We start from the raw sequence: 72089 nt of genomic DNA on the forward strand, positions 1-72089 counted from the left end.
ATAGTTACTTTGGAAGCATTACTTATAATGTCCAGTAGATGGCAGCCTACCTTCACTCAAGCTTAATACAAGTATTGCATCAGCGGTAGCGCCATAGATATCCATAATAAAGGCTAGATGTCTTACGGCGGAGTCACCGTCGTCATCACCGGCGTCCATCTTGTCACAGGCAAGCTTTCTGTCGGGCTCTGTGGAACCTGATGTAAGGTGATTGATCTGTACGAACATAAATACTCTTATCTCACTGAAATCTTGACGGATTTACAAATGGTTTGGTTTCTTACAAACGTTATTAACATGGCTACAAATCTGGATGCTTTAACACGTTGAAATTGCAGCTTTTCGTTTCGATAAACGACTTAATCATGCAGCTTGTGTATCATGGCTAACTTACATGCACGTTATCAAGGCTGAGAACACAATCGTGCTGTTCAATTATATAGGTTTTATTGGGTGCGTTTACATGGACACCAGTAAGCTGATAACTCCAAAAAAATCAGCTTATTGAAATAACCAGTTTTCCCCGTTTACATGCAAACCAGTAAACGGACAACACAGGTAAACCGCGTTTACATGACTATTTATAAACCGGGTTATTTCCCTGTAGTGCCGTCAAAAATAATAATGTCCGTATATCTGACTGAGTTTTTCAAATGTTACGTCAGTTGTGGTGTTAAAGCGTGCACAGTGTCAGCGGGAGATTTACGGCTCATATTATCCCTCGTGCTGTTATGCAGCGTTTAGACTGAACCTCTTCTACTTCTGCTGCAGAAAAGAGAACACCTCTTTACAATTTTCTGGGTCTTAAATGATTCTGCGTTTGTGATTTATGTCCTTATTTCATGCAAAACGCTCGCTCACTCTGTCTGGATGCGTTTAAATCTGATGAGTTTGCGTTTTTGTCCCCTATCACACATGCGCACTTCAATAAGCCGACAGAAAGCAGTTTAATGTGTTTACATGCAGTGCGAAATCGAGGTAAGAGGCAAAAAACTCCCTGTGTCAACCGGTTTATGCTTACGCCGTTTATGATATTACTCTGATAAAAGAAAACGGGTTACCGCGTTTACATGACAATGTTCATTGTCGGCTTATTGGACATAATCGGTCCAATATATATTTTTTATATATAAAAAAAAAATATATTGATTTAACATAAATACCTTGTGTGTATGTATATTCATTGCACCTATCTTTTCTGTTCAATGTTACTTTCATATTGAAGTCCATAGTTATAATTATTCATAAGTATGTAGTGTCATAACTACATCTCTGACATTTATAACAAACGAAACTGTTTGAAAATCGGTTGAAAATTGAGCAAGTTATGGTTATTTAAAAGTACATGCATCATTACAACACACTGTTACGAGTGAGCGAGCTGCCTGTGACAAGATGGCCGCAAGTTGCGGACGGCGACCTCCATTGGCCAACAGCGCGCACGAGACATCTAGCCTTTATTATGGATATCTATGGGTAGCGCCAGTTGCGTTAAGAGAGATTGCCGGAAGCTTTGTTCAGGTGTGGACGGTTAGTGCAGCGTTCCTGAGACATTTAGCCTGTTCTAATGATTCCTGAGTGGGTTTAGTTGGTGTGCGTCAATGACGATATGTAAGTCTACTGTTCACTATTGAAGTCACTTTGAGATCGTTTCTAGACACTGCTTAATATCGTGAAATGTGAATATTCAACCAGAGGCTAAGCTAATTATGGCTTGCAGTGGGAAACATCATATGTATAACGTTTGTCTAGTGCAGGGGTCGCCAACTGGCGGACTCCGGTCCGAACCGCGAGATGCATCCATCCGGACCGCGAAGCCTTTTGACACACTGAAATAACTAAATGCCTAATGCGATTTAAAATAAATAAATAAATAATCACATTTATATCAGGCAGCTCAGTAGAACCATTTTTCCTATGTTGCCACGGTTGCGTTGACAGTTAAAGGGGTCGCACACCGGACTGAAGCTCATGGGCGCGTCTCAGGATCTCACAGCGGACGCACACATTACGCGCGAGCTCAGTTTTGAATCGACTCCTGACAGAAGAACTTCACGATGAGTGTATCTCTTGTAGCACAGGGTGAAATCAGTATGTACATGGAGGATTTGAGGGAAATATAATATAAATGTAATACATCGTGCAGCTCTTCTGTCAGAAGCCGATTCAAAACTGAGCTTGCGCGTATGTGAGCGTCCAGTGTGAGATCCTGAGACGCGCCCATGAGCTTCAGTCCGGTGTGCGGCTACGTTACTATGCTCACTATATGTTTAGGCGCGCAGTGAAGAGACTGAAGAAAGCGGCGCGCAAAACAGAGGCTGAATCAGAAATTGGCCCCTTAACCCTCATCCACTATTCCCTACGTTAGTCCACTATTACAGTTCACTTGAAGGAGTGAATGAAAACGAGTGCGTGAAGTCGGACAGCTGTTGTGTGTACATCGGCTGTACACTCGTTATTGCGGTGCAACATGTGAGTACACTCAAACATGTCCACTGTGGTTTCGGACGCCACTACAAATGGCTGTCCCCTCAAATAATGCCCTATTTAGGGTATAGGGGCGATTTCTGATTCAGCCATACACATTTTAAAGACCCCTTTATCCTCAGCAGTCTGAGGTAAGGGCGCAGAAAATAAATGAGCCAATTTCTCACATGCACTGAAGTTCAGACAATGTAGCTATATTCACTTTTTTATTATTATTATTATTTATTTTTTTTGGAACAAGGAATGTTTATGCTTCCATTCCATCTTTAAGTTCAACTCAGCTCAGCCTTTTGAGAGGTTATTTACGTTTTTCTGGATTCAAAGGAACAGTTGAAATAAAGAGATAAAATATTTTGTGGACTTTTTCATTTTTCCAACACTGGTGGCACCTTATTTTTGCCTGTTTGTGTTTCTGGATGATATTGCTAATGATTTTTTACCAGTGCAATTTGAAGCACAGAGAGAGCAGTGCTGAAGATAGTCTCTACCTAACTAAATGTAGGCTATACATGTGAATGAACATAACATTATGTTATGAGATTTCTGTTTTGTTTTTTAACCAGGAGGGTTTGTGTTCATTGATTGTTACTGTTTATCTCAGTTCAGCAGAAAAAGCACTTTAGTTGCTAGTAATGTTGAAATGAATGTATTTTCAGTGCAGATTTAGAGATGAAGGCATTTTTTCATTCATCATATTTTTGTCAGACATGGCTACTGGTTGAATTAGATATTTTGTACCAATGCAAACAGAATAACCTCAAAATTAAATACATTTTTTGAAGGATTACCTATGTTTGCTTTAAAAAAATGAAAAGACATACTTTATCTATATGAGAACATATATTTTGTTCAATAAAGACATTTTAATCTACACTAATTTCTTTAGTCTGGCAAAAAGACATCGATTCATGTTTTTAGGTATATAACTGTCCGGACCTCGGCCGGTGAGAAGGTTTTTTTTCTGGACCCCAAGCTATTTTAGTTGAAGACCCCTGGTCTAGTGACTATTAATGCTTTAATCAGTTAATTATTGCAGCTGATTACTTTATAAAGAGAATTGTTGTTCTATTTCTAATATATTATACTAATGTTATAATATCCTAGTGTGTGAGCATAATGCTGTACTATTTGTGATAATATTGCAGTTTAGTAATTATTTCCTCTCTGTTTATTGTAGAACCACACACATACCCACAAATCTTGTACCCAATGCAAACTGTGTAGATTGGAACCAAAGAAAGGAATGTATGCCATACCGTGCTGTTGCTGATTCTGAATCATAATCATTCAAGTAAACTATATCAACCTGATTATGTCTTCCTGAGTCGTGACTGACATCCTGTAGTGAATGCAACATATTACCAGCTAACAGAGTCATTCCTACCTCTTCATAACATTGTGGTCCTTCGAGCCGGATGTGATTTGCTACAGTGACAGTATGGTTGATAAGCATCAGGGAGGAACTGTACCAGAGTCTGTACGGCCAAAACGGCAGACACGTCATCCTGCCTACTTTGATGATTTTGAAGTGGACTATGGAGTCGATCGGCCGCAAAGTGAACCTGTTCCTCAGCATTTAAGCACAGCACGGTATGAGCACAGACATGACCTGGGATCCAGTGAGCGCAAGGGAGTTTCACAACAGATGGCGCATCGTACTCCACCAAGAGAATTAAACCTGTCAACGGAGTCAACATCTTATCCCTACCTGCCAGATTCAAGGGCACAATCCTTTGCAGCCTCAAAGCATCAGACTGTTACCAGAGATCTACCTGAGGCTTCTACTCCCTTCTATGAGCAATCAGCGAACGTTATGCCTGCCTTACACAGTGCACTCCATGGTCGAGTATGTTCCAGTGCTCCACCTTCCTTGTATGAACGAACAGCAACACCTGACTTGCATGCTTCCCCTTCCTATGTGGTTTCCCCCGATCCTTATTCACTGCCGGCTGGGCCTTCACGTTATTCAATCGGTGGTGTGAGTCATGGTACTAATGACCTGACCAAAGGTACTTCTCTCAGCAGCAGAGAGCTTCCCTGACTGAGCCACACAGTGCCACAGACATGATGGTTCTAATTGACAAAATGATGGGTCAGTTACAGCTTAAGAAAGATGAAGTGGTGTCAAACCATGACTCCCCTAGGGGTCCAAGTCATTTGCAGCATTATAAAGAGCCACCTCCTGTGCATTATGAATCTCCTGGCCCACAGTGGTATGCACACTCACCTCAGTATGCTACAGACCGAGCTTATGGGCCATCTGACAGATTCCAGATCAGCTATGAGCCTGTCCCTAGATCAAACAGCAATATGTACCAGCACCAGAGGCCACCACGTGTTCAAAGACCAAAGCCTTACTGGTCAGAGCATCCTTCTATTCAACTAAAGGAGGCAGTGTCAGAATACAGGGGTCCTAAGCCATGCATACCTCATCTTGTGCATAAAGATCCAAGCGAGTTTGCACGTCTGAGGCTCGCTCTATACAATCTGCTTCCTGAGGACGGGTCAGAGTTGTTCAAGTATCAAATTTTGGTGGATCATCTGCAGCTGGAAGAGGCTAGACTGTTTGCAGATTCTTTCCTCAACTCTCCATATCCCTTTACAGAGACAATGAACGTCTTGACAGAGAAATTCGGTAAGCCTCATCAACTTGCTTTTAATAAGATTGCTAGAGTAATGGATGCACCTGATGTCCGTCCAAGGGACCCTGAAGCCTTTGAAAGGTTCGCATTACAAATTCAGGCCATTGTAGGACTGCTAAAATCCTTGGGACCAGATGGAGATGCTGAATTGAGGTGCGGCTCCCACGTAGTTCGCCTGCTGACTAAACTGCCACCTGATTTGAGAGCTGCCTTCAGGAGACAGATGCTACCTAATCACGCCTCAACCTTCACACTTCCAGAGTTCTCCAAATGGTTGCAGTCTGAATCGTGGTGTCAAACCAGTGATCTGGTGGGAAACATTCAGCCAAAGGGATAGCCAAAGCAGAGGATTGAGAAACGCAAAGAGCAAAGGCCAAGACCAGCTCCTGTTCTGCATGGAGCAGGCAGTTTCACCCCAAATATTACTTCCTCTCGAGTCAAAGTGGCCATTTCGCCAGAGAACCAGGTGAAAAGTAAAGCCTATTGTCCCTACTGTGAGAATACAGACCATTTCATATCATGGGGAGACCAAGATGGCGCCAGTGTTTGTGGCTTGCAATCTGTCTCTCCAAACATTGTGTTTATTTTTGTTGATTATAGTGGCTTTCATTGGAGAAGTCAACTCTTTACTGGTGTATGATCGCCAAACCCTACTAAATCTTAAGCCATCTCCTCAAAATGCGGTAAAATTTGAGCACAATGGACAAAAAACGTTTCCCCCTCCGTTTCTATCTGAAATACCGGCCTATCTCCAGTGCTGGCAGGCTGCACCCTCACGCAGAAAACGCTCCAGACCCCGAGGGAGACGTAGCGGAAGGCTGGTGAGGTTGAAGGCCTGTTTTCTGCTCTCTCAATCAGCTTACACAACGTTTAATGCCCCAGCTCTTCGCCGTTTTACTTCATGGCACGTTCCGGATATTATCAGCTGCTGTCTGGTCCCTGTGGTCGGCTCAGATGAGGAGCTCCGGCCACGACGTTCTCTCTGGCCATACCCTCGCTGCCAGCATGGGGTGTGTTTCGACTATCTGCGGCCGCTCGCCCGGATTTCTCGGATTGATGTTCCTTCTCCACCTGTTCCTGTCAGGATAGCCTTGGTCAATGCTAGATCGCTAGCTAACAAGACTTTCATCCTGAAGGAATTCTTCGCAGCTCGTGAATTGGACTTTCTATGCGTAACTGAAACTTGGTTGAGTGTCGGTGAGTCCAGTGCTTTCTCTGAACTTTTACCGGCCGACTGCACTTATTTTAACTCTCCAAGGACATCTGGGCGCGGAGGAGGAGTAGCTACTGTCTACAAGAGTAAGTACTCCTGTTCACAGTGCGTGCTGTCAGCTCCTTGTTCTAGTTTTGAATCTAATTTATTTGAATTGGGATCTTCTTCTCCGGTGCTGTGTGCGGTCATTTACAGACCCCCAAAGTACAATAAAAACTTTATTTGTGACTTTTCAAATTTCCTGACAGAAATAATACCAAAGTACGATCAGGTTCTAATTGTAGGGGATTTTAATATACATGTATGTTGTCCTGAAAAACCGTTGGCCAAAGACTTCTTAAAGCTCATTGAGTCTTTTAATTTTGTACAATCGGTGTCTGCCCCCACGCAGGAGCGGGGACACACACTTGATCTGGTATTAACTTATGGTTTTGCAGTTTTGAATATGGTTGTTTGTGAGGCTTTATTTTCTGATGATATGCCTGTTATTTTTGACCTTCTTCTTGTCCATCAGTTGGTAAAACCGTGCCTCCCTGCGCGCCGCTGCCGTGTTTTTAAACCATCCACTGCTGCTCAGTTCTCTGCTGCTTTTAATCAATACTTAGAGGCTAGCCCAAATGCGCTGTGTTCGGAAACAGATTTAGAGGAGTTCTCCTCTCGTTTTGACTCAACCTGTATATCACTATTAGATTCTGTGGCTCCGCTAAAAAACAGACTCTCCAAACCTAGATCTGAGCCTTGGTTGAATGACGCTACGCGTACTGTTAGACGCGAATGCAGGAGAGCTGAGCGAAAGTGGAAGAGGGATAAGTTGCAGGTGTCATTTGAAATGCTGAGAGATAGCTGGCGTGTGTATCAGAAAACTGTTAGATCTGCTAAGATGAAGCACTTGTCTGATATTATTGTGTTGAATTGTCATAAGCCTCATGTCCTTTTTAAAACTGTAAACTCGGTGCTTAATGTCCCACCACCAGTTGGGCTGGAAGCCTCAAGTGAAGCTTGTGAAAACTTACTGAGCTTTTTTACAAATAGGGTTGAGAATATTACAGCCTGTATTAGTACAGCATCAAGAGACCCTTCCATATCTGTCACATGTTCAGCTGTTTTTGAGCAGTTTGAGCCTGTAACTCTCCCTTTTTTAAAAGAAATAATCAGTCATATAAAACCAGCTGGCTCTCCCAATGATCCCATCCCTCCGCGTCTTTTTAAAGAGGTGTTTCCTACTCTGGGACCTTATGTGCTTGACATTATAAATGGCAGCATCGGGCATGGTATTGTACCTTCTAGTTTTAAACATGCAGTGGTGCAACCACTAATTAAGAAACCTGGTCTGGACCCTACTGAGTTCTCAAACTTTCGTCCAATTTCTAAGCTTCCTTTTTTGTCTAAAGTTTTAGAAAAGATTATTTTTTCCCAGGTGAAATCATTCCTTGATGAACATGATATTTTATAGTTATTTCAGTCAGGGTTTAAGAACCTTCACATTACCGAGTCGGCACTGTTGAGGGTTTTTAATGACATTTTTATTGCGGCAGATACTGGCCACTGTGTCGTCTTGGTACTGTTGGACCTGTCTGCTGCCTTTGACACAGTGGACCATGGTATTCTTCTCTCTCGCTTAGAAAACTGGGTGGGCATCCGAGGTTCAGCCTTACAGTGGTTCAGATCGTTTTTAGCCAACAGAAGTTTGTGTGTCAATATTGGTGACTCTGTGTCGTCTTCGGCTCCTTTTACATGTGGGGTCCCTCAGGGGTCGATTCTGGGGCCTCTTCTTTTTTCTTTATATATGCTGCCACTTGGATCAATTCTTCGTACTTATGGCATTTCATTCCATTTATACGCTGACGAAAGTCAAATTTACATCCCTTTGCACCGTTAAAAAGCCTTTTGTGCTCGTAAACTATTAGAGTGCATTGATGACATTAAAAATTGGATGTCCTTAAACTTTTTGCATTTTAATGCAAAGAAAACTGAAGTCTTGATAGTTGGGCCAAGTGACAACTGTAAAATTCCGCCGGTGGACCTTGGTTATTTGACTGCATCCATAAAACCGATAGTAACGAATTTAGGAGTGAAGATGGATCAGGATTTAAATATGGACACACAAATTAAAGCAGTCGTCAAAACCAGCTTCTTTCAGTTGAGGCAGTTAGCTAAGGTAAAGTCTGTCCTTTCCAAGCAAAACTTTGAGATATTGATTCATGCCTTTGTTACGTCACGACTAGATTACTGTAATGCACTTTATGCAGGGATTAGTCAGTCTTCACTGTCTCGCCTGCAGTTAGTGCAAAATGCTGCAGCTCGTCTGTTAACTGGGTCCCGAAGATACGAACACGTTACCCCCGTTTTGGCTTCTCTGCATTGGCTACCTGTGCGTTTTCGTGTTGATTTTAAAATTCTTTTATTTGTTTTTAAGAGCCTTTATTTGTTTTTATTAGCTTAATGGTCTCGCTCCACGGTATCTGTCTGACCTTCTTCAGCCTCATGCACCGTCCCGCTCCCTCAGATCGGCAAATCAATCTATGCTCATTGTCCCTAAAACAAAGAGAAAGCGAAGAGGTGACCGTGCTTTTTCAGTCGCTGGCCCCAAATTATGGAATGAGTTGCCACTTCATATCAAGCGGGCTGACTCACTTCTAGTTTTTAAATCTCTTCTTAAAACACATTATTTTTCTTTGGCCTTTAACACAGTTTGAGATGACTTTTATTGTGACTGCCCTTTTATTGCGTTAGACATCTGGTTATTAAATTTAATTTTTGATATGGTTACCTTGAATAGTTTTAATGTGTGTTATGTAAATTATTTTGTGTATTGCCAATGTACAGTACTTTGGCTAACTTTGTTATTTTTAAAGTGCTTTATAAATAAATGAGATTGAGATTTCCTTAGTCAGTGCCTCAACTTTCAGCAGCTCACGACAGAACAAGTCAAAACCTGGATTCAAACAAACAAGCGTTGTTGGAGGTGTGGAAGGACACATTTAGCTGCACAGTGTAATTTGAAGAAACCCTGCAACAAATGTAAAGGTAAACATTTGCTTATACTTCATGACATCAACAACCGGTCAAGGATGCTTCCCCAGCGTCAATCTCTACAGCTGAAACCTTATACCTGGATAGACCTGGAACAGATAACCGGGTCCTGCTGAAAGTAGTCAGAGTTCTGCTAAAATATAAAAACCGCACCCTGGACACGTACGCTATCCTGGATGATGGATCCGAAAGCACCATCTTGCTGTTGGCTGCAGCACAGAAACTGAATCTGAAAGGTGATGAGGAAGAGTTATCCATTAGAACTATCCATCAGAAAGTGTCATGTCTACAAGGCTCTACAGTTTCATTCAGTGTGTCTCCAGTAGCGCAACCACATAAGACCTACCATATCAAGCAAGCCTTTACAGCTGATCAATTGGGATTATCTCACCAATCCTACCCTATGGAAGCACTCAGGAGTAAGTACAAACACCTGAAGGGTCTTCCTATTCATTCCTTTGAGAACATTCACTCTCTTCTTCTGATTGGTGCAGATCAGCCTCATCTAATCACCCCAATCGAACCAGTTCACCTTGGACCACCTGGCGGGCCAGCCGCCAGTAAGACAAGACTGGGTTGGACGCTGCAGGGTCCAGCGAAGCTTCTTCTGAATCTGCTTCGTTCTCGGCATGTCCTTTTCACTTCAGTGTCGACTCAGCAAACAGAGCTGATGAGAAATGTTGTGAAGTTATGGGAGCTAGATACTCTTCCCTACCACAATGAAAAACTGGTCACTCGCTCCAGGGAGGATCAGGCAGCCCTTGAACTCCTGAACAAAGGAACTGTCAGAGTCGAAGTAAATGGTGTCCAAAGGTATGCTACCCCGCTGTTACGTAAATCCAACATGGACTGTCTTAATGGCCCACCAGAAACTGTGATGCCACATCTTCGGAGAACTGAATGGCATCTCTTGAAAGATCCTGAATGAGCAGCGACCTATTCTGCTGAAATCAAGAAACTGGTGAAAGAAGGGTATGTGGCCAAACTGGACCCAAACCAAGCACCACACACCATGAGAGGTGGTTCATACCACATCATTTGGTAACCCACAATGAGAAAAATAGACTGGTCTTCAATTGCTCGTTCCAGTACAGTGGAATGAATTTGAACGAATCCCTACTTCCTGGCCCTGTACTTGGCCCATCACTCCTTGGGGTCCTGATAAGATTCAGGGAGCATTCTGTAGCTGTGAGTGGGGACGTGAAAGGAATGTTCCATCAAGTCCGACTTCTGGAACGGGACAGACCTATCCTGCGATTTCTTTGGAGGGATATGGAACGAGACAGAGAAGTGGATGTCTATGAATGGCAAGTGCTCCCATTCTGCACAACTTGTAGCCCCTGCTGCGCCTCCTATGCCCTGCACAAGCATGTCCTTGACAACACAGATTCAGGTGATCACCTACAATTCACTATACAAAGGAGCTTCTATGTCGACAACTGTCTTCAGAGCCTGAACACAGTGGATGAGGCCAGGGGGCTGATTGACAATCTCAGAGAGCTACTGGCAAGTGGAGGATTTGAAATCCGACAGTGGGCCTCAAACCAACCATGTGTCGTAAATCATCTACCCAAGGAAGCTCAATCTACCAGTACTGAACTGTAGTTGTCACAAAGGGAAGGAAGTTTTGGATTCTGCGTGGCAGAGAGGCCATCCGTCATCACCAATTTCGATGCACTGACTGTCGGATAGAGAGCCAAACCAAAGCCAAACTACAACAACAGTTGGCAAGGCAGAGAGTTCACTTTTGTTTCAATCCACCTGGAGCTCCTCATTTTGGAGGAGTGTGGGAACGTGAGATACGATCTGTTAAATCAGCTCTGTATGCTTCTGTTGGTGTTCAGTCTGTTACAGAGGAGGTACTCAGGACAGTTTTAATTGAGGTAGAAGGAATACTAAACTCCAAGCCTCTCGGATACCTCTCCTCTGACGTCTCGGATATAGATCCTATTACCCCAAATCACCTTCTAATTGGGCGGCTTGACGGCTCTCTCCCACAAGTGGTATATTATATATACCAACATATTACCAGCTAACAGAGTCATTCCTACCTTTTCATAACACCATGACACACACACACATACATACACACGTGCGCCCTCACTCCCTCTCTGGTTGTTTCTGTTGAAAAGGCTGCTGTTCTATGCTTTTCAACAAATCATTTGCACACAAGTAATGTTTTCTATCTAAAGCTAGCAGCAACATTGAGTCTCTGGTTTGAGTCTCCAGTCTCTGTTTAACGCGAAAGCTTGTGTGTGTGTGTGTGTGTGTGTGTGTGTGTTCGCCCGGATCGCCTCAGTTACGGTGCTCAGTTCACACGGTTTCTCCGAGCTGATCGTCTGACGGATCCGCGACCGGCCGTCACACTCCGCCGCGGCCGAGCCACAGACAGTATAACGTGTTATTGTGATCCTTTATTCACTCATTCTGTGTTATGGGTTTATTTTGTGCCGATTCACCGTCGATAGTGTGATAATGTATGACGTTTTGAGTATGTATTTGAGTGAATGATGTATATACGCTTGAATAAAATTTACATTATCAGCACATAATTCCTGACTTTTTTTAAAAAGTGTGAGACTGCATGTGTGTTTATGTAGCCTACATACTTTGTATTAATCAATGTTGAAATTGATTAATGTAAAAACAATAGCCAAGAAGCATTGCGTGTGAGTATTTAATCATTTAATATTATCCTTTAACTACATGAGTATTGCAATGTTAAACTTCATCATATCGCTGATAATCCGCGGTGTAAAGTGAACACACACACACACACACACACACACACCACCGTGTGTGTCAAAGCAGATGCAGAAGTGAAGTACCATCTCTTCACCTGCACTAAACGCCACAAAGCAGCTTTTCTAACTTTTTTTTTTAGGAAACCTGTGGACTCAATGTCCTGACAGGCTGGACACTATCATTTTCCATGACAATGATAAATTTAAATAGAAAAACTACCGAAAATACACTGATTACTACAGAATACCAACCTATTCTCCACTGAGCCAATGCAGAGCTTGGCAGACGACTCCCTCTCGTGACGTAATATGACGCGATGTTGAAAAAAAACAGCGTTTTTTGCAAACAGCCAATGAAACCGCCACTTTATCTGCTAAATTTGTGCTCATGTCTTTTAAAAACATTTTAAATCCTGCATTACCTTTTCATATGGCATTTTCATACAAGGTTATATGTTTATCAAAAAAAAAAATTAACCTGCAATATGCTCTTTAAAGGAACACTCCAACTGTTTTTTAGAAATAGGGCTTATTCAACTTTGGTACTTTGCTACATTTAGATATGTGGGCAAATGCGTTTTAAGCTAAGCTAGCGGCGACCCTGCCAAACTAAAACAATGCATGCACTGAGATAAATACATTTGCCCACATATCTAAATGTCTAAAGAAGTTGAATAAACCCTGTTTCTAAAAACGGTGGGTGTTCCTCTTTGTAGATATGCATCTTTATGTTGTATTTATTTGTCCTATTTTCATTTGTTTATAAGTATACATTTTATTACTGTCCGATTACTTGATTACGTAATCACTTGAAAACGTTTTCCTTATATTAAGCAATTATTGCTGTGGTTTACTTTTAAGATGTTGGTTTCCACCCCAAGCGATCGTGTTATTAAAGATAGATCGCACACAACTGAACCAGCCTTTTTTGATAATAACAAAACAAGATTCATGCATTTTGTCAGTTTTATTGCCATGTGTGACTATTCTGCATCTAACATAATAATATGGTTAATGTTGCATCCTAATTATTTAAAAAAATACAAATGTTTGCAAATCTATGGAAGTGACCCCCACAAAATAAAAACTAATTTTGGTCTATATATATATATATATATCTTCCTAAATTATATATATAAATATCTTCCTAGATTTCCTAAATTTGTCTCAGACGGCCAAATCGTTGCCAAAATCGCACAGTGTGCACCCGGCTTTAATTAGGCCTATAGCCAACTTAAAAGTTTACGGTAGGCTACATATCCTAATGTCAAGGATGAATTAATGATATTAAGCAGAGGATTTATGACCTCTGGTCTGGATAGGGGTGTAACAGATCACCGTAGATTGTACAGGTTTGGAATGACAAGAGTTTGCTCATCGCTCCATCCTCCATGTTCCATTTCTGACATTGCTGCAGTGCTGATGATCAAAGTCTGGATGAAATAAACTGTATTTTCAGGCAGTCTGTCTCTCAGATTGATTCTGATCCTCTATTTATGCTGCCAGAATCACATGACGTGAGTCCTCACTGTTATTCCAGGTGATGTCATCAAAGGGGCAGTATATGGATGGAGGAATGAATGAATGAATAGGTGGAGTTTCACTTTGGGGTTGCGTAATATTCAGTTACAGGGAAAACCTGTTCCAGTGGGGGTATTCATGAGAAGTCATGAGTATTATGGGCATGTCCTTGAAGTTAAATATTAGTGTACGCTCCTCAAATCGCAACTTGTTTAATGTATTATTTCCTAAATGTAACGAAGTTTCAAGTTTCCTTCCACCCTTTTTCCACTGTTTTGTTCTTGGCAGGCATAAAAAAACATTTTTAAAATGTCCTGTTTTTCTCCCACCGATTCTCTGTAATGATGTCATCCCTAAAAACCGCATTGTTGCATAAAATTGATTCTAGCTAAAAAAAAAAAAAATTATATATATATATATATATATATATATATATATATATATATATATATATATATATATATATAATTATTGTTAGGCTATTATTGTATATAGTGTGTGTGTGTGTGTGTGTGTGTGTGTGTGTGTGTGTGTGTGTGTGTGTGTGTGTGTGTGTGTGTGTGTGTGTGTAGGCGTGTAGGCGTGTAGGCCTATATCTCAAATTTATCGTATAGGGCAGGCTATCTTTAGAATTCCAAATATTTGTTAAATCTAGAGGGCCATTGAAATTCTCCAGTTTATTGCTTAGGCTACTTTCTTCATGAATGATACTAATATTTCATAATTTTTAAGGAAATTTCTGACAGGATTGCATGTAACTCTTTTATGTGATGAACCCCATGGGTGTGGACATGGTTCGGTCATATGCAATCTTTAACTTATTTACCAGCCAAGCCAGTCGCCGCGAACGCATATTCAGACCACTCAAACCAAACAAAGTTCTAAGTTCAAAAACATTGTTGAATTTTTCTCTTTCTCAACTGTAACCTAAACTTTTTATTTGAGTAGGCCTTTAACTTGATCTATAAGGTGCTTCAGCACCCCCAAGAAAGACCAAAGCAACCCGATAGCACCCCAAAAATAATTTTATTATTTTCAGGCTATTATATTCAGGCTTTATTCTATGGAAGCCGTGAACCGAATGAAGAATAATTATTTCGAGAGATTAAGTCATTATTTCAACATAATATCTTGTTCGACATAAGTCGTTATTTCAACATAATATCTCGTTCGACATAATTACGTTCGTTATTGCGACATAACTCGTTATTTAGACATAAGGGGAGGCGTTCTTGTTTTATATGGGAGGAAAATGCTTAACATGTAGGCCTAGCCTAATTAAACGCCTTGCGTTCATATGGGCTCATCTGATTAAAGCCTACTTTCTTATGATTATAGTATCATAATGATTAAAGGGTTACTTCAGCAATTAGCATATGGCTTTGTATCAGTAGAAACCCTGGAGCATATTCAAATGATTGTGCTTTCCCCCTCATATCCCCCTGAGACAAGAGATTTATGCATTTTATTTCTGGAAAAATTCCTCCTATGATGCAAATTGATGATATTTGCATCATAGGAGGAATGTTTGGCCAAAGGCTAAAGACTACAGCCAGCAGAGGGAGCCATTTCCGCATGTTTTGAACCCGCGCATGAGGGATGGAGATCACACTCACGGCTCAGCTTAGCTGCAGCACTCATTTAAACGGAGCTATGCTGAGCAATGTAAGTCTTTTAACTTCTCAAATTAATTTCTATGAAAGTTAAGCTTGAAAAGGCATGAACTGAAACACACCAGACTGAACACGCGTTGTGAATGTATGCCACGAGTGTAGTCGCGATTACCTCAGCTCTCATCACGCGAGCTCATCGGCTCATTTATCTCACTCCTGCAGTTAGTACTCAGTGCTGTGATACTCGCGTGGGGACTCACTCATTATATTGAACACACACGTTCAGTTTTTAATTGTAGTGTCTTCTCCAACTCAGTCACAGTAATCCAGTAGCGGTGGCTTTGGGAATGGCCTCACAGGGCAGCGAAGCATTCTGGGAATTGTAGTCTTTCATCCCCATGAGACAAAAATACATTTTCTGTCTTTTCTCAGTCTAGAAGGCACCGAATTCAAAAATAATTTCACATTTCTACTACATTGATGACCCAGTTTAAACACAGATTCATCTTCCCAGTGCTGAAGTAGGTACCCCTTTAATAAATGCATGCACAATTATACGTGAACTTATAAATTCTGCAGAAATTTTTTTACTAAGCACGAACAAATGCCTTTCAACTTATGTGCAAAATTCAGAATTATTGTGCAGCAATTTGTACAAATAGAGTCTGTGGGCCTGCTATGTGTTGTAGCCATTAAATAAGCGCGTTTAGTTTCATATTTGTTAAAACATTATGTTTGTTTTTTTCCCATGTTGATTATAAAAAGTTAACAACGTAAGTTGTACGAGTAAGATAGGATTTGCAATATCGGGAGACATGATTATATTGTCTGCTATATTTGCTGTTTATTTATTAAATCCAGGCAATTGGTTGATGGAAAAATTATTAAAATTAAGATCCAATCTAACGAAATTGACGGTTTTCCACTCTCCGATGCCAGCAGCCAATAGCAACACTGGAATAGAGAAGCGCCAAATATCAATCTCCTCCTATTCGGAAAAGGATAAAGGTACCCTTTCAATAGACACTGCTTTTTCTAGTCTAGTTTCGAGTCTGTCCGCTGAGGATTAGACTGTGACAGAGCAACCAGGTTCTGAGTCTCCACGCGTGAGACAAACAGTTCACCAGGTTCTGAGTCTGTCCGCCGAGGATTAGACTGTGACAGAGCAACCAAGTTCTGAGCCTCTGGTTTAACCAGAGAGACAACACAAAATCTGAGGATCTGAATCTACAGCTTGTGAGGCAGCAACAGATACGACAACGTTCTGAGCCTCCAGCCTGTGAGGAAAGAGACATTAACCAACAATACGTTTAGAGTTTAATCCAGTGAGACGACTACAGCACGTCCCAAGTCTCCATGCTAAAGAGATCAGAGCAGATTGACCAACTTCTGAGTGTCTGGTCCAAAGAGGCAGAAGACACACAGAGACATTTGCAACAAGGTTAAGCTCAGGAGAGCAAACCTTCACTTCAAGGTTCCTTCGTCTGCGTGTTCCAGATTAAGGACCTTCTGCACCTACTTCAGGGCCTCATCTGTGTGTTCCAGATTAAGGACCTTCTGCACCTACTTCAGGGCCTCATCTGCGTGTTCCAGATTAAGGACCTTCTGCATCTACTTCAGGGCCTCATCTGCGTGTTCCAGATTAAGGACCTTCTGCACCTACTTCAGGGCCTCATCTGCGTGTTCCAGATTAAGGACCTTCTGCACCTACTTCAGGGCCTCATCTGCGTGTTCCAGATTAAGGACCTTCTGCACCTATTTCAGGGCCTCATCTGCGTGTTCCAGATTAAGGACCTTCTTCACCTACTTCAGGGCCTCATCTGCGTGTTCCAGATTAAGGACCTTCTGCACCTACTTCAGGGCCTCATCTGCGTGTTCCAGATTAAGGACCGTCTGCACCTAGTTCAGGGCCTCATCTGCATGTTCCACATTAAGGACCTTCTGCACCTACTTCAGGGCCTCATCTGCATGTTCCAGATTAAGGACCTTCTGCACCTACTTCAGGGCCTCATCTGCATGTTCCACATTAAGGACCTTCTGCACCTGATTCAGGGCCTCATCTGCATGTTCCACATTAAGGACCGTCTGCACCTACTTCAGGGCCTCATCTGCGTGTTCCAGATTAAGGACCTTCTGCACCTACTTCAGGGCCTCATCTGCGTGTTCCACATTAAGGACCGTCTGCACCTACTTCAGGGCCTCATCTGCATGTTCCACATTAAGGACCTTCTGCACCTGATTCAGGGCCTCATCTGCGTGTTCCAGATTTTAGGACCCTTTGGTGCCCCAGGAGATCAGCATCCCACAGACCTTTGTGTTCAGGGCTGTTGAAACGGATTCCAGCTCCTTTCTTCACTGCACTGTCTCCCAGTGAAACCAGTGGAAGAAGTCATCACCATCACACTGCTTACTCAACCACGTGGAACGTAAATATCACTTATCCAAACCTCTTTCTAGATACCTTGGCATTGTTGATTATTATCAGTATATGATTTTCTAATTTACATTAGAGGTAATATAATTGATGCTAGTTAATAACAAATAATCTTTCGTTTATTTGTTTGATACATAATAAGGTTCTTCACCTTAATTTCAGAGAAACAACAGTTTATCTTTCCATAAGATAACGTAACTCTTCTATAGCCACACTTAACTTACTCACATGTATTTTATGCATTTTACACACTTTATTCCTTTATCATTCATTGTATTCATTAAGTAGTTGTGTTAATTGTTCTGTTTATTGTTTATCACCACATCAACCTGTGCGTTTCCATGATGAACGCGATTGTCGCGTGTGAAAAGTATCTGTCTGTGGTACGCAGATCTGCAAGACGGCAATCGCAAGAAAGTATATATATATATATATATATATATATATATACTTACTTACTTACTTGCTGGTAAAGCTAAATCACTAAAATATGCCAATACCAGTGGTGTAGTCTACGTGATACACAGGTATACGCCGTATACCCACTAGGAAAGGACAAGGATTTCCGTATAGTGTGAGGATACGTATCGTTTTGTGACAGAACTATCACGGACACGGACGTTACAGAAAATCCAGTGCGACTCGCAATTTTGACCAATCACCGCAACTTTTCTGCACTTTGATCAATTATTCACTGCGTCCTGATTTTTACACAAGCACATCTCTGCAGTCTGAGCGCGAGGCTTATCTGAGGTAAATCACTGCTTACATTACAGGTTTTATTGAACTAAATACATTGCAATCGGCCAAAACGAATACGCAGTTTACTTTTCTAAACAAAAGCGCTTCAAGTCCATGTTTCTCACACTGTTTGTGTGAATCGTGGCACAGTTCTGAACACACACAAAATACCGGCAGTTCAATGGGGGACGCGCATCTCTTATAGGTGCCGCACTATATTCCTCCTCCAGGGGTGGTATGGTTCTGGTGCACTCCCAGGTCCGCATGACAGCTTTCACATTACCAATTTTTCATAAGAACTGTGCCCTGTTCTGAACTAAACTGCCAGTGTAAAAACTCCGAAACTCAGAAGACAACAATCTTCAAGATAGGCTACAGTAAAGCTATGAAGTTATTTTTGGTGCAAAACACCTGAACACCTGTGAGAGTGAAATTTGTATCTGTAGAGCATATCCGCACATGTGTATCAATAAATTTGAAGTCACAGAGAAAAACATTTTAGGAGTTGTAAACTTGTAGCTTTTTTTTCTCTCTTACAAACACAACAAAAAAGTTACACCTTCACACATTCTTCATTGCAGGTGCACAAATCCTATTCTACGAATCACACATGCAGAAACTCATACACTCACATTTTTGCTACTATTGCTGCAGTGCAAATGGTGCAAAAGGCAGTCACACACTCGTATCAAAAATGTGAAGTCACGGACAAATTTTGCACATCCGCGAATTAACACTTGAATCCATGCAATGAGAGTAGAACACTTGTAGAATATTTGGTCACAAATGCATTCATTTTCTTGGATATTTTTCTAACACAAGTACAAGTCCAATCACTACAACTGCTTGAATCTGCTGCTACGAGTCTCACGCGCCGTTTTTACGCCTTCAAATGACAAGTTCCGCGCGCTCTCACTTTTGCACCAAATACACCAAGAAATGTGGAGCAAAAGTGATTTGTGTATCTGTGGGGCAGAGAGCAGAGACTCTCGGCCAATCAGAAGAGCTCGTTTGTACGGAGCCCCGCCCCAAACGCCCCAACGGGACATGGTGGTGGAAGATAGATAGATAGATAGATAGATAGATAGATAGATAGATAGATAGATAGATAGATAGATAGATAGATAGATAGATAGATAGACAGCAAATTACTGAGGGATAAAAACCTGGTGTTGGGCATCTAGTGATAAAATCTGGTGTTAATTAACAAATATTATATGCTTTATCACTTGTTTAGTGATAAAGCACAGTGTTTCCTTTGGGTGATAAAGCACAGTGTTTCCTTTGGGTGTTAACAATCAACATCTGCGCATGTGCAGAGCATTTTAAATTTCCCAGCTCATCCTTCGGTCTCTCCATCTTTATGGATTTCCCTGCACACACAACGGTTACAAGGACAAGGTATAGTATAGTATTATTATCTTATCAACTTGTGATTTATTAATGAGCTTGTATAATGAGTAACGTAGCCGATGTGGTTGACTTAACTCTGTTAGCGTTTTTTTTTTTTTTTTTTTACCTCAGTTTAAATTTAGCGCGCTTTTGATCCATTCAGTTTAACATAACTGAATAACCCCCACTAACACACTAAATTTGTTAATGGAGGGCGAGATTTACGTAAGTGACTTAATTTCGTTGTACTAATTTTGTAATAATGTACATTATTTTAGCAGCATTAACATTATGTGTCATTTTTTAACTCACTGGACTTGGAAAGTTATTTATTCTCATTTGGCATAAGGTTAAGTATCTTTAGGGCTTCCAACCTATAAGACCGTTTATATCTTTCACCCCGTAACTACGAGTTAATTCTGGTGTTTTGAAATGTCATTCAAATGAGAAAGCAGACGTTAATCGAATGAATTAATTGCTCTTTTTTTTTTTTTTCTTGTGTGACGCCGGGGCTCGATCCCTGGCCGAGCACCCACGGATAGCTCGGTCCATCATTGTCGGCGCTGCGCATATGATCGGCCTGCAACATTTTGCGAGTGAAATGCTCTGTGTGTTCTAGCAATCTTCTCGTGGTACTTTGATAACATACGCCGACCATTCTGTACAGCGCTCCAAAATGTCGAAAACATCGTAGGACACGCTTTTCTTCATGAACTGCTTCAGTCAATATATAGAAACTCAAGATCACGAGTGTGCAATGTCGTGGAATGTATACGCCAAAACTCATTTTGGCGTGCATATGATACGCTGTTTTTTGCGTGCATATGATACGCAATTTATGGCGTATTATACATACGAACCCCCCACCCCACCCCACTACCCTAAACCTACCCAAGAGAGCGTATCATATGCACGCCGAAATGAGTTTTGGCGTATACATTCCACGACATTGCACACTCGTACTATTTGACATTTTTCGTCTTATTTTGTATTAGTTGAGCAGACATGCATTAGTGCCCTACCATGCGCGATTTTTTCTGAACAACTTAGTTCTCGCATTTTCTAGTTGTAGTATTGTAAATCTGTAACAGTAGTGCTTATGTTTTGAATATAACGTTTTCTTGCTATGTGTTGGTATAAAAATAACCTGAAGTAAAACACAAAGTGACCTGATTATTTTGAGTCTTTTAGTTTGCTTTCTGCTTTGGAGGATTTTTGTTTAATGGAATATTGTTTATTATTGCAGAAGGAAACCACTTAAGGCCACACTCTATGTATGCCCTTGGCATTTTTACTCTACAAACCTAAACGATCCTGAAAGGAAGACAGGCTATGTAAGTATCTCTGCTTGTTGATTGAAGATGTTTGAAACTTTATATCTTAGATTTTTTTAATGTGTTTGTTTTAACCAAATTTGTCTCTTTAACAGGAACGATATGTGTTTGGATCATTTTGAGGAGCGCTATCAACGCCAAGATCGTGGGATCGATGAATCGGGAAAACAAGAACTGACAAAATGTAAAAATGCGTACATTGAATGCAATGTAAGTCGCTTTGGACAAAATCATCTGCCAAATGTAAATGTATTAATTTATAAAGGAATAGTATTTTTTATCAGAATGAATTACAAACCAGACAGTTTTTTAACATTAAGGTTGATTTAATATATACAATGTTGATTTTTTGTATTTTCAATTAAAACATTACTTGAGGAATGTTTCTTTGTTTAATCTTGTTTGAAACGCAGTAGAGATTTATCATGGTAAGATGTTATAGCATTGGAGTATAACAAGAAATTGTTTTATTCAATTGTATGTGTGACAACAATGGCTTTACTGTAGCGATTCCCGGTGAAAGCAAGAACTGACAAAAATGTTTTTTTTTAATTAAAAATGGTATTGAATGCAGTGTAAGTCACATTGGATAAAAGTGTCTACCAAATACATAAATGTAATGGAATTGATATATTACAATTTCAATAAATATTCAAATAAATTTGTAGTCACTTGATTTTTTGGGGGAAAAAATAAAATAATATATATAAATTGTTTTAAATTTCATTCACAGTGCCATTTTAGTATTTAAGTATTTACATTAAATAAACATTAAATACACTGGGTGTGTGAGATTAATCACCATAAAGTGTTAAATGTACACTTATGAGTAATACATTTCTCAACACCTTGAGTGACTAAAAAGAAACACTAACACAGTGTTTGTATAACGAACACTTTCGTCAGTGTTGTTTTAACACTAGCAAAGACGGACCTGTATGTTCACCCGGAAAGTGATAATTTTAACACCCGTGGTGATAAATCTCCCAACATGTTTTTTGCTGTGTAGATAGATAGATAGATAGATAGATAGATAGATAGATAGATAGATAGATAGATAGATAGATAGATAGATAGATAGATAGATAGATAGATAGATAGATAGATAGACGTTTCAAACAGCTCAGTTTGTTAACAATGGAGCGGTTAGTGTTTTAATTTGAACTTGGACTTAATAGCTAGGATAGAAATACAGTCAGCTTAGTTCAACGAGTTCGGTAATCGATCACAGAGAGCTCGCTCACTGAAGAAACTGTTCAAACAGAGCTGCGTTTCCAAAACTATCATAAGAAAAAAACCATTTATGTTTTCGGATACGCAGCTCAGAACAATGCTCATCAAAAGACAGAAAAACATACGTTAACTCACAATATACAATTAGAAATTGTAGCCTACATAGTGCATTTACACTCTTTAAATTTAATGTTAAACGTTGATAGTGATCATGTTTTATTATGTAATGTTAATATAAATCATACTCTACCAGAATAAAAGGATGCATTTTATGGGTGGAACTGGCAGTCCACTTTACCACTATAAAGTAAAAATGACCAAGTGTAAAAAAAAATATGATCTAATTTATGCATTTAATACATTTACATTTAATAATTAGAAAGTTCAGTTTAGAAGTATTGGTATCGGTGATACTGGCCTCGAAAGTGAAAGTATCGCTATCGCGAAAACAAAATTAGTGGTATTGCCCATCCCTACTGTCAGCCACACCTGCCAAAAAAATGTTTCTAGTTAGTTGGTGTGTTTGCGTGTGCGTGCGTGCACATGTGTTGGGGGGTGGGTGGGGTGCACATAACTGATGATGATTGGTGGGTGGGAGACAACCACAACTGGTGATGATTTGGTGGAGACACGCACACACACACACACACACACACACACACACACACACACACACACACACACGAGTCAGAGTGATGGCAAGTCCAAAGTTTTTAAAGGTAGCTTTCGCAAACTGGAAGTATAAGCACTACTTTTCCCTCGTTGAGGTGAAATGTAAGAATGTTTATGTAATGTGCAGGTCAGTGGAAAGTAATTCTAATCTAATGAAGCACCTCATCTTGCCACAAAATTATTGGCTAAGAACCCAGGTGAGGTGATAATGTGAGCTCCACAACCAAAGAAGTAGTATAGTACTGACTATATTTACACTATAGTATTGATAATATTTACAATAGTGTATTGCGTTTGATAGGTGTCTCCAGCATTGTCTCAGCAACATTATAATAGTGTAGTAGATTAATGTACAATGTTTTATAATAATAATTTATTCTGTTGGACATGGACATGTCCAAATCATTCATTTAACATATTTAATATTGGGGGCATCCAAGTTATTTGACATATTTGAACATTTAATAAAAAGAGTAACACAGTAGTTTATTACACTGATCATGGTTCATTAGATCATGGTTCACCCAACACTGTTCATTAAATACTAGTTTGTATTTTTTAGATAGATAATTAGTTACTATTACTTATTATTAGATACTAGTACTTATTCATCAGTTACTAGTACTTATTTTTTAGATGCTAGTACTTATTCATACTAGTACTTATTATTAGATAGTTATAACGGTGGCTACCTTGACTATATAAATAAAATTATTTGTTTTGGGTGCCAGGTAAAGTCTAAAAGTCTACCAAGGATTCAAGTTAATACATTTTACCCAGAATAACTCAAACCACCTGTTACGAAAATGTTATCAATCCCAGTAAGTAATGAAATTCTTAATTAAATATATTCCACACAATTTCAAATGCCAAAAGTTATGTACTGTATAGCAAACAAGAAACACAAAAAAACAATTTTCAAATATAATACAAGATAGGCTACAGTAAAGCTATGAAGATATTTTTGGTGCAAAACACCTGAACACCTGTGAGAGTGAAATTTGTATCTGTAGAGCATATCCGCACATGTGTATCAATAAATTTGAAGTCACAGAGAAAAACATTTTAGGAGTTGTAAACTTGTAGCTTTTTTTTCTCTCTTACAAACACAACAAAAAAAGTTACACCTTCACACATTCTTCATTGCAGGTGCACAAATCCTATTCTACGAATCACACATGCAGAAACTCATACACTCACATTTTTGCTACTATTGCTGCAGTGCAAATGGTGCAAAAGGCAGTCACACACTCGTATCAAAAATGTGAAGTCACGGACAAATTTTGCACATCCGCGAATTAACACTTGAATCCATGCAATGAGAGTAGAACACTTGTAGAATATTTGGTCACAAATGCATTCATTTTCTTGGATATTTTTCTAACACAATCACAAGTCCAATCACTACAACTGCTTGAATCTGCTGCTACGAGTCTCACGCGCCGTTTTTACGCCTTCAAATGACAAGTTCCGCGCGCTCTCACTTTTGCATCAAATACACCAAGAAATGTGGAGCAAAAGTGATTTGTGTATCTGTGGGGCAGAGAGCAGAGACTCTCGGCCAATCAGAAGAGCTCGTTTGTACGGAGCCCCGCCCCCAATGCCCCAACGGGACATGGTGGTGGAAGATAGATAGATAGATAGATAGATAGATAGATAGATAGATAGACGTTTCAAACAGCTCAGTATGTTAACAATGGAGCGGTTAGTGTTTTATTTTTAACTTGGACTTAATAGCTAGGATAGAAATACAGTCAGCTTAGTTCAACGAGTTCGGTAATCGATCACAGAGAGCTCGCTCACTGAAGAAACTGTTCAAACAGAGCTGCGTTTCCAAAACTATCATAAGAAAGAAACCATTTATGTTTTCGGATACGCAGCTCAGAACAATGCTCATCAAAAGACAGAAAAACATACGTTAACTCACAATATACAATTAGAAATTGTAGCCTACATAGTGCATTTACACTCTTTGAATTTAATGTTAAACGTTGATAGTGATCATGTTTTATTATGGTTATGTTAATATAAATCATACTCTACCAGAATAAAAGGATGCATTTTATGGGTGGAACTGGCAGTCCACTTTACCACTATAAAGTAAAAATGACCAAGTGTAAAAAAAAATATGATCTAATTTATGCATTTAATACATTTACATTTAATAATTAGAAAGTTCAGTTTAGAAGTATTGGTATCGGTGATACTGGCCTCGAAAGTGAAAGTATCGCTATCGCGAAAACAAAATTAGTGGTATTGCCCATCCCTACTGTCAGCCACACCTGCCAAAAAAATGTTTCTAGTTAGTTGGTGTGTTTGCGTGTGCGTGCGTGCACATGTGTTGGGGGGTGGGTGGGGTGCACATAACTGATGATGATTGGTGGGTGGGAGACAACCACAACTGGTGATGATTTGGTGGAGACACGCACACACACACACACACACACACACACACACACAGACACACGAGTCAGAGTGATGGCAAGTCCAACGTTTTTAAAGGTAGCTTTCGCAAACTGGAAGTATAAGCACTACTTTTCCCTCGTTGAGGTGAAATGTAAGAATGTTTATGTAATGTGCAGGTCAGTGGAAAGTAATTCTAATCTAATGAAGCACCTCATCTTGCCACAAAATTATTGGCTAAGAACCCAGGTGAGGTGATAATGTGAGCTCCACAACCAAAGAAGTAGTATAGTACTGACTATATTTACACTATAGTATTGATAATATTTACAATAGTGTATTGCGTTTGATAGGTGTCTCCAGCATTGTCTCAGCAACATTATAATAGTGTAGTAGATTAATGTACAATGTTTTATAATAATAATTTATTCTGTTGGACATGGACATGTCCAAATCATTCATTTAACATATTTAATATTGGGGGCATCCAAGTTATTTGACATATTTGAACATTTAATAAAAAGAGTAACACAGTAGTTCATTACACTGATCATGGTTCATTAGATCATGATTCACCCAACACTGTTCATTAAATACTAGTTTGTATTTTTTAGATAGATAATTAGTTACTATTACTTATTATTAGATACTAGTACTTATTCATCAGTTACTAGTACTTATTTTTTAGATGCTAGTACTTATTCATACTAGTACTTATTATTAGATAGTTATAACGGTGGCTACCTTGACTATATAAATAAAATTATTTGTTTTGGGTGCCAGGTAAAGTCTAAAATTCTACCAAGGATTCAAGTTAATACATTTTACCCAGAATAACTCAAACCACCTGTTACGAAAATGTTATCAATCCCAGTAAGTAATGAAATTCTTAATTAAATATATTCCACACAATTTCAAATGTCAAAAGTTATGTACTGTATAGCAAACAAGAAACACAAAAAAACAATTTTCAAATATTTTTTTTGTAAAAAAATATTTACAAAAAACAATGTAAATATTATGCACAAATCAAACAAAGTCTTAAATCTTAGTGTTCAATGTTTAAGAGTTAATGTTGCCACAAAAAACTAAAACATTTCACAATCAGTTTCTCTTAAAACTAAATTGAAAGTAAATCAACAAAATTTAATCAACAACAACTGTTTGTGTGCGCGAGTGTGCGTGTGTGCGTGTGTGTGTGTGTGGTATGGAGGACCAACATAAATTAAAAATAAATAAATGAAGGAATAAGTAAATAAGTGAATAAATAAATAAATATACACATATGTAATAAATAAACAGATTAATGTGATATTAGGAAAATAAATAAAAGAATAAATGACTTGATAAAATAAATATGAATCTTTTTTTATCAAATAAAATTTTGTATTATCTTTCCCTTAATTTATTATTTTCTGCTTTAATAAAAAATATATATCTTTAACTTTTATTTATTTGTTAATTCATTTTAACATTTATTTTTATATTTATTTATTTATGCGTTCATTTATTTTTTTACATTTATTTATTCCCACGTTTATTTATTTTTACATTTATTGATTGATTGATTGATTGATTGATTTGTTTTTATTTTTCCGTGTGCAACATGTAAATTAGGAGGGCGGTCCTTGTGTAGCTTCAGCACATCATTGGTTGAGAGCTCAAGCACAGAATCGTCAGAGCTCAGACCAGCAGAGGAGAGTTATCAGTAAATGACTGCCGGATAGTTCTTTCACAGACACCAAACATCTTATCAATGTTTCCAGCAGTTTGACCCATTGAAAGATAAATTTACAAGGTTACATAGGACTTATTCATACTAGTACTTATTATTAGATACTAGTACTTATTCATTAGATAATAGTACTTATTCAATAGTACTTATTTTTTAGACACTAGTATATTTTTTTATTATAACTACTGAAGTACTACTATTATAACTATATTATATTCTTATCTTACTAGTCATGCTTTTTAACCCATCTTATGCCACTGTAGAGTTCAATAAAAAAAAATCTTACTAGTTACATTTTGAATAAAAATGAATAAATAGGTACTAGTATATATTGAATAAGTAGTAGCTAATACATAAGTACTAGTTTCTAATAATAAGTACTAGTAACTAAATAATGAGCACTAGTACTACTTATTTAATAGGTACTATTATCTAATGAGTGGGTACCAGTATCTATTAAATAAGAACGAGTATCAAATAAATAAGCTTGAAAATAGTAGCATGACAATAGATACTAGTTTGTTTTGTTTTTTTTTTACATTAAATGTTAATACTGCTTGCCATAGGAGCAGTCCTTTGCAGATTGTGCCACGATTGCAAAGCACGATGATTTTAGACTTCTGGACCCAAGCATATACTAAAGTACGATAGCATCATCAGATAAATTAAATTAAAAAAAATATTTGTTGACTGCAGAATACAGTGTCCTTTGCTTTGTTTCCTATTCCCTAGCAAGGCTGTTATTAAATCAAGCCAAGACATGAACAACATATTTCACAGTTTACTCAAAAACCTGTTGCCTAACTCAACTACTAGCAACTACTTGAACTTGTTTCCTACTAATTCATGTGATTATAGATCTGCATTTCTCAGGCATTGTTTATTATTGTTCATGATGACAGATTGTTAGCTCAGCTATGATGGTCTAGCACACCTTTATACATCCAACCTAATTAGTTTAAAACGAAAAACAAAAAATCTGCTTTCGTTTGCTCACATAGCTACTGTGTATCTGTTTATCATCTGCAAAAACAAGCACGGAAACTCTACAGAGGTGATGTGAGATCAAACGCTTCACGGGTACAGAGCAGGAAGGAACATGTAGCCTTCAAAGGCTGATACCACTGCTGTGTGAAAACAGGATATATTCAAATAATATTTCCATTTTTATCATTTTGTCTGTGGATTTAGGAACGCTATTTTTGTCAGTGTGTCTCAGGTCAGACAGAGTGTGCATACTGAGGATGAACAAGCGTGGACAAGCACATTGTTTTTGATAATGGAGATTGATGTCATATTGCTATATTCAGAGGCAGTACTATCATGCATCATTGCTCTGTGAACAATACAAAGGCAGAATAACTTTAAATACTTTTATTTGCCTTGCCTTTTAGTTATGATAAGTCTAAAAAAAATGAACACCATAAGGTCATTATAATTAATATATGACATTACCCATTGCATTAGGCCTATTGTTTAAAGTGCCAGTCAAGTATATCGTAGATGTGCGTAATGTTTACTCAAAAGTCAATATACAATAATCCAGATAGATACTATTTTTAACAGTAATGTATTTGCAGTGCAACGTGTGCATGCAATGCTTTTTGCTGTGAAATATTTAATGATTTTTTATAAAGTAATGCAAGAATAACATTGATATTGTTAGCAATATTTCTATATGGACACTTGCTGGACATTCGTTTATTTGATTACACATCAAAATATGATGCATCAGGCTTGATCCATCATGTAATATTATACAATGATGATATCGGAATTATCATTGTATTGCATTGCATTATATGTTTTTCCCCACAATTAAGACTACATTTAAATATAATCTTAAGACATTGGCAGATATAATATGACTACTGATATGTATGCATTTTATGCTAGATAATTATACACTGTTTTAATCTATACAAAGGTTTTCTCTGGTTCTCGAATCTGATTCCCCCAGTAGTATTAGCAATGAAACCATTTCCAAGTGGGCGGTTTTAAATTATGCGGGTAAAAACTGGCTTTGGGCGGGTAGACAGAATTTGGGCTGGTTTGGGGTCAGTTTGCTGGTTTTCAGGCATCTAAACTGTATATTTTAATTGGTTAATAACAAACCAGTCATCATAATGTAACTAAACACGCGCAGGCCCAGCGTAGAGTCAGCTGGCTTTGTTGTTGACGTCGCCGACTAGCATGTACTTTTAGCCAATCAGCGATCAGCAAGCAGCATCATTCATGGCAGGTTTTTAGCGCGAACTTGTAGCTGGATATTCAAGTTATTCAGAGTAGCATAAATATACAGTAAGTTGTATCTACAGTAATGAGTGGGAGGGTGATCCCACTCTCAAAACGTAGATTACACCTGTGACTCTTTATAGGCTAAATAACCAACTCTAAGAGCACAGTTGAATGACTTGAAATCAAATATTATGACTCCTGTCCATCATCTTGAGCACACTGGCCTGATCAGGACATCTGCAACTTTTCATCTGCAAATCTAGCACTCTGCTTGTCCCGACAGCCGCTGAAAGAGGTTTGAAGAATCAATTATTAATACTGTGTTAAGTTTTGCAATATGTTCTACAAACATGTACTTAAATGTCACTGTAGTTCTGTCTGCAGTTAAAGCACAACACAAACGCGCATTCTTGTTGTTGTTCATTTTTTGTTGTAGGATTATTGTGCAATATGTATCAATGAATGACTCACTTTAAAGTGAGTGGTCTGAGCATATGTGTGTGTGTAATGCATGCTAATCACATACTATTGTTTATTCCAATTTCTCATATTGGGCACTTTTTGCACCTAAATTAGTGTATTCTCACTGTTGAAAATGTTGCATGTGATTTTCAGTTTTCACTTGGCATTTTAGTCATGTGTGTAACCCCAACTGTTCGAACCACCAAGCGGTACTGGAGTATACATTTGCAGCTATTCGCCTTATTCACCTACGTCACTTCCTTTAACCAAAACGAGGCTGTGGGGTACGGAAGTAACTTTGGCGCTCAGCAGGCTACTGTCATCACGCTATTACAATGCCGCCACACTGTTGTGTTCCCAGATGTACATCGTCAAAAAGAAAGAAATCCTGTACAGGTCAAACATTTCATCGTTTCCCAAAGGATCCTGTTCTTTGCCGTGAATGGATTCACAAAATAAGATGAGATCCCGGTTGCCATTTCAAGGTAAGATATTAACATTAGTTTACGATGCTACCTACGCTAACGTTAGCCATATTTACATTAACTAGCACAGAGATAGCTAGCTAAGCCTTCTGGCTAAATAAACATGACTTGATTAGTCACGAACCGGTCCTTTTTAAGTAAAGTTATAGCGAGCGTGGGGCTGATTCGCGGGTAACGTTGAGCAAGGTGTTGCACTTTAGACTAGCCTGGTCAGCTAACGTCCTACCGTGGCTAGCCGTGTCTTACAGCAGAATATAAATAAGACGTTACCTGTGCCTTTTTATGATAATCACTGCTAATCTAGACCATTTTAACCACCAAACTATATTTAACATCCATCCATCTAATGTTACAGATCAATGTGCACACAAAAGTATGTTCAGATCACTTCACTGAAGAGTCTTTTTTGAAGACCCTGGTTGGCATGCGAAAGTTGAAGAAGGGTGCTGTTCCAACATTGTTTGCCTGGACTGATAGTCACGTGAGGCCTGCAAGGAGGTCTATCGTCAGAGGAACTACAAGGTATTTTTCTGTGCAGTTAAATTCTTAATCCATAATGTTTTTAAGAAACCTTTTTCATGTGACTAAGTTTCAGTAATACTGCTTTCCAGTCATGCAATCACTGCAGTTGTTGAAGAGGATGTGCAGCAGGTTGATGTAAATTCTAATGAGTTGAGGTAAGTGATGTTTATCTCCCCCACCCCCAGCTAGTTAATACCACTAACAAGGCTCAAAATAGCCCCACACTAACACGATAGAATGCATGTAATTTAATGCATGTTACAATTATGTCCTTCAATATTTTCTTTCCCTTGCAGTGCAGCCCCTCCACACCCTGATCATGATTATGCTGAACTGCCCCCACCACTGGAAGAGCAACTTAAGGAAGCACACAAAATCATCAACGATCAAGCACAATTAATTGCACGTCTTCAAGCCAAGCAGTTTCTCCTTTCAAGATTCGAAGGCAATGATAAGGACATCATGTTTTTCACAGGCTTTCCTGATTATAACACACTGAAAGCAGTGTTTATGGCCCTGCAGCCTACTGCAGAAAACATGGTAGGGTGGAGTCAGGCACAGCGAATAAGGCAAGCTGATGGGGAAATTGTAAGGCAGGGGTTTAGCATTCCTAAACTGTCCATCATTGACCAGTTTTTTTTATTTCTTTGTCGTCTTAGGCAAGGTTTTCCTGAACAGGACCTTGCGGTGCGCTTTGATGTGTCACACTCAACTGTAAGCAGGGTCTGTGTAACCTGGGCAAACTATCTACATTTCATGTTAGGATCACTTCCAATTTGGCCTTCGAGAGAAACTGTAAATGAGCTCATGCCTCCTTGTTTCAAAAGCACTTTCCCACTTACAAGAGTTATATTAGATTGTACAGAAATACACGTGCAGAGACCTAGTTCAAAAGTTCTGAACTCTGAAATCTACTCTCACTACAAAGGTAACACCACATTTAAGGGCCTAGTTGGCATCTCTCCCTCTGGTTTAGTTACATTTGTCAGTGAGCTGTATGCAGGTTCGATATCTGACAAGGAGATCACAAGAGAATCAGGGATCCTGTCACTACTTGAGGAAGGTGATGAGGTCATGGCTGATAAAGGATTTCTTATCAAGGACCTTCTCAGTGAAATCAATGTTTCTCTTGTGATCCCACCCTTTTTAGGCCCAAGTGGACATTTTAGCCAAGAAGAGGTGAGACAGACACAAGCCATAGCCAGACTTCGCATTCTTGTTGAGCGTGCCATTAGGAGGATCAAAGAGTATCACATATTCGATAGGGTCTTACCAATGACACTAGTGGGCTCTGTCTATCAACTGTGGACTGTATGTGCCCTCTTAACTAACTTTCAAGGGCCTCTGTTCTAAAGCGTGCCAGTATTGACTGGTTTAAAATGATACTGTCCACCCCATGTAGCACACTGAATTATTCTGACAAGTTGTTTTAGAGTCAAGTTTCTTTTATTTTTAACATTGTATATTTTTGATGTAATTTCATGGTGTGAGTGAGTGAATGTGTGAGTGAGCGTGAGTGAGTAAATGTGTGAGTGAGTGAGCGTGTGTGTGTGAGAATGAGTGAGTGAGTGAGTGAATGTGTGAGTGAGCGTGTGTGAGTGAGTGAGTGAATGTGTGAGCGTGTGTGTGTGTGAGTGCTGCAAACAGTGTTGCTCCACACATGAACATTAGCAGAAACATCTGTTACTTCACAAGAACTTTTAAATATAAAGCACCACAGAAAAATAAACTGTAATATAAAAACTTTAAACATGGCCTTGTTTCATTTTATTACATAGATGTTCTTTTATCTACCTTTCTTACACAAGGCAGGCAGGAAGTATGTAAAAAAGAAACTGTCAAGTTTGCATTTCATTTTTTCCCATTCTTCAGAATTGAAGTGGACCCGATCCAGGTGATGGTCCTGTTTGCACTGAACAAGGAAATCGCACCATGTCATACCGGTGATACCCATCTGTCCCACCATCTGGTAGTAGTACTCATGGATTGTCTTCAGAGCATAGGTTCCATCTGTCTTGCAGTACAAGTATGGACAGTCTTTAAAACTCTCCTTGTCTGGACACTTGATTTCCAGAAGTCCGTAGGTTGGAGCTGCACTAAGGTCACGCACTTTCCCATCAGGTGAGGCCCCCAGATGTGGGGCATGGGGGTTAATTACAAACCCACAGGGATAGACTTCATTGCCAGTGATTTCCTTGTATTCAGCAACAGCGACTGGCTCCATTTCAAGGCCTCTCTTCATTGCTTTAGTTTGTGTGAACCGTTTCTCCTTCAGGTTGTCTGCTAAACTGTCAAAGTCTCTCACCCTGGAGCAGATTCTTTTAAATGTTGATGATGTCAGGCGTTTGGCTCGTACTTGATGCCAGGTCTTGCTACTGCTTTGTCCTCTGGTTTCCATCTCTAGATGCTTTGCATCAGAAAGTGTGACAGCCAGGCCTCCATAGAAGAATGTTCCAGTATCATCTAGAGCAGTGCTAAATGAGCATGGCTGAGGAGGTAGAGGAAGTTCAGGGTCATTTTCACTGAAAATGGACAGGGGACGTTGAGTTTGACAACTTAATATAGAACCCCAGGGAAGCTCCCCAAATTCTGTGGAGACCAGAACAGCAGGCTGCTTACAGTTCGCTTCCAGTAACTTCAACATCTGGCACTTACTGTCAATTGTAGCCAGGTTGCCACGAAGAGTCTCTGCGAATTCAGCACTTGGTAAAGGAAGTGGCACAGGACAATACAAATTAGAGACAATCCCCTCAGTAGAGCGCTGTTTTTTCTTTGGTGGTGCATTAGGCAATGGAGGTTTAACTTTGGACACTGTCACAGTGCTAACTGCTCTTGGGCTGAGACCTAATGCCCTTGATGGAACATGCCAGGCTTGAGGTAACAATGTTTTGCTTGCAGTTGGTGGGACAGATGCATACCCCATTTTTATATAGTGTGCCAGCGTGTAGAGCAGTCCTATTAAGTGATTGCACTGTCCCAAGCCAGCTTTACAGTTGCAGGTTGTCTTGCTAATGAATGGCTCCTCGAAGGACAGCTCCACCTTTAAGAATAATCAAACTAGTTTAATAACACATTCACATTTAGATAGGTATACCAACATTTCTAAATGTCTAGTCCAGACCCAAACAGTCATGGTATCTCTAAGGATTTTGAAATTACAGAGCATGGTGATGTACACTGAGTGTGCAGTTAATTAGGTACAACTGGCATTTTCATGTTCCAAAAATAAAAGCATAACAGTCAATGTTTAAGATGCTAGGTTTTAGGGCTGTAAGTGATTAATTGCTTCCAAAACAAAAGTTTGTATTTACATAATAAATGAGTGTACTGTGTATAATTATTTTGTATATTTAAAACCACATACGTGCATGTATATATTTAAGAAATATATATGTAAATTATATATATATATATATATATATATATATATATATATATATATATATATATTATACACATACATGAAATATTTATTAAATATGTACAAGCATGTGTGTGTATGTATGTATGTATATGTGTATGTACATATATATATACACATACATACATGCACACAGCAAACATAATATTCATTATGTAAATACAAACTTTTATTTTGGATACAATTAATCGTTTACAGCCCTACTACATTTGTTCTGGACATCAGACATATACTGATTAATACAGCTTGCAGGGTACCCAATATATTGGACACTCATTGTACTAAAACCCAGGGTTGGGGAATAACAGTAATTTGACATGATGTTTATTAAAATAAGATATTTGAGGCACAGATGCATAACAGTTTCAACATAATCAAATGATGTTACTGGGTTCGTGCGTCCCAGTGGACGACATTACTGATTATTTTTTAGCATCTGTGTTACCTGCGAGACCTGAAGATTACCTTCCCCAACCCTACGTAACATTGCTTTGTGAACTGAGCAACCCATGCCTGTAAACAAATGAACTTATACTTAATATTTATTCATTTAATAACCAACAGTAGCACCCTGCCTTGCTTTGTAATGACACATTGGAAACAATTTTGACTGTTTCCAATAATCTTAGCTACAAATCACATCAACTGCAACATGTTATTTTTAGTCTAGCAGGGGAAGATGAACTGTTGATATGAACGATCAAAATGAACATTTGAACGTTTAGCAAGCGTATTTGTTCTAGCAGTGGCACCACTTCGCAAACTGAGCAGTTTATCCACAGTCATGATACCTGAATGTTGTAAGGTGCCTCGTTTTTGCACATTGAGCGAAAACACTTAGCTCTCACACTGACTGTCTCACTCCTCTTGACTGTCGGTAAAATAATTTATTGTTAACACTCAAAATAACAGTCAGTCTTGTAATGTTGTCGCGTCCTGTTGTATTAGCTACTTAACAAGCTAACTTTAAAAGTAACGTTAACTATGGTGATTTCAGGAAAAAAGCCGTTATCCTCCGTTCTTTACCTTCCACGTCGTGCACATATCCCTCGATCCAGTTGCTGTAACCTTTCAGCAAAACAGCCCGGGGAATCATGCAGTCATTATTTGCCCACTTTTCAACATATTCCATGGTTATTTTGGGAAGAGAAGAAAGATTTGATGTCCATGTAGCCATGACAGACGCCCGCTGCTGCGCTCTGTCATTGAACTTCCGGTTTAGTGTACCCCCCAGCCTCGTTTTGGTTTTCAAGATGGAGGCGCGGTGAATAAGGAGAATAATGCATGTAGGTGATTTTGAATTGATATTTCATGTCGATATACATGGTTACACACTTAAAACTGACCGTAGTGTTTAAATATTTGTAGACTGGCCAATCTATAGATCAATGGCAAGGAAAAATGATTTTGTTGCATCGATAGCCCCCTCGTGGTCGTGTGCATTTAAGTTGTGTTGTGGGGATTTTGTTGTGTTGTAGCATGATTCTGTTGTGTTGTGGTGATTTCGTTGTGTTGTGACTTGTTTTCGTTGTGTTGTGGCGATTTAGTTTTCTTGGGGTTTAATTCTGTTGTGTTGATTTTGTTGTGTTGTTGTTTAATTCTGTGGTGTTGTGGCGATTTTGTTTTGTTGTGGTTTAATTCCGTTGTGTTGATTTTGTTGTGTTGTTGTTTAATTCTGTTGTTTTGTGGCAATTTCGTTTCGTTGTGGTTTAATTCCGTTGTGTTGTGGCTTGTTTTCGTTGTGTTGTGGCGATTTTGTTGTGTTGTGGCTTGTTTTCGTTGTGTTGTGGCGATTTCTTTGTGCGGCTTCATTGTGTTGTGGTTTGTTTTCGTTGTGTTGTGGTGATTTTGTTGTGTTGTGGCTTGTTTTCGTTGTGTTGTGGTGATTTCATTGTGTTGGGGCGATTTCGTTGTGTTGTTGTTTAATTTAGTACGGCTGCACTACTGGGCCACCGTAATTACAGGTATCACCCTAAATAATGAATGCTTTATCAGATGCAGGTAATTCACTCGTTTAGTCCATCTCTCTCTCACAAAAGCCTACCATAACACTCTACCAAAGACTTTATATATGGTAAGACGTTCACTCCGATTACTTATGAATGGGAGAAATTGCAATGGCCAATATGACGAATAAGCCCCGCCTTGTAATTTAAAGAGCCAATCGTTGATAAAAGTTATCGCCACTGTAGCTTCCATTAGGAGCTCCGGTTACTGACTGCGCATGCACATTAGCTTTGTCCAGGCTGAAAAATTCATAATCAATCAATCAATCAATCAATCAATCAACTTTAGTTATATAGCGCTTTTACAATCACGATTGTGTCAAAGCAGCTTCACAGTGTCAAACAGGATAATATTGCGACAAAATTAGATTTGGCTGTACAGTCGTACTGGAGAAAACAGTGATGTTATCAGCTTAGTTTAATTTATCATATAGCAACAATGTTGGCAGATCAGTATTTAAGTTTATAGAATTAAATAAGACCTAATTCATACATTTTATTTGTATAATAAGTTGAATAACTTTAATCATATTTTTAGTGTCCCCAACTGAGCAAGCCAAGCCAAAGGCGACAGTGGCAAGGAACCAAAACTCCATCAGGGCATGATGGAGAAAAATAAACCTTGGGAGAAACCAGACTCAGTCGGGGTGCCAGTTCTCCTCTGGCCTATTAACACACCGTGTAAGATTATTATTCTGGCAACCTTACAGGTCAGAAATCATATTAGATTGGAATATTCAAAATTTTAGGGAATCACGGAAGAGACAGATTTATTTGGAAATAAATGATGGGATGGCGCGTCGATTACACAAGAGTATGAATACATGAAAGATCGGAATTATTGCGCCGAAGACGGGTTTTGAGCATGTCGTGCCAGTGAGGCAAATTCGGAGGAGACACCATTTGACACGGCTCAGCAGACTCTCCAGGATGAGCTGGTCATGTCCAGGCAGGTCCACCATCCGCTCCGGACAGGGCCCAGATCCGGGATAAACCTCGGGATAAACAGAGAGACAACATTAGCATAGATGCCACTCTTTTTATGATGTAACGAGTACATCAGGTGTTATGGGAAGTGTTCCCGGTTCCGGCTGACCTAGTTAATGCAGCCTAACAATCAGTCAATTGAATTGAATAATGAAAGTTAAAAATGTTCTATGTGTATGCCATAGTAAAGAGATGTGTTTTTAGTCTAGATTTAAACTGACAGAGTGTGTCTGCTTCCCGAACAATGCTAGGAAGACTATTCCACAGTTTAGGAGCTAAATAGGAAAAGGATCGACCGCCTGCAGTTGATTTAGATATTCTAGGTATTATCAACTGGCCAGAGTTTTGAGACCGCAATCGACGTGATGGAGTATAATGCGTTAAGAGCTCGCTTAAGTACCGGGGAGCTAAACTATTTAGTGCTTTGTAAGTAATAAGCAAGATTTTAAAATGTATGTGATGTTTAATAGGGAGCCAGTGCAATGTTGACAGAACTGGACTAATATGATCATACTTCCTGTTTCTAGTAAGAACTCTAGCTGCTGCATTTTGGACCAGCTGGAGTTTGTTTATTAAGCGAGCAGGGCAACCACCCAGTAGAGCATTACAATAATCTAGCCTTGAGCTCATGAACGCATGTACTAACTGTTCAGCATTTTGCATTGAAAGCATGTGCCGTAATTTAGATATATTTTTAAGATGATAGAATGCGGTTTTACAGATGCTAGAAACGTGGCTTTCAAATGAAAGATTGGTATCAAAGAGCACACCCAGGTTCCTCACTGACGACGAGGGCTTGACAGAGCAGTCATCAAGTGTTAGACAGTATTCTCGGTTACTACTTGTGGAACTTTTCTGTCCAATAATTAAAAATTCAGTTTTATCTGAATTAAGTTGCAGGAAATTACTATTCATTCCAATTTTTATATCAGCTATGCATTCCGTTAATCTTGTGAATTGGTAGGTTTCGTCAGGGCGTGAGGAAATATAGAGCTGAGTATCGTCAGCATAACAATGAAAACTAACGCCATGTTTCCTAATGATATCTCCCAGTGGTAGCATATACAGGGTGAAAAGCAACGGTCCTAACACTGAGCCTTGCGGTACCCCATACTGAACTTGTGATTGGTGTGACATCTCTTCATTTACTGCTACAAACTGATAACGGTCAGATAAGTACGATTTAAACCATGCCAAAGCAGTTCCACTAACGCCAACATAATTTTCGATTCTATTCAGAAGAATATTGTGATCGATAGTATCAAATGCAGCGCTAAGATCGAGTAACACTAATAGAGAGATACAACCACGATCAGATGATAAGAGTAAATCATTTGTAACTCTAATTAGAGCAGTCTCGGTACTATGATACAGTCTAAATCCTGACTGGAAATCCTCACATATACCATTTCTTTCTAAAAAGGAACATAATTGTGAAGACACAGCCTTTTCTAGTATTTTTGATAGAAACAGTAGATTCGAGATTGGCCTGTAATTGACTAATTCTTTAGGATCAAGTTGCGTTTTTTTAATAAGTGGTTTAATTATAGCCAACTTAAAAGTTTTCGGTACATATCCTAATGTCAAAGATGAATTAATGATATTAAGCAGAGGATCTATGACCTCTGGAAGTATCTCTTTTAATAGCCTAGTCGGTATAGGGTCAAGCATACATGTTGTTGATTTTGATGATTTTACAAGTTTAGCCAATTCTTCTCCTCCTATAGTAGTGAATGAGTGTAATTTTTCCTCAGTGACACTACAGCGCTCTGTCTGAAGTGATACTGTAATAGACGGCTGCATGGTTATAATTTTATTCCTAATATTATCAATCTTACTAGTAAAGAAGTTCATAAAGTCATTACTGCTGTGTTGTTTACAAACATCAGAAGCTGAAGCTTTATTTTTTGATAATTTAGCTACTGTATCGAATAAATACTTAGGGTTGTGTTTGTTTTCTTCTAAAAGAGTTGAGAAATAAGCAGATCTAGCAGTTTTTATGGCCTTTCTGTATGCAATCATGATGAGAGAAGGGCAGGGCAGTCACACTTTCTGTCATCTTGCTGTGTCATCCTCACTGTCGTCTTGCTGTGTCATCCTCACTGTCGTCTTGCTGTGTCATCCTCACTGTAGTCTTGCTGTGTCATCCTCACTGTCTTGCTGTGTCATCCTCACTGTCTTGCTGTGTCATCCTCACTGTCGTCTTGCTGTGTCACCCTCACTGTCGTCTTGCTGTCACCCTCACTGTCGTCTTGCTGTCACCCTCACTGTCGTCTTGCTGTGTCATCCTCACTGTCGTCTTGCTGTCACCCTCACTGTCGTCTTGCTGTCACCCTCACTGTCGTCTTGCTGTCACCCTCACTGTCGTCTTGCTGTGTCACCCTCACTGTCATCTTGCTGTGTCATCCTCACTGTCGTCTTGCTGTGTCATCCTCACTGTCGTCTTGCTGTGTCACCCTCACTGTCGTCTTGCTGTGTCATCCTCACTGTCTTGCTGCGTCATCCTCACTGTCGTCTTGCTGTGTCACCCTCACTGTCGTCTTGCTGTCACCCTCACTGTCGTCTTGCTGTCACCCTCACTGTCGTCTTGCTGTGTCATCCTCACTGTCGTCTTGCTGTCACCCTCACTGTCGTCTTGCTGTGTCATCCTCACTGTCATCTTGCTGTGTCACCCTCACTGTCGTCTTGCTGTGTCACCCTCACTGTCGTCTTGCTGTGTCATCCTCACTGTCGTCTTGCTGTGTCATCCTCACTGTCGTCTTGCTGTGTCACCCTCACTGTCGTCTTGCTGTGTCATCCTCACTGTCGTCTTGCTGTGTCATCCTCACTGTCGTCTTGCTGTGTCACCCTCACTGTCGTCTTGCTGTGTCATCCTCACTGTTGTCTTGCTGTCATCCTCACTGTCGTCTTGCTGTCACCCTCACTGTCGTCTTGCTGTCACCCTCACTGGCGTCTTGCTGTCACCCTCACTGTCGTCTTGCTGTGTCATCCTCACTGTCGTCTTGCTGTGTCATCCTCACTGTCGTCTTGCTGTGTCACCCTCACTGTCGTCTTGCTGTGTCATCCTCACTGTCTTGCTGTGTCATCCTCACTGTCGTCTTGCTGTGTCACCCTCACTGTCCTCACTGTCGTCTTGCTGTCATCCTCACTGTCGTCTTGCTGTCACCCTCACTGTCGTCTTGCTGTCACCCTCACTGTCGTCTTGCTGTCACCCTCACTGTCGTCTTGCTGTGTCACCCTCACTGTCGTCTTGCTGTGTCACCCTCACCGTCGTCTTGCTGTGTCACCCTCACTGTCGTCTTGCCGTGTCACCCTCACCGTCGTCTTGCTGTGTCATCCTCACTGTCGTCTTGCTGTGTCACCCTCACTGTCGTCTTGCTGTGTCACCCTCACTGTCGTCTTGCTGTGTCATCCTCACTGTCGTCTTGCTGTGTCATCCTCACTGTCGTCTTGCTGTCATCCTCACTGTCGTCTTGCTGTGTCACCCTCACTGTCGTCTTGCTGTGTCACCCTCACTGTTGTCTTGCTGTGTCACCCTCACTGTCGTCTTGCTGTGTCACCCTCACCGTCGTCTTGCTGTGTCACCCTCACCGTCGTCTTGCTGTGTCACTCTCACCGTCGTCTTGCTGTGTCACTCTCACTGTCGTCTTGCCGTGTCATCCTCACTCTCGTCTTGCCGTGTCATCCTCACTGATGTCTTGCTGTGTCATCCTCACTATCGTCTTGCTGTGTCACCCTCACCGTCGTCTTGCTGTGTCACCCTCACCGTCGTCTTGCTGTGTCACCCTCACTGTCGTCTTGCCGTGTCATCCTCACTGATGTCTTGCTGTGTCATCCTCACTGTCGTCTTGCCGTGTCATCCTCACTCTCGTCTTGCCGTGTCATCCTCACTCTCGTCTTGCCGTGTCATCCTCACTGATGTCTTGCTGTGTCATCCTCACTATCGTCTTGCTGTGTCACCCTCACCGTCGTCTTGCTGTGTCACCCTCACTATCGTCTTGCTGTGTCACCCTCACCGTCGTCTTGCTGTGTCACCCTCACTGTCGTCTTGCTGTGTCACCCTCACTGTCGTCTTGCTGTGTCACTCTCACTGTCGTCTTGCTGTGTCACCCTCACTGTCGTCTTGCTGTGTCATCCTCACTGTCGTCTTGCTGTGTCATCCTCACTGTCGTCTTGCTGTCATCCTCACTGTCGTCTTGCTGTGTCACCCTCACTGTCGTCTTGCTGTGTCACCCTCACTGTCGTCTTGCTGTGTCACCCTCACTGTCGTCTTGCTGTGTCACCCTCACCGTCGTCTTGCTGTGTCACCCTCACCGTCGTCTTGCTGTGTCACTCTCACCGTCGTCTTGCTGTGTCACTCTCACTGTCGTCTTGCTGTCATCCTCACTTTTGTCTTGCTGTGTCATCCTCACTGTCGCCTTGCCGTGTCACCCTCACTGTCGTCTTGCCGTGTCATCCTCACTCTCGTCTTGCCGTGTCATCCTCACTGATGTCTTGCCGTATCATCCTCACTGTCGTCTTGCCGTGTCATCCTCACTCTCGTCTTGCCGTGTCATCCTCACTGATGTCTTGCTGTGTCATCCTCACTATCGTCTTGCTGTGTCACCCTCACCGTCGTCTTGCTGTGTCACCCTCACCGTCGTCTTGCTGTGTCACCCTCACTGTCGTCTTGCCGTGTCATCCTCACTGATGTCTTGCTGTGTCATCCTCACTGTCGTCTTGCCGTGTCATCCTCACTCTCGTCTTGCCGTGTCATCCTCACTCTCGTCTTGCCGTGTCATCCTCACTGATGTCTTGCTGTGTCATCCTCACTATCGTCTTGCTGTGTCACCCTCACCGTCGTCTTGCTGTGTCACCCTCACTATCGTCTTGCTGTGTCACCCTCACCGTCGTCTTGCTGTGTCACCCTCACTGTCGTCTTGCTGTGTCACTCTCACTGTCGTCTTGCGGTCATCCTCACTTTTGTCTTGCTGTGTCATCCTCACTGTCGCCTTGCTGTGTCACCCTCACTGTCGTCTTGCCGTGTCATCCTCACTCTCGTCTTGCCGTGTCATCCTCACTGATGTCTTGCTGTGTCATCCTCACTATCGTCTTGCTGTGTCACCCTCACTGTCGTCTTGCTGTGTCATGTGTCATCCTCACTGTCATCTTGCTATGTCTTCCTGCTATGTCGTCTTTATAGTCATCTTGCTATGTCATCCTCACTGACAGTATCGTCTTGGCTACTTTGTCTTTACTGTCATCTTGCTGTGTCGTCTTTATTTTCCTTACTGTATGTATACAGTACACAAAAACCCTTTTTGTGTATTACTGTAATTTTGTTCTAAAAAATGTGTGTTCTATATGTAGATTAGGGAAGGGAGGTATTGTCTAAAGCAAGATGTAGGATGTGGAATTGGAAATCTTAGTTTATCTCTTAAAAGCCTGTTGGATAGGAAAAACACTCGCCCTGGTGGGCCGGTCAGAACCCAGGAAATCAGTCAACCACCGTTCTTTCTTTATAGATGCATGAGTATGGGTGTGGTCTGTACAAAGATAAATAACAATTACAATAGGTAAAAAATACAGACTTCAGATCAAATTATTACCAATACAATATAACAAACAAAAACAGTGTAATATCTTTTGCCGTAAGTGTGAAATACTGTAGCTCCATGACTAGCCATATAAGCATCTGAAAAATCCACTTAACTACAATCTCCATAAACTCAAAAATATACTTGTAGTTTACTACACACATCTAAACCTGGACAACAAACAATCTATCTCAACATAAATATGAAAGCACAGTATAAATCTAAGCGATCGTATAATCTGACAGCAGATGTGTATATAAACATGTAGGCAACGAGCGCTAGTTAAGCACGATCAAAACACTCAAATATAATTACAATAACCTCAATAATCATCGATTATATGCAAGGTTATAGCATAAACTTCCTCCTAAGTGTATATTTAACAAGAATTAACTCACTTTATAGGATGCACGCACACACATTACACTGCAACTCGGATCGGATCGCATTTCTTCTCCACACAATACTTTGGTGCATCATTTTTAAAAGGGCAACGAGTCTTAAAGGGGCACACATGCAATTAGTTTTTACAGCCGCCCCCAAATTGTGTTCAATTTGACATTCGAGAAGGTTGCGTGCGAGTTACAGATGCTACAGGGAGTGTGTTGGGCTCCTCCACATTGTTCAAGTTCAAGAGTTTTATTTGTCACATACACAGTTATACAGAATACAACCGGCAGTGAAATGTAAACAGGTCCGCTCCAAGGACAGCAAATAACAATTAACAAAAAAAGCACAATAAATTATAAAATAGGAATAGGATAAAGGTGTTATATATATACATATGTAGAATTATGAATAAATCAAGTAAAATAAATAAGAGATGTGGAATAAAATAAGTGAGATAAAGTAAACTGGAGACTATAAAAATAAATATGTGGATAACAGAAGTGCAGGAGTTTAATGTGCAAACAGCATTATGATGTGTAGTTACATGGAACACAAGAATAAAGTGCAGTGCAATATCAGTATGTGAGTTTGTTAGTACTGAAGTGAGGTGAAGTCACATGTTGTTAAGTGACAGCATTCAGGGGTCTGATGGCCTGTGGGAAGAAACTCCTCCTGAGTCTCTCAGTTTTGGCCATCAGGCTACGGAAGCGCTTACCAGAAGGCAGCCGGATGAAGTGGGGGTTGGCCGGGTGATTAATGTCCTTGATGATATTTGTAGCTCTACCTCTGCATCGTTTGATGTAGATGTCCTGCAGAGACGGGAGAGCTGACCCTGAGATGCGCTCGGACAAGCGCACCACTCTTTGCAGGGCTTTGTAGTCGTGACTGGTGCTGTTACCATACCACGCTGTGATGCACTGAGTCAGTAAACTTTCTATTGCCCCTGAATAGAAAGTTTTCAGGATAGCCAGTGAGACACGGAATTTCCTCAGCTAGCGCAGGTGGTACAGTCTTTGCCTGGCCTTTTTCACCTGAGACTGGATATGTGCAGTCCAGGTCAGGTCCTCGGAGATGTTCACACCCAGGTATTTGAAGCTGCTCACTCTCTCTACTGGTGTCCCGCTGATCATGAGAGGGGAATATGACCGTTGCTGTCTCTTCCTGAAGTCCACAATCAGTTCTTTGGTCTTGTTCACATTCAGAAGGAGACAGTTGTCTTGGCACCATGATGTCAGTTGCTCCACCTCGTCCAAGTATGCGGTTTCATTGTTGTTGGAAATGAGGCCCAGGACAACAGTATCATCCGCAAACTTGATGACAGAGGTGGAACTGTGTGTGGACAAACAGTCATGCGTGTAGAGAGAGTAGAGCAGGGGACTGGGAGCTACACTCACGGTGATGGAGGTGGAGGTGAACTGTCCTACTCTCACTAATGGGAACTATGGTGTTAAAGGCTGAACTATAGTCAATAAATAGCAGTCTTACATAGTTCCCATTCTTGCTGTCGATGTGTGTGAGGGAGTAGTGGAGGACGTGAGAGATGGCATCTTCAGTCGATCTATTGGGACGATAGGCGAACTGAAGAGGGTCCAAGATGTCAGGGATGGAGGAGCAGATGTTGTTTTTGATGAGTCTCTCAAAGACCTTCATGACTAAAGACGTGAGAGCCACTGGGCGATAGTCATTTAGGCAAGAGGGTTTACTGTTCTTAGGGACAGGAATGATGGTGGATTTTTTGAATGAGGTTGGGACCACAGATGTAGCAAGGGACTCATTGAAGATGGATGTGAGGAGTCCGGCGAGCTGATCAGCACAGGACTGCAGGACACAACCTGAAACACCATCCGGACCAGCAGCTTTCCTAACATCCACATGCTTGAGTGTCCTACGAACCTCATCCTCCGAGACAGAGATCACGTGATTGTTGCAGCTCTGAGTGATTCTCTCTGATGCGCCACTCGGCGGTGTCGCGCTGCCGTGATTGCCATCAAAGCGAGCGTAGAAAGAGTTTAACTCGTTCACAAGCAACGGATCAGCTCTCACTTCTGCAGAGGATTTCGTTCCAAAAGCACAGATGGTCCTCAGTCCCTGCCACATCCGCCGGGAGTCGTTGAGTTGGAAATAAGACTCCACGCGATCCCTATAACGGAGCTTTGCGGCTTTAACGGCGCGTCGGAGAGCATAACAGGATGATTTATAATCACTCTTATTCCCTGTTAGTAGACCGCCGTTGTATGCGGCAGTGCGGGCGTTCACTGCAGCGCGGATTGAACTGTCCACCCACGGTTTCTGATTAGAGAAGGACGTTATAGTTATTGTTTGTGTGGCTTGCTCTGTCAGTGTGTTGATGAAGCAGAGCGCCACGTCAGTGAGCTCGCTGACGTCCAAAGAACTCGCCTGGAACCTGAACGAGCCTTTGTTTGTACTCAGGTGTAAGGAAAATGGCGGCATGGTCCGATTTACCAAAGGCTGGTAGTGAACGAGCCTTGTAGGCATTCTTAAACAGAGAATAGCAGTGATCCAGTGTGTTTGCTCCTCGTGTGGGACAGGAGACATGTTGGTGAAAGTTAGGCAATACTTTCTTAAGGTTGGCTTTGTTAAAATCACCCGCGACGACGAAAGCCGCATCGGGATGGCTGTTTGTGGAGCTGCTGATGGCATCATGGAGGCCAGACAAAGCCAGTCTCGTGTCTGCCTGTGGTGGAATATAAACCAGTCGAATGAAAGGCTGGCTTGTAGAGACGCAAGCATGCTAAAGGAAGGTTTGCCATTTTGGGAATGGTAGGTTTGGCTCTCAGACGTTGGCATTCTGTACAGGCATGCTGTAAGCTGCGGATGGCTGCTCTTCCTCTTAGAACCCAGAACTGTCGTCTTATTTCTGCAAACACCCTATCAGGGCCTGAATGTCAGTCTTTTATCATAATCTTGGAGGAGTAACTTCACCACTGGATGTTTAGAATCTAGAACAATGGGATGTTTTCAGGGCAGGATCTAAGGTTTCCGCACATCTTAGCCTACCACCAACCCAGATTAGATTGGTAGCCGTGTCATATTCTAGAGCTAAGGTGAATAAGCGGCTATTATGTTTAAGAGCCTTTCCTGATTTCAGTTGTTGCCACTCCTCAAGAAAACACTCATTTTGCACCTTCTGGAGTATGCATGTCTCTGCCGCTTGATAACCTTTTGCTGTGGGTTCTCCTGACTCTCCAGCTGCCCCATGTCGCTCCTCTGCAGTAGCCTTTACCAATTCTGTCCATGTCCTATACTCACTGCCGGTTGGTACATCTACAGCTACTACTCCACAGAATGCAGATTTCTTAAGCTCAGACTTGTCATTCTCTGGGCGCTCTGTCGGGTTTGCTGGCCACATGAAGGTCTGTAACAGATTTGGTTTAATCTACTGGAGCCAGTACGTATGACCTTAGGAAACTTCAGCTCACCTTCCCATTCGTTCCAGCTCTGAATTAAAGCTTGGGGTAGTTGAGCATCATCCCAGCTGTGCTGCTTGCTCCAAAGTTGTTGGACCGATATTTTAGCTCTGGTGGTGAACGGAAGGATATATCCCAAGGGGTCGTACTGACTTGCTAAGACTTTATAAATAATCCTCATGGTTGGAGCTCCACGATCTATGGATCGGTGACGGTATGTCAGGACATCTGCAGGGCAATTCCAGCTCAGTCCCAGAGTGGACTCATGGACCTCTGTCCTTTCATGAGCTAGCCAGAGCTCAAGACCATTCGATCTGGCTTCATGTGGAAGATGATGAATGACAGATGGCACGTTGCTGGCCCACTGTCTCAATTCAAAGCCTGCTTCAGCTAACAGCCCCCTCAGCTTATCAACCAACTGCTTAGCCTCCTCTGGTGATGACAAACTCTGCAAGCAATTGTCAACATAATAGCATCGTTCTATTGAGAACCTCACATCTACATTGGGTAGGCTATGTTCTCTTACGTGCCGTTGTAAGGCAAAGGTAGCACAGCAGGGGCTGCGGGTCGTCCCGAACAGCAGAACTTGCCATTCAAAGATATCAGAGGAACCATTATCCTTTAAATCACGCCAGATAAACCTAAGAAGTGGTCTATCTTCAGGAAGAAGGCGAACCTGATGAAACACACCCTGAGTATCAGCACTAATGGCCACTGCGTGCTCACAGAATTTGAGTAAGACCCCAAGGAGTGATGAACCCAAGGTGGGGCCGGCAAGGAGTGAATCATTTAGACTAAGGCCATTGAACTGAAAGGAGCAATCAAACACCATATATTATAGGATGTCATTTGGCGAGGTCCAGGATTAGGATGTGTGGATGATTCCCATGGATGGTCGTAAACGTACTGAGGACTTATCGTTTGGGCAGGGTATTGACCATACCATTGCTGGTCATTATGCTGACTTGGATGGCGGAAATCCATAGTTTTCTCCACCGAAGTGAATCGGGGGGTGAATGTTGGTGGAGCCCTGGTATTGCTGTAAAGCCTTTGCTTGTCATTATGCTGATTCATAATTTCTGGCTCATCATATGTGATGGGTGGAGGAGGCTCCAGACAGTCTTCATCACTCACATGCACTGCATGGTGGAATTAAGCTGATGGATTATTAGACTGGGTGTCAGGGGTATATAAAGGCATTTGCAGACTACAAGCTCTGTCTAAAAGCTGGATCAACTCGTCTTTGGCCAACATGACATCATGACTTTTCGTAAACATACACGCCACTTTCTAAAGGCAAGTTGTGTGTTATCTATATGCATTTTGAGCTATCCGCGTGTATGTGTACGCCGTGTGATTCTACGTGTATGTCTACGCCTAAACGAACCATCATCTCCACGTGTATGTCTACGCCGTGTGATTCTGCGTGTATGTCTGCGCCGTGTGATTCTGCCAACCTGATCTGACAGAATTAATATTTATAGCCTAATTTTATATTTTGGAGCAACTAACTCCACTCCTACCCTAAACCTACCCACTCTCAACAATATAAAACACTTAACAGGCAAATAAATGTACAGTCACATGTATTTATTGCAAAAACGGACCAAAAATAGTATAAAAGTATTAACTCATGTTGCATTCCAAGTCTTCTGAAGTCAGACGATATCTCCATGTGAAGAACAGAGTTGATATTAATGTTTTAGTGGTTGAAATGATGATCGCGCCCCTTCGTGAACAGAACACACACACACTCGTTAATATTTCTGATTCAAATGATACACGAGACGACAATGATGAGAATGATGCGATCGGTCACGAGACACACGAGAGCCAATGGCATTTTACAATCAAAGCTGACGTAATGACGCAATTGGTCATGAGACACACGACAGCCAATGCTGTCAAAGCTGACCTGACGTTTCTTCCGGCGGCAATATTTAAAATGTATTAATCTTTGGCGGATGGACTCGACGTTACTGATCGCTTTTGGGGATTTTCTTCACACAAATCAATCGTTTGGCCTCAGAACACTTGGAATATTTGTACTTTCTGAATAAATTGTGCCTGCAGTCGTATCTGCCTGTTATCCTGTTTTTTATAATACACAAATGGGTAGGTTTAGGGAAGCGTTTGAGTTACGCGTTCAAAATGTGTCTGAATATGTGTGTCCACACGGTAAATGGATTTATAAACATACTAAATTATGTTTTTTTGAAAATGTAAAAATGCAGAATGTTTCTTTTGATGGGTAGGTTTAGGGGCTGTGTGTGTATGATGGGTAGGTTTAGGGGCTGTGTGTGTGATGGGTAGGTTTAGTGGTAGGGGCAGTGTAGGGGGGTAGAAAGAAACGGCGTTGATAAACACGCTAAAAAGCGATTATGCGTCTTTATAGCACGCCAAAATGGCATACGAATTGGCGTGTCATACATACGCCATTTCATGAGATCAGTTTGCTTTGGCTGTCTCGATTTGTTTAATGGCCTGCTGTGTTTTACGGAGTCTGGAATTCTCTTCTGAGATTCTTTGCAACTTTATAGTGCTAGCATCTGATCGATCGTTCAGATATCCATCACGTTCATCAACAAGGGGAAAGAACTCTGCATTAGATTCAAACTGTAGTTGTCGAGTCGGACACTGAAGTGTTGACTGATGGAAAGAGTTGGAAATGCGCTGCTGTGGAGGACTTGGGAAGTCACGATGCTCATCCCTGAAAGTCAGCCTCGATGGGGGAGAAATAACAGGTAAGATGTGTGCAGCGTTTGTTCAGCGGATACTCCAATGTGTGCTGAGGGTCATCATATGATTCCACTGCTTGTTCCCTTGTAGTAACTGTTGAGGCTGATTTATGAAGGTTTGGGAAATCCACCTCATAATCTTGTAAATAGGCTGGACGCAGCTTTGGATGAACCGAAGGGGTTACTGGTGCAGAATTGTCTGACATCTTAATCCAGGGAAGTGAAATCCAGCTTGAAGGACCATTTGTAGGATGTGGAATTGGAAATCTTAGTTTATCTCTTAAAGATAGGAGAGGTAGGAATTGGTTAAAAAACTTTTTTTTCCAAACTTGTTTACACTTTCTTTATATATCAATACATAATTAAAATGTAAGTACTCTGAAAAAGAAAGTATAAAAATTGAGTGTCTGTAGACCTCTCACGGCTGTTTTAAAGACAGCTCATTATTTCCATTCACTCTCCCTTCTGGGCTCTTTTCCAAAGCCACGCCCCCAAAATACATGAACACGCTAAACCGGCCGCTCAGCTGGAAGACCCATTATTTACCTCAGACGAGCAGTGTGCATGTAGTGACATCATGTCAGAATCACATGTAATAAAAAAAAAAAAAATCGAACTTTATCAGTGTGAATATAAACAAATAAGATGTATTTTAGTACTGACTATCAAGCTAGAATACCGGTACTGGTAAAGTTTAAAATATATTTTTGTTTGATTTGGTAATGAGCTAGTTATATTTACAAGTCAAAGAAAATGGGTAGCATCATGTTTTTTCAATAACATCAGTTATACTGTAATGAAGATGAATTTCGTGTAAGATTCATAACATACACTGTGTTTTGCATGTAAGAGTTTCCATGATGAAGGCATTGTTAGTGGTAGCTAAAGCTAACTTAGTTCTAAAAAAAAGTTCCTGGATGTGGTGTAGCCTACTGGCTTTTACACATGCATTTTGTTAGTCATTTTTCAGGTCCCTCAGTTCTCACCGTCGTTGAAAAGCCATGCAGATATTTACTCGCGTTTGATTTCTTTGTTTTTTCCAAAGACTTTCTGTGCATTGCCTTTTCTCATACTGTCTTCCTTTTTTTGCATTGTTTGCCATCACTGACTGCAAAACCCTGCACTGTGGAATTTTGAATGCTCTTTCTCTGCCATTATTTTGCCTAGGTTTCTTGCCTCTTGAACTGCTCAAATCAAACGAGCACGCGCATGTGGGCGGATCCTGTAGCGAAAGCGGTGGTCTCCATGGTAGCGAGAGAGAGAGTGACAGTCGCCCAAGCCAATCATTTGTTTTGCCCCGAACGAAAAATAATAACCGGTGTTTATTGCAGATTAAAAAGTCTAGAGTCACTCAGTTTTTATGCTCTCCTTATCAGAGTACTTACATTTTAATTATGTATTGACATATAAAGAAAGTTTAAACAAATTTGGACTAAAGTGTTTTAGATCAGTCCGTCCTAACCAAGCCTGCAGTCTCCCTCTCATTTACTGAAGCTTTCGCGCCTCGATCGCCCCCCGGTGACCGGTCCCAATATAGCCGCCCCTCTGTGTTTTCTAATGGACGCGAGGCAAACTAAATAATAAAATTACACTTCAAATATTTTCCCCCCAAAGTTAGTTTATGTCACTGAAGGCAGTTATCATCACGATGATTTCATTTCAAGTGTTTGTTTTTAAAATAAGTTTAGTTTTAGTTAGTTATCTGACGCTTTAAAAACAGGGGGTGTGACGTCATGATTGACAGCTGAGACTGACGGCTTCTCTGAGTGAAGTTGTCACTGAGGCACTAACGGACTTTTTTCAGAATTTTTGGGAGCAGATTGGAGCTTTAGCTTTAATTTCTACATTTCCATAACTGTTTATTTCACACCAACATTATTAATTGTTCTGCATCTGCGAGAGTGTGGGCGGGCTTTTGATATAGCGACTGTACTTCCTGCTCTACTTCCTGCGCTCTACTGCGCAACTCCGGTCCCGAAATCGCTACTGCGCAGACTCGGTCCCAAGATGTCAGCGCCGTGCACCCCCGCCTGAAAGCTTCAGATATGGCAAGCGGAAACGGATGATGTCGAGTCGTCCATATTTTTTTACGGTCTATGGTCCTAACCTACCTTTAAAAGACTGTTGGATATGAATAAACACTCGCCCTGGGTGGCCGGTCAGAACCCAGGAAATCAGTCAACCACCGTTCTTTCCTTTGATGACTTTATAGATGCATGCGTATGGGTGTGGTCTGTACAAAGATAAATAACAATTACAATAGGTAACAAATACAGACTTCAGATCAAATTATTACCAATACAACAAACAAAAACACAGTGGAATATCACTTGCCATAAGTTTAAAATATACTATAGCTCCATGACTAGCCATATTAGCATATGAATAAGCCACTTAACAACAATCTCTTGTTAAAATATTAATATATTAATATATATTAATTATCTGAACAAGTAGGCAATGACTGTTGACAAGAACAAATGTATAGTACAAAGCGCAAATCAGTCGACTTATTTTGGCACAATGGAATAGTTATCCAGAAAAACAAAACAAAAATGTTTTCCTCATATTTCACAATGTATGTGATTTATGTGGGCTGCTTCAGTGAAGTTAATCAGAAAGATTTTAGAGATATGTTGGTTACATCAGGTGTGACACTGTATGCCAACCGGCAAATACAACTGCCAAGAAAAATATAAAACTCAAGATACTGAGAAACTGAAAACAACTGCCATAAATTCTCATGAGCAGTTCTGAATCCACATAATCACAGGCTTTACAGGTTTTTTTGTTTGTTTGTTTTATACAATTTGGGACTTTTTGTTCTAACATTTTGTCTTAATCTTCAAGTAGATCCTTAAAATAAAACATTTATTAATTCACTGAAAATGTAGAAATACCTTATAGAGTACACTCACAATGCAATGCTCAAAATACTTTCTTTGTTTTCAATAATATTTTTAAATTCAACACATTAAGGGTGCGTTCACACTTGTCATGTTTGGTTTGATTAAAACGAACCCAGGTGCGGTTGCTCGGTTAGTACGGTTCATTTGAACATATGTGAATGCTGCCATCCGAACCCTGGTGCGCACCAAACAAGCGGACCGAGACCGCTAAAAAGATGGGTCTCGGTCCGCTTCCAAACGAACTCTGGTGCGGTTCGATTGATATATAAACGCAACACGGACCAAAGACATGTAAACGGACCAAAAACCGGACGTAATGTCACAAGATGCGACGCATAATGCAGCTGATTTGACGACGCGGAAAGATCGGTGTATCCAAAATGAGTATCTTTAACATTAGAGGGCAAACGTGGAGCAACGAGGAAGAGCCTCATCAATATTTGGTCAGACGAGCATGTTTCGAAAATGCTAGAAAAAACACACAAAAAGCATACCTGGCTCTTCTCATCAAAGTTCCTGTGCTGCCCATTATTAGCAGGTGCAGACGACAGCGGCCGTCTCTTTTCTGCACAACGGAGGAAATCCTGCTGCTGTTTTGAATGTTTTGAACATTTTATGAGCTCTTCATGAGTTCTCAGCGGGTAAAAATAATGCCACATGTACACGCAAAAAATGATCACGTTTAATCCAGCACACAGCGTTGTTTTGAACATTTCATGAGCTCTTCATGAGTTCTCTGGTAAGAAATAATGCCAAATGTGTAACACGCATAAAATGATCGCGTTTAATCCAGCACACAGCGTTGTTTTGAATGTTTTGAACATTTCATGAGCTCTTCATGAGTTCTCTGGTAAAAAAATAATACTATGTACACGCATAAAATGCCCGCGCGTGTAATCCGCACACAGCATTGTTTTGAATGTTCGGTAAGCGAGCTCCTACGTCATATAAACCGACCAATCAGGTTGTGAGCATTTCCCATTGCCTTTGGTTCGGTAACTTTAGGTTCGCTGTTAAAAATGCCCGTGTGAACGCTAAGCGAACCAGGACTATTATGTTTGTTTTTGTTTTTTGGTCCGGACCAAACGAACCAAACTACAAGTGTGAACGCACCCTAAAACACAGCAAACATTGCCTGAGACATAGTAAATGGATTAAAATGATTTATAACAAAAAAAATCAGATGGTTTATCAGCTAGTTCAGTGGTTCCCAAACCTGTCCTAGAGGACCACCAGCCCTGCACATTTTGCATGTTTCCCTCATCAGACACACCTGATCCAACTCATCATCTCATTAAAGAGATGGCAAGACCTAAAGTGAGTGTTCTCATGAGGAAGACATACAAAATGTGCTGTGCTGGGGGTCCTCCAGGACAGGTTTGGAAACCACTGCTCTAGTTCACTATTGGTATGTACAGGTTTTTAATTTCATTTCAGCATCTCAGGCTCTTCTTGGTAAAACAGAGTTACACAAATACAAGAGTTACATACAATAAAAAAACTAATACAAAGAAAGAAAAAAAGCAGTTAATATTATACAATATGTTTTACATTACCTTATGACAAAAAATATAAAACTTTTCTCTGGTAAAATCTTAAGTCCTTAAAACAGCACTAGGTAACTTTTCAACCTTCATAATATATTTTTTAAGACTCTTGTGATGATAAATCGACTTACAATAGGTTGAATGACACGTCTGCCATAGCCTGATGGGGTCTGTATCGTTTTTAATCGTACTTTTAAACTTCGGGTTTCGGGTAGTAACCCGAGAAAAAAAAGAACTACAAAATTCGACTGCTTTACGGCATATACATCACTTCCACCAACACACACACTTCCTTAAATTCGGACATGCGAGCCCAACTTTGTTCGTCGGATAATATAGTCATGCCCGAAGCAGCAGAGACAAAAGAAAGAAAAGGTTTTGTTGGAGGAAAGCAATAAGAGGAAACGAAAAAGTGATGGGATTAAAGGCAGGACGAGGATCAACATGTGACCAGCGTTTGCTCGTCGGCGTGAGCTGGAGGAGGAGGCGTGCCCGACCGATGCTGTCATGCTTGTTATGGTGAGCTACCACTCAAACATTGAACTGAAGTATCATATAGATTCTGTAAAACGGTAACCAATAGACTACTATAATGATGCTGGCTTGTAAACGTGAGCATCGTGATTATTTGGAGTTTGAAGAAAATAAAACCCATGAAATTATATTCATATGACCTGCTGAAGCATATGCCACTGACTGTACCTGGGATGAAGACATTTCACACGCGATGCCAGAAGAACTCTGAACTCCTCTTGCAGTGTTCAGGGACACTGTTAGCGCTGCACCAACCCGCGGGACGCTTTTATGAATTTATTTGGCCCGCCCTGTACCACTGCATATATTTTTACAACCCGCCCCGCACCCACGACCATTAAATAGACATACGGGATCCGCGGGTTATGAGACGACCCGCGCATCACTAGTTTAGGGCTATCAGGGTTGTCATGTCAACAAATGCACGCGCGATGGCATCCCCTGTTGTAGGATGACAGCTCTTACGACAGTAGTTGAGGACATTATTTTTTCCAAACTGTAGGGGGACCCCGAGAGCAAAAGTAGCCAAGTGCTGCTGAGCTTATTACATAGAAATGTTGTCTAAAAGTGTGTGATTAAAATATGTTTAATGGAAAGGGCCATGTCTTGCAGAAAAACTCAGAGCTGGTTCTTCACCTTTAAGCAAAAGTGCATGACATTTACATTTAATCATTTAGCAGACGCTTTTATCCAAAGCGACTTACAAAAAAGGGGAGAGCAATAGAAGCAACGAGACAAACAAGGCCAACAACCTGTAAGAGCTGTAAGAAGTCTCAATTAATTAGCACAGTACACAATTTTTTTTATTTTTTTTTATTTTTATTTTTATAGCCATCTACAATAGCCGTCTACAACAAAAACTCACGTACGCAAAATACAGAACACTGGATTTTGATAGCGATAATAACAACCCATTAGGACTAAGGCTGTTGCCCCAACTGTTGTCGTTAATGAAGATTCAGTGGGCCAATGGGTTGTTTTTTTATGGCATTCTAGCTAAACGCAGCAATAGCAATCTACAACAAAAACTCACGTACGCAAAATACAGAAAACTGGATACATCCGGATGAGAGACGTATATATGATCCAGGAGTGTGCGCTTTTTGGTCGTTGCTGTGGTGATCAGTAAGTGCTATTCTGTATTGGTCAAGTGCAATTGGAAAAGATGTGTTTTAAGATGTTTTTTTAAAAATGGCTACAGACTCGGCAGCATGAATTGAGATCGGCAGGTCATTCCACCAGGTGGGAACGGTCCAGGAAAATGTCCGTGAGAGCGATTTCATGCTTCTTTGGGATGGAACCATGAGGCGCCGCTCACTCGCAGAACGCAAACTTCTGGAGGGTGTGTAAGTCTGAACAAGTGAGTTTAGGTATATTGGTGCAGAGCCAGTGATTGTTTTGTAGGCCAGAACCAGTGCCTTGAATTTGATGCGAGCAGCCATTGGCAACCAGTGCAGTTTGATGAAGAGAGGTGTAACATGCGCTCTCTTCGGCTCATTAAAGACCACTCTCGACGCTGCATTCAGGATCAGCTGCAAGGGTTTGATAGTGCATGCTGGAAGCCCAGCCAGAAGAGCATTACAATAGTCCAGTCTGGAGAGAACAAGAGCTTGAACCAGGAGTTGTGCAGCCTGTTCTGATAGGAAAGGTCTAATCTTTCTAATGTTGTATAAAGCAAATCTGCAGGACCGGGCTGTTGCAGTAATGTGGTCAGTGAAGTTTAACTGGTCATCAATCACAACTCCAAAGTTTCTGGCTGTCCTTGATGGAGTTATGGTCGATGAACCAAGCTGAATGAAGAAATTTTGATGAAGTGCTGGGTTGGTTGAGAAAACAAGTCTTTGCAAGATTGAGTTTAAGATGATGCTCTTTCATCCAGTCAGAAATGTCTGTCAGACAGGCAGCGATACGAACACTGCTGTAGGATCATCTGGTTGAAATGAGAAGTAGAGTTGAGTGTCATCAGCATAGCAGTGATAGGAGAAGCCATGTTTCTGAATGACAGAACCTTATGATGACATGTAGATTGAGAAGAGAAGTGGTCCAAGCACTGAGCCCTGGGGAACCCCAGTAGCTGGATGATGGGACTTAGACACTACACCTCTCCATGACACCCTGTAGGACCTACCAGAGAGGTAAGACCTGAACCACTGGAGAGCAGATCCTTAGATCCCCGTCCTCTCAAGTGTTGACAGGAGGATCTGGTGGTTAACTGTGTCAAAAGCAGCAGACAGATCCATCAGAATGAGCACTGAGGATTTGGAAGCTGCTTTTGCCAGTCTCAGTGTCTCAGTTACCGAGAGCAAGGCAGTCTCAGCATGAGAATCTTGTATCACCAATATATACAACATCTACTGAACACCACTCGATCATATCTTGTTTTAAAAGAGATTAAAAGTGTTGGGGATTTCAAGATGGTTTTCTTACAGCTTCGAGGTTATGAGTTCAAAAGCACGACGCGTAACACTACCTACTCATTGTCTAGATCCTCCTAAACCTCCTTCACTCAAGATAATCTCTTAGGCTGCATTTACACTGCAGGTCTTGATGCACAATTCCGATTTGGTGACTATATCATCTTTTAAAAGCGACCTGTATCCGATATTTACATTTATACACTGGTGAAACAGCCCTAGAGATTCTTAAATAGAAAAGGAAGTAAAACGGCGCGATATGCAATGGATGCAGACAAAATGATTATTCAATGTTTTGCTTTCTGCACTTTTTCACACATCTTTAAAGGTCAAGTCCAGAGAGTGAACAAAAGTAAGGAATATAATGAGATTCATTGGCCTGCCTGGGACGTTGGGCATTGCAAGCCCTGGCCCATACATGTCTGAGTCCAGCGTACGAAAGGTATGTTCTGTTAGACACGTACACATAAGCAAACCTATCTATAACAATGCAATACTATTACATATAAAAAACACGTTTTACTCACATTAGTGTGTTGCACCATTCCTCCTGTCGGATCCAATATAGAAGAATAGCATTGTGAGATTTTTTTTACAAACGATCCCACAGTGAAATGAAGTGAACATGTCTTCCCTACGTCGGCTGAAAAATAAAGTTCACTAAAAATAAAGTTCAACCACACATTCCTAATAGTAGTATCCGAAGGAAGCTTATGCAGCGACTGTGTTCTTCCAGAACCAGGAATAGCGCAATATCTTGCTAAATTCTTCGGCATGTTTATTGCTGCTGGCTAGCGATCCAATGAGTCGGTGGGTGGGGCTACTGAATTACACGTATTTATTATTCTGTCGAGGCGGTGTTTCGCCAGTCGATGACGACAAGGACATTTTCAGCTCTGAAACTTACAGGATATTCTTATATTACCATGACCTTTTATATATCAAAAGCTCAAGGGAAAGTTGACCCCTTTCATCACCCCTTTAAAAATGTCCTGGCTCTTTCAAGCTTTATAATGGCAGGGATTGTTGTTCTGTTTTTAAAGTCCATAAAAATATATCTGTCCGTCAAATAACGTGCTCCACATGGCTCCGGGAGGTTAATAAAAGGCCTTCTGAAGCAAATTGTTACATTTGTGTAAGAAAAATATCCATATTTAAAACGTTTTGAATTAAAGTTCCGGCCGATTGTCGTCCGTGGAAAAGGGTTGTAAATGCCTTCTCGGAGTTCAAGATGCGGACGCGATGCCTGACGAGCGTAACTTGTCACGTAAGCCTTTGAACTGCAGAGGCACTTTCAACACTTTTCCTGTAAACTGAAAACGGAAGGCGATTAGCCATGCTTGGATTAGCCAAGACTTTTTTAAATATAACTCAACATTTATTCATCTGGAAGAAGAATGACATATAGGATGACTTGAGGGTGAGTAAATCATGGGCTAATTTAAATTGTTTGGGTGAACTAACTCTTTAAGCTCATTTTTCACTCTTCTTTAAATGCAGGGGATTACACCTGTTGTTTATGGGACTATCACAAAATTAAAGCCTCTTGCTCCAAAGTTGTCATTGCTTTGAGCCACACATTCATTGTAAATTAATTTCCAATGAATATGCCAGACAACTTTTTTAACAGTAGTGGAGGAAGTACTGAATTGTAGTACTTAAGTAAAAGTACAAGTAACCAGAGACATATTTACTTTAGTAAAAGTAGAAGTACTACAATGACAACCCTACTTAAGTAAAAAGTAAAAAGTACCTGATTTTAAATGTACTTTAAGTATTAAAAGTAAAAGTACTTGCATGACAATTTATTCTCTTAATATCTATATTCTAATAATTAAAAAGAAGAAAACAGTATGGGCTGTGGCCTTTTATTTAAGTTAGTTATTGGTTAATGTTATTGTGCTTACCATCTGTTGCCCAGTTTATATTCTGACTTACAATTCTGGTTATCTATCAGGGTGATCTGCAGAGTTAAATTACTCTGAAGCACAATCATTTGAATATACTCCAGGGTTTCTACTGATACAAAGCCATATGCTAATCGCTGAAGTAACCCTTTAAGTAAAGTAACACAGTATTTGTACTTCGTTACATTCCACCACTGGTTTTTAACTTGTTTACTATTTGGAAAAATATTTTGATGTCTTGGGCCCCGTCCACATGAAGCCAGAACTTTCCCAATCCGATTTTTTTTTTCATTGTTTCAAGAAATATGTGCGTACACACGAGATTACCGAAACCGACTCAAAATGATGTAGTATACATGCCAGGCCAGTGTGTAGCGCTGTAATTCTGCCACAGAAATACACTAAAAACTGAGAGGAAGCGTTGTGGCTAGAAGGGGTATAGCAGTTGTTGGAGGTGAGGCAAAATCTCACGATAAAATAACATTTGTTGAAGCCATTTGTGTGTAGTTATACATTTGTCCATTGGGTGGTGTTCTGGTATGGGATATGAAGAGCTAAGAGTAATGAGACACAGGTGTGTTGGTAGAGGGGAAGCTCACAGTTTTCGACCGAACGGCAGAGTAGCGTACAGCAGTGGTTTTCAAACTTTTTTTAAAGCGACCCTCTTTTCTTTTTTTTTTAGTTGTCGCGACCCACATAGGCCTACAACCATTTACATTCAAATAAGTCAAGCCAAGCATAACAATACTTGTATACAATGGGCCATTTGACTGCATTCTCCATTAAACCACTAGATGGGACAAATATTCAGCTCAGCACTTTTCCACACAACCGCTTTTGATCTTTGATGCGTTCGCAATGGAAAGTTGATTCTGCACTAATTTGATAGCTAGGCATATCTATGGGACGCTAATTAACTGGTTAACTGTTAACCAACAAGACTTTTGAAAGAGAGAGAAAAACAGGTAAGTCACGTATAAGTCGCATTTGATTGCATTCATAATAATACCAGTAGGCTAAATAAAGTGAAATATTGTACTACAAACATAGGTTATTTTAGTTCCCCTCACTGCACAACAAATCCTTCAAATTTAACGGTATTCAGAACAGAAGGCTATAACTATATAAAGTCAAAATGAAATAATTTAATGAGGAACTGAAAGTAACCAGCGTTAGACTCACGCAGCCTAACTCCCTTATTCGAGTCCAAATGTTTCCATAGCCTATTGGTGATAAATTTAGATGCTAAAACATTATTTATTGTAGGCTGTGGCTACTTAACTCGCGTCCCAATATTGATGGGAAAAAATCATCCTCTTCACATGAGCAAAAATGTGCTTGAGAAATGCACTGCCGCGGCACTCGCGGAACCCAACGCATATAGAGTGCGGCGCGGGACTCGCGGAACCCAACGCATATAGAGTGCGCCGCGGGACTCGCGGAACCCAACGCGTATAGAGTGCGGCGCGGGACTCGCGGAACCCAACGCGTATAGAGTGCGCCGCGGGACTCGCGGAACCCAACGCGTATAGAGTGCGGCGCGGGACTCGCGGAACCCAACGCATATAGAGTGCGGCGCGGGACTCGCGGAACCCAACGCGTATAGAGTGCGGCGCGGGACTCGCGGAACCCAACGCATATAGAGTGAGGCGCGGGACTCGCGGAACCCAACGCATATAGAGTGAGGCCCGGGACTGATTTGATGGCTGAGTGCGGGCGGTAGCTACGTGTGTGTGTGCGGATTTGGGAGAATAAAACTATTTGCATGACCACAGCAAAATAAAAAAATCTAAAAAGAAAACATCTAGAAACAAATCAAATGTTATAAAATAAAATAAAAACAAATTACAGATGGAGGCAGAGTATAACACGTTTTTGCCGCGTTGTGCAATGTAACCAATATATTGGTTAAACAAAGCCGATACAACAAATGTTTATTTCTAGAACGCAATGGCCAAACAGATTCATTTAAGAGAAAAATCCCCTCACCGCTCAAGAATTTTTGTGCAGTGCTGAATTTCTTTATGCTGACAAATCCTTTGATTATAACAAAGAAAGTTTAGACATTATAAAAAAAAGATTCATTGTGCAGTCATTTTTATTGATAACAGAGCTTTGTGAGATCGCGTTGAACTGAGATACGAGCGCACTTTGCGCGTATTCTGCCACGCCAAACCACGCAGAAAAAAATATATTTTTACTTGTATGCGGGACAATGCATGTTGCGAGCGGGTCTCTACTTGGAAACACCTCAGGAGCAGTGCTCACGCTGAATGGCACGAAGTGTTGGCTACTACTGGCTATTTAAACTGAGCTGTGTAACTTTTTATATATTAGGTTGACTATTTTATTTTGATAATGAACTGGCTACGATGTCAAGTTTCCAATGCCAGCCATCACAGTTCGCATGTTGTGTGCGCGTGATCGAGGCGCCAGAGGAAACAAATAAAATCTGTAATAGTCATACATAAGAGAAGGACATTATTTAAAATAGCAAAAGTGTTTACTTACATTGTGCTATAAAATAGCCTAAAGAAAAAAGATTTGCTTTCTGTCTTCTGGGTTTCCGTTCCGTGAACTTGTTTGGATGAGCATCGTGCCTCACGATAATGAACCAGTCAGCAGCAACTGTCACACATTTCTTTTCCTTTTTTTTGTGTGTGTTAATCTGTTAATTATATAAGTCAATATATATATTTCATGTATTTATTACTTTTATATAGGCCTATAGAATGATTTTATGTAAAAAAAAATGTAAGCTAACTCCATTTTTCTTAATTGTCCTGGCGACCCATTTTTTAAGTCTTGCGACCCTCGTGTGGTTTGAAAACCACTGGCGTACAGGGTTGATTGATTGAAAACAGTAGCAAAGGTACACTGTAACAGATTTTTATAATTTGAACAGTATTTTACTGTAATATGTATAGTATAATACTGTTAAATGTACCAACAGTATAATACTGTTAATAGCAAAGGCTTATGGGAAAATATGTTTACTACTGTAATTATTCTCTACTGTAAATCGATTACAGTAGCGACAATTCCCGCGAAAAGCTGACCACTGACTTCTTTTTTGAGGAAAGACTCAACAAAATGGTTAGTATTATTCACTGCATGAAAAGTGGGATTTTCGTCAGTAAGCGGCACTGTAGATTGTCGTGGAAGATCAGGTTTACGACTGTACACGGCAGTTTGCAGGCGACACCGAAAACTGCCGTGAATTGTCAGAAATTGACGTGGGCCTTGCTTGGCAGTTGTCCCCCCCAAGACCCCCCTTCCCTTAACTCCAGGGGAGGCTTTAACATGTAAATGAACATGCTGTGAGCTATACAAATGCAAATCAGGGTAGCAGGAGTTTTAACCCATGTGACATTTTTCTAAAAGGTATGAACTTCCTTCTAAGAAAATCTCTTAGATAGATCAGGCTCAGTATAGCCTAATTGTAAAATCTTAAACTTAAGCTTGAATTTATATATTTGATGAAAGTATTCTAGATTATTTATTGTGTGTCATTTGCAATCAGTCCCCGTGAATTCAGTGCGACTCGCAATTGTGACCAATCACCGCAACTTTTACCAATCATTGCGGTCTCCTGCTAATAAGCGGCGTCATACATCAGCAAACTTTATATATCATATATCATTGCCTGTCAAAATTAACGTGTTAACGCAAATTAATTTTAACGGCACTACACACACATATATATGTGTGTGTGTGTGTGTGTGTGTGTGTGTGTGTGTGTGTGTGTGTGTGTGTGTGTATGTATAGGGGTTGACATTAACTTTTTTGCTCACCGGCCACCGTGGCTAGTGGTTTTCCAAAGTTACTAGCCACTCAGCATTTTCACTGGCCACAATTTTGCTGTTTGGAAATTACATTGTATATGTTTAAAGTTGACTTTGGCATATATAAATTACTTGATTTTGAATCATTTTACTTTATTTAGAAGATTTAAAACCCTTTCAAACTTTCAAATGCAGAATGACCCCCCAAATCTTGTATATCAGCTGGGATGTGCAGGTGGGCAAGGGGTGGGCAATATAATAGATTATAATAGAATATAATAGGCTAATATGAGAAAGGTAATATGACAGGCTATGAGTTATTTTAGTTAGGATATATATATATATATATATATATATATATATATATATATATATATATATATATATATATATATATATATATAATTTAAAAAATACCCTAAGCAAATTACAAAAACAATAGTTATTAAAAATAAAATAAAAATTCCGATACTAATACGACACAATGTAATTTATTGAATGTAATTGTCATTGGATACGACTTTCATCGAAAAGAATGTAACAAAATGTGGGCGTGGTCTGTGTTGTGAAATGAAACCACATTAAAATTTCCCTTAAACTGCGTTTGAAACATACAGCAAAGCAGCGACAGGGGAAAACACAGAGCCTGATATTATGCAAACATTTACCAATAATGTGGAAAGCGTTTTAAATCTGTTCAGTGGAAAATCCGCTGTGACGAATCTGTCCTCGTCTAACATCTGCTGTAAATCCAGGTAAAACTAGCTGCGTGCACGCGCCCGTCCCCAGATAACATGATCCCCAGTTGATCCGTAACACCGGCGGGAAGAAACAGCTGAATGCAATCAGTGGGCTATCTCGTCAGCTTGCTCAGTTTGCTGCCGATTTTAACGAGCAGTTAACTTTAGTAATCTCCAGGTTGCTGTCCATAGATGATAGGTTGCTTGCTTTGGAGTCGAAAAACTGTGTGGAAGATACTAACTTTAAGAAGAGAAGACGAGTGCCTAAGAGAAGACCAGTCCTAAGATTGCGGTAAGACTGTTATCTAAGCTAAAGTAAGCTAAAGTAACCTAAAGCAACGCTTTTTAAGTAGCACAAGCTGAAATTAGCCTTGTAAAAGAACAAATGTAAGTTGCTTTATAAAAGTGTTTTCTTTTTCTGGTCATTTTACAGGAAGCAGTACGCCGTCTTCACAACTTCGTCATAACACTCATTTAATTGTTTTCCAGCTGCATGTAAGACATAGAGACAGTACGCAGGAGGTACAAACATCCAGTTCTTGAAAAGCTGTGAAGAGTTCAACTCGGAGTCGATTGAGAAGAAAGAGGGTAAGATTTATTAGATTAGATCCGTTTTTGGTCAGTGTGACTATTTTTCAGGTGCATTTTACGCAGTACATCGCGCAATACTGATTGTCTTTATTGTTTGTTTTTACAGCTGCTACAAGCAAGAAAGAGTGTGTTAGCTGAGGATATGAGGTGGGCCTTTGGAAGTGCGCTACCATAGACCTGATGTCTGATGATGAAGACGGCATCGTTCACGCGGTGTCTGGATGGACTGTTCGCCAAGCTCTGTGCCACGCTGCAATCGAGATTAGAGGCGATTCCAAAGAACAGGGCAACGCACGACAGACGTCTGAAAAAGGACTTAAAACAGACAGAATGGCGCTAGTTACCTACAGCTCTGAAGCGGAAAACAGAGACTTCATGGTGCTGTAGGATTCTGGGCTTCTCGTGAGCTTCCTATTGTTGTGTGGGCAGATCTCAAACATTTTGCATTTGGTTGTGTGTTTGTGTTTGTTCTAATAAAGCTCTTTCTTTGAATAAACTGCACGTCCCTGGCATATTTTCCTTTCCTCAATAAATGAATGTCCTTGATGGTTATAATAGCGTAGTCCATAGGATAACAATGACATGAATATAAAACATAATAGCATATATGAATATATACAATTAAAAAATATGCAAATCATAATTTTATATATATATGTGTGTAAAATAATTATAATTTGGGGGTTTAAATTTATTAATTTATTACCCAGGTTGACCAATAGTAACAGATCTGCCAACCAATCACGAGTGATATTTCTTGTTTCAATGTAGTAGTTTCAACCAATACTGAGTGAGGGAATTCAAGCCATTCCGGCAAGGCGCCGCCCAGAGCTGCTATTCATATGCTAATTAGAGCCATTAGCGCCGGCGCCAGCATGCCTCCGCAAGCTCCACCTACGTCATGGTTCGTTTCCGTCAATATGTGGCACAGACGAACGCGGCGTTCACAGGCTGTAAACTGACGTTAATTGTCGAAAATCAGGGAGATTTCCGGCCGTTTACGGGGACGAAAATCCCACTTTTCATGCAGTGATTTCTGTCCTTATTTTATGTAAAAGTGAGATATTTTCAAATGCATTCACTTATTATCAACAACCTAACATGAACCAGTGCTGCAAATTAAGTGAGTTAAGCAAATTCCTGTCAAGAGCCTTTTTTTCTGCATGTGTGTCAAGTCGGGTGGTAACGGTCGTCCTTGTGATTTACTTCAACAGGGTGAATAAAGTTTTTCATTGACTAATAGTTAGTGAAATATAAAAAAAAAGCTCTTTTAATGTTCCTCTACCTCTTTCATGTAAATTAGCTAAGCAGGAGCAGCAAACTATCTTAAAATACCGAAAGAAAAGTGAGGGGGTCGCACACTGGACACAAAGCTCAGTTTTGAATCTTCTTCTGACAGAAGAGCTGTACAATGGCAATTTGAGGGAACTATAATATAAATTTAATATAAAACCTTGAAATAGCGCTCCATGGTGCGGCAGGATTTTGCCGCAAATTCTTTGGACAAATTCCTGAGTGGCCGCGGACAGGCACCGAATGCCGCCGCTGGTGTGTGTACACTCATTGAATGTGTTCGAACTTCAGCGGCGCGGCGCCAAGCTTCTCGTTCAGTGTGTGAGGTTGTAATCGTTTTTTTATTGACTAATATTTTTCATTGACTAATGACTAACAGCATTTTGAAGTGAATCTGTTGTTTTTGTTTAAAATTTGCTGTTAAAACATTTGGAACATGGGAGGAGTTATTTTCTGGCGGTTACCGTCATCTGTCCTTCGGATGAGACGTTAAACCGAGGTCCCGACTCTCTGTGGTTATTAAAAATCCCAGGATGTCCTTCGATAAAGAGTGGGGGTGTAACCCCGTCATCCTGGCTTAATTTGCCCATTGGCCTCTGTCCATCATGGCCTCCTAATCTTCCCCCTTGTAACTACTCGTTGGTCATTAAACAGTCCACGCTTCTGAAGTACTGATGTCCTTTAGCACTCTTTTATTTGTACATTTGAGACACCGTGAAAACTAAAATGTAAACAAAACAAACAACCACAAATTTTACATATACCCATAAAGACACAAAATCAAACAAAGAAATACATAAGATTAACTCATTTACCGTGTTTGCCTGTAACCAACAGTAGAATCATCAGGAGCCCATGCATATCTCACTTCATGTTTGCCATTCTGTTGACACTAATACTTCCGGGTTAAATAACCCAGGAAGAGTCACATGACCAATCAGTACAACTAAATTAAATCCAATACCACCAGAATTAACTAAATTAATACATGTGCATAAATAAATCACATTTAAATCAAAATACAAAAGGAAAAAATAAACCTTAACCCCCACCAATATTACATACATGTATACACCATACACAGCTGACCTACCAGTGTCAGCTACACTCCCACCAAATGACCCTTGATTTACTTAAAACATATAAATGCACAGTGTCATTTCCAGCTATCACAATACATAAACAATGAAATAAACCCCATAATTCAAAAATCCACATTCTTGGGGGGAAAAAAAACAAAAAAAAAAACACAAAACATTTATACGGCATATGAAATTGATCATAATCACAAAATACCAACTAATACCATTTTAACTCCACTCTACTAATATTATAGGGTGATTGTCTAAATTTGTGCTACAAGAGCTACCAGCTTTTAGATCAGACATTCAATATGATAGGGTGATCGTTTCAATTTTTTGCTACAAGAACTACCAGTTTTTGGATCGGACGTTCAACTTTAGAGGGTTTAATGAGGCGTTCACCCCTTTTTCCCAACTTCTGATCTCCCATCTGAATTTTAACTTTCCGCACCAGTCCATCATCATCCTTGTAAACTTCCAGAACTCTAGCCAACCTCCATTCATTTCGGGGAACTTCCCCTTCCTTCACAATGACAATGTCACCCATTTGCACATTCCGTCTTGGTGTGTGCCACCTTTGCCTGAGGGAGATGTTAGCAAGATATTCTATCCTCCATCTACTCCAAAACTGTTCACTCAAAAACTGTACTTGCCGCCATCGTCTCTTCGCATAAAGATCTTCCTTAACAAATGCACCTGGTGGAGGAAGTGGGACAGATGACTTCATGGTGAGCAGGTGGTTAGGGGTTAAAGGCTCTAGACTTGTGGGATCACTGAGACCATCTACTGTCAATGGACGGTTGTTAACTATAGACATAGCTTCATAAAAGAATGTACGTAAAGAAGCATCATTTAGTCTCCCAGCATTTTGTGCCAAAACGGATCCCATTACACTCCTGACAGTTCGAATCTGCCGCTCCCAAACACCTCCGGCATGACTTGAACTAGGTGTATTCAGACAAAAATCACACTGCTTAGTCGCCAGATATTCTGCCACTCTTTCTTTACTCACTTCTTTTAATGCTTTTGTAAGGGTGGATCGCCTACAGTGGTTCTGACTGCAGGGTTGCCGAACGACTAAAGAAACGTTATCAGCGTGATGGTAGAAAACTGTACATTTCTTGTCTATAACCACCCACTGCAACTTATACCAACGACGGAAATAAGCGCAGTTACAATAGCAAAATATGTGGGAGAGCGTTGCTTTAATGTGACTATATTGTATTGCAATAGGGAGCACTTCAAAGTCAATACCAAACCAAAACTAGTTAGCAAATCATTTCTAATTGAAAGAATTTAATGACAAAATCCGGTTATGGTTACACTTAAAATAGTTACAAAATAGATAAATGAGATGATAAAACTTATACCATTAATCGTACCCAGCATGTGTAGAATGTTACCTGAGAGATAGGGAGAGATAGAGAGAGATAGAAAGATAGAAAGAGAGAGAAAAAGAGAAGAGCCAAAGAAGGCCCTAGAAGAGACAGCCAGAGAAAAAGAGAAAAGACCTCCAGAGGAAGAAGACCCAGAGAAAAGAGAGAAGACCCTCAGAGCAAGAAGACCTCGAGCAACAGTTGTAATCTTCTTTTATACATCCCTTGACCATGTGACTGAAACCCTGAGACATTCAAACTGACCAGTCAGACCAGACTTCCCCCACTGTACTACAGGTGTGGCACCATTTGGCCTACAGGCCCTAAACATCTCTTTGTCTTTAGGAATCCCAAACAGCCCCACTGATAAGAGAGAGGGGGGTGAAACACAGTAAAACAAATGTCTTTGTTCAAAGAAAAATATCAAATATCTTTGAATATTTTAGATTCTTTCAGTCCTCCCATGGCACCTTTGGCCACGCTCATAAAGTGTCCAGAGGTGACACAGAACACAAAGACATTCTTCCAGTTGTGTGTAGATGTCATCTTCAGACTTGTCGTCCAGAAATGTTCCAAAAGCAGTTTGCCAGTTCGGTCTTTGTTCTCATTGCAGTCCTGCAAAGGGAAGGCTCCATCAAATGGTGTTGCATCCTTCTTTGATATGCAAAACGTCCATTGAATACCTCACACCTCGAGAGAACAGTCACTGAAGGTTAGAGCAAAAGCTTGTCCCTCTTCCTGAGGACACAGGATGTGAACTTGTCCAGCAGGGATCCTGTGATTAAAAGAACATATAGCACCACAAAAAGCAAAAGCATACATGGCATTTGTCATTGGTCAGAAGTTTGATATGGTCAGATTAAAATGGTCTCTGGCAATAAGCCCTTAAATCGATATACTTAATAAAGTGGTCAAGGTTGAGAATAAAAGAAGATCTCACAAGCTCTTACATTGTTTCTGGAAACATTAAAAATAATTTACATTATAACAAAACAACAATCATTGCTGGTTTTAAACCCTTTTTTCATGAAGAGTATCAACAAAGTATTCAGTGTAACCAAATACAGAGATTCAATTGAATGGATGTCCTAAAACATTGTTCCAAGTCAAATGGACAAAATTCAAATAATCAAAAAAGTTCAAAATCAAAAACATTGTTCCAAGTCAAATGGACAAAATTCAAATAATCAAAAAAGTTCAAAATCAAAAACATTGTTGCAAGTCAAATGGACAAAATTCAAATGATCAAATAAGTTTCAGAAATGTTTCAAATCAAATTCATTGTTACAATACAATGATAAAATAAATGTTTGCACTTAGGTAAGAATGAGAAATACTAACGTAAATTTTGATATTTAACTTGGTGAGACAAATAACGAACTGAATTAGTAAATCAAAGAAAAACAAAACAAACAATAACTGGAAGAAATTCACAGTTATAATACAGTCTAGATGTAAATAATTTTTATGAGGCAGATGTAGATTTGACTTTGTGTGTGAAGATCAAATCTATGTGAATGCATTTAGCTGTGGCTATGTGTGAATCATGCCCCAAACATGGTGAGGAGGGTTTACAATTGTGATGTAAATTTGGTCCTGTTGAACAGGCAGCCAGCTGAGAATGTGAGTGAGGTGTGGTTGGCTCAACATCTCCCCCCACCAATGTTTGTGTTAGAGGGCATGATAAAGTGCAGTGACTGAATCCTGCTGTGATGAAAGCATTTTCATGGTTAATGCAATTGTAAATTACACTGTAGCCAAAATGGCAATTCTATGCTCCTGTACATGGTTTTACTTCAGCTATATGGAAAATAGCAGAGTTTTCCACTTAGGAGACAAACAAATTCAACATAGAAACACATGAAACTTGAAATTGCTTTACAATTCTCAAGTATTAAAGTTCTTCCAATTTTCACAAGATACCTGGTCTAGAATGCATAGCATCTACAACCTTTATCCTAAGTGTTTCATACAACACTTACAGTAAAGCAATCATGTGTTTTAAAGAATAAACTTAACGAGTCTATGTGTATTTATTAACACAAACAACTATAATGTGTGTTCAATGCGCACAATGCGTTAATACAATTACAAATTTGAAAATACAAACAGGATCATTGCAATTTGGATGTTTAACTATTAAACTCATTGCTATGAGGCTGCTAGCCCACTAGCCAGTGAGGTTAATAGTTGAAGGCCTTGCATAAACAATGCAGTTAACTCACTGAGAGTTTTACCTGCAAATGAGCGATAGTCTTTGCCCTTAGAAAGGAATTTCCTATCTTTCTGAAAGTAAGGCGGAGGTCGACCTCGGCCCAGTGACCAGCATTTTACCTCTGAATGGCCTATTTTCTGACAGGAACTGCAAAACCTGTTCTCTTTGCCATAGGTTTGTCTGCTATGTTCTCCTGGAGTTGGAGGATTTTTATGACTCTCTAATGCTTGAACACGAAGCGTACTGGTACATGACTCTGCGCTATTGCGGTGCTGCATCACCTTAAGAACTGAAATAGGCACATTTCCTTGAGTTGCACATGCATTTTCTGAACTAAACGTTTCAGATTCATTAGAGCAAGTCACCTCATCTAAGAAGTGAACATGCGTTTTAGTCCAATCGCTGTTAAGCGTTTTGGAGATGGACTTTTTAGCTATTAGCTTAGCCTTGAGATCTGCAATGGTCTCCTTGTGATTTTTACACTTCTCAGTCAGGGCTAACTGATCAGCTAGTAATTTATCTAGCTGTGCTTGAAGATATTGAATCTTTGCCTCAGACTTTTCTGCTTCAGCATTTTTAGAATCAATTGCTTTACATTTATCCTCTAGACTTGATAATAGAAATGGTGTCACAACATTATGTAGCCTTTTACAACTTATGAAGTTTAAAGCCTCAATTATTTCACCATGTTTTGATTTTTTTTGGTGTTTGCCAATTATGTCCCACCAATTAAGCATTTTATCATCTGAACTATTGATTCCAATATCCTCTTTCTTAAGTTTGGACAAGGTAGGCTCAACTTTTTCGCTCCATAAAGCAAACAATATCTTACTTTTATCAAAAATGTTCCCTTCCATCCCGAGGTGATATTCTGAATATTCTCGGATTGTACAGTAATGGGACTATTGAAGCCGTTTAAAACCTTCTTCTTGGATGAAGTTCTGTTTCATGCAATTCATAAACAATGAAAACAGACTTACCCAATCCTTAGTCAGAAGGCCAGCTTTAATCCAAACAAGATCAATTGTGGAAAAATGTCCTCATTCTGATGAATTTCAGAAAATTCACTGCAAGGGATCCCGGGTTTTGGCACCATCTGTAAGGGTGGATCCCGGGTTTTCGGCACCATCTGTAAGGGTGGATCGCCTACAGTGGTTCTGACTGCAGGGTTGCCGAACGACTAAAGAAACGTTATCAGCGTGATGGTAGAAAACTGTACATTTCTTGTCTATAACCACCCACTGCAAATTATACCAACGACGGAAATAAGCGCAGTTACAATAGCAAAATATGTGGGAGAGCGTTGCTTTAATGTGACTATATTGTATTGCAATAGGGAGCACTTCAAAGTCAATACCAAACCAAAACTAGTTAGCAAATCATTTCTAATTGAAAGAATTTAATGACAAAATCCGGTTATGGTTACACTTAAAATAGTTACAAAATAGATAAATGAGATGATAAAACTTATACCATTAATCGTACCCAGCATGTGTAGAATGTTACCTGAGAGATAGGGAGAGATAGAGAGAGATAGAAAGATAGAAAGAGAGAGAAAAAGAGAAGAGCCAAAGAAGGCCCTAGAAGAGACAGCCAGAGAAAAAGAGAAAAGACCTCCAGAGGAAGAAGACCCAGAGAAAAGAGAGAAGACCGTCAGAGCAAGAAGACCTCGAGCAACAGTTGTAATCTTCTTTTATACATCCCTTGACCATGTGACTGAAACCCTGAGACATTCAAACTGACCAGTCAGACCAGACTTCCCCCACTGTACTACAGGTGTGGCACCATTTGGCCTACAGGCCCTAAACATCTCTTTGTCTTTAGGAATCCCAAACAGCCCCACTGATAAGAGAGAGGGGGGTGAAACACAGTAAAACAAATGTCTTTGTTCAAAGAAAAATATCAAATATCTTTGAATATTTTAGATTCTTTCACTTTCTTCAACTCACTCTTTGCCCCTATGAAGTTAGATCCTTGGTCTGATCTGATGTGTCTAACAGCTCCACGAATGGCTATAAAACATCATAAAGCATTGATGAATGCATCCGTTGTCATATCTTCCAACATCTCTATATGGACAGCTCTGGAACAAAGACAGGTAAAAAGGAGACCATATCGTTTATATACCTTGCGACCTTGTTTGGTGTAAAATGGACCAAAACAGTCCATGCCACAATAAGTAAATGGCGGAGGGGGATCAGTACGATCACGAGGCAAATCCGCCATCCGTTGTTGTTCTGGTGGCC

General features: G+C 40.3%; 2 protein-coding genes and 1 long non-coding RNA gene across 3 annotated transcripts; 2 read left to right on the forward strand and 1 right to left on the reverse strand.

Moving 5' to 3' along the window:
• The first annotated feature begins 30264 nt into the window (after positions 1-30264).
• Positions 30265-32257, forward strand: LOC137071664 (uncharacterized). Its single transcript, XM_067439845.1, has 4 exons — positions 30265-30382; positions 30738-30904; positions 30994-31059; positions 31201-32257. The coding sequence occupies exons 2-4, from the start codon at positions 30807-30809 to the stop codon at positions 32255-32257; spliced, it is 1221 nt and encodes a 406-aa protein (XP_067295946.1). The 5' UTR covers positions 30265-30382; positions 30738-30806.
• A 433-nt stretch (positions 32258-32690) lies between these two features.
• LOC137071665 (uncharacterized) lies at positions 32691-35535 on the reverse strand. The gene is made up of 2 exons (XM_067439846.1): positions 35352-35535; positions 32691-33944 (listed from the first exon to the last, which is right to left on the reverse strand). The coding sequence occupies exons 1-2, from the start codon at positions 35367-35369 to the stop codon at positions 32691-32693; spliced, it is 1272 nt and encodes a 423-aa protein (XP_067295947.1). The 5' UTR covers positions 35370-35535.
• A 27382-nt stretch (positions 35536-62917) lies between these two features.
• LOC137072096 (uncharacterized) lies at positions 62918-64233 on the forward strand. Its single transcript, XR_010904624.1, has 3 exons — positions 62918-63578; positions 63720-63874; positions 63984-64233. It is a non-coding gene; the product is annotated as an uncharacterized lncRNA (long non-coding RNA).
• Positions 64234-72089: the final 7856 nt, after the last annotated feature.

Source organism: Pseudorasbora parva, chromosome 3, assembly GCF_024679245.1.
Source record: "Pseudorasbora parva isolate DD20220531a chromosome 3, ASM2467924v1, whole genome shotgun sequence".
Classification (NCBI taxonomy): Eukaryota; Metazoa; Chordata; class Actinopteri; order Cypriniformes; family Gobionidae; genus Pseudorasbora; species Pseudorasbora parva.

Coding starts and splice junctions, on each gene's coding strand:
- LOC137071664 (XM_067439845.1), top strand. CDS start 30,807: ATGCGAAAGTTGAAGAAGGGTGCTGTTCCAACATTGTTTGCCTGGACT. Junction 30,905..30,993: donor ATCGTCAGAGGAACTACAAG/GTATTTTTCTGT, acceptor ACTGCTTTCCAG/TCATGCAATCACTGCAGTTG. Junction 31,060..31,200: donor GTAAATTCTAATGAGTTGAG/GTAAGTGATGTT, acceptor TTTCCCTTGCAG/TGCAGCCCCTCCACACCCTG.